Source organism: Musa acuminata, chromosome BXJ3-4 (genome assembly GCF_036884655.1).
Source record: "Musa acuminata AAA Group cultivar baxijiao chromosome BXJ3-4, Cavendish_Baxijiao_AAA, whole genome shotgun sequence".
Lineage (NCBI taxonomy): Eukaryota > Viridiplantae > Streptophyta > Magnoliopsida > Zingiberales > Musaceae > Musa > Musa acuminata.
The window spans coordinates 5,460,541-5,516,015 of record NC_088352.1 but is presented as its reverse complement, the minus strand read 5'-3'; the positions used below and the strand labels follow the sequence as shown (position 1 = coordinate 5,516,015).

Genomic DNA, 55,475 nt, shown 5'->3' with positions numbered 1-55,475 from the left:
ATAAAGCCAGAGGAGGCGCTGCCACGAAACACGTGGGAGTCCGAAATCTTCACGTGCCTCAATTTCTAAAATTACCCCGTTTTTCCACCCAAATGTTTACATCCAACCGTACTCCTGAACCATGAACGGGACCACCTCTATCCGCGGGTAAACTTGTGGGTACGAGAACTAAATGTTTATTTCGCAGAAGCCGCTATTAGTAACAGTAACTACCGTGATGGGTCGATGCGGCTGCTTCAAGTGTTTTAGGACATAAAATAAACTAAATGGACATATTAGGTATGTTATGGTGGGCTCCACTCCATGTGTCACTGGACACGAATGACATGCATGAGGACCATGTGGTGGGAACTTAAGGGAGATACGTCGTCCCCTCCCGTGCCAAGATGAATGTTACGTGGGTGCTATGTGGATGACATGTCAGTGTCAGCACATCATCCATCAATGCAGATTAGGAGCATTTATTTTGTGTACTTGTAACACTTCATTTATCAGAAGCGTGGCATAAGAGAAGACTTAATATGTTGGACTGAAAGTAAAACGTATCCGCGGGAGGCGTATGGGTACGCGTCGTGATGGCAAAGACGTCCACGGAAGTGGTGGCCGCTAATTGGAGGAGGAGGAGGAGGAAGAGGAGGAGGCGGGGCGGGTGTGGTGGGCTCGTGGGAGGGGGAGTTGGCCACGGAGCAGAGCGCATGTGAAGAAGGGAGGCGTGGCCGCTGGCCAGCGATGCATCACCGTCGTTGCAGCGGGGAATGGGGGGCACAGGGACCGAGAGGGAGCTCCATGTGGGGGGGGGGAGCACATGACGAGCCAGGGGAATGGGGAGGAGCAGCATGTGGGCGGAGGGGCGGAGAGGGAGGGTGGTGGGCACGGCGTCACGGACGTTTCCGCGTGTTCCTGCGACATTCCATGCACCCCCGGAATTGACCTGTGTCGTGTACGCGTCCGGCACCGCCTGGCTTTTTCCTCAGCCCGCTGCCCCCCATGAGGCCGGGAATAACTTCAAAACGACGAGTGACATCGACCACTTACTGCTCCATGCAATTTACTTTTTCTTTTATATTTATAATTCATTCTTTTTAGTACAAAAAACACCACATCTCACTCACAATAACAAATAGTCAGTGATGACTAGCATTTGCCAAGGAAACATCCATCTTAGGTGTTTTAAGGTATTTGACATCTCACTCTGACACTCCAAACTCTGAAAGAGTCAATAGATGATATTGAAGAAGGATAAGAGCATGAACTTCGTCACTGGCCTCCCAGGATTCATATGAAGCTTGTGAAGTGCCCATCACAAGCCATGATGGCATTGGTTTGGAGGACTCCATGGTGCATTTTTGTTACTCGGGAATTGGTCTCGCGGCGTTTCTCTTTACACCATGAGTTGGTTCAGCAGAGTTCATCCAGTCAGCGACCTAAAGAAATGTTAGCATTAATGGACTAAGATATCAAGGTTTATGGAAGTATGCTAAAGGTTTTTGACAAACAAGGTTGGTCGAGAAGATTATGATCAAACTTAAAATGATATCGACTGGCCCACTGCCTTCCTTAAGTGAAGAAAACATATGAAGCTAGTCATCCCTACAGTTTGATAGGGCATGAATATTGTGTTTAAAGTTTCATACTATTCAGTCACCTAACCTGATCTAACGCCAAAGAGGAATGCAAAAAGAATCGTAATATTGAAAGAAATGTTCGAATATCGTGTCCAATTCAGAATCAGACATACTGTTCTTTCACATGATGTTACAAGTATTAAATACTTTGAAGTACTTGAAGTTGCAGAAAGCGACCTTTGGTCCGTGTAAGGCCTGCTATAGCACCGGTGGCCTGTCGCCATTGCTATGTATGGAGAAATACAATAGTCGGAGCTAATTATATTATCCAATCTAATTAGTTATCTTTATAATCTTGATTTTTATATTTTAAAAAATTATATTATGATTTTTATATTTACGAAAGTAAAATATATAAAATATTTTTTCTCACATCGTCGATTCTACTGACGAAAATACCGGACGTAATGTTATGTAAAACGAATGACGTTAAAATAGGGTTAAAAATATAATTTTATAGTGCTATTCTCATTATTCAAAAGAATAAAAAGAAGGAGAAAGAGAAAGGTTTTGTTGGAAACAAAATGAGACAGTGCTATTCAATTATTCCACATTTTATCTCTGAGTCTTCGGAGGCTTTATTGAAAAATAAAGCACGGTAAGAAGGATCTCTCTCTGTTTTGTGATTCTGTTTTCTCCTCATCTATCGACTATTACATAACTATTGATTTCTTGATTGTTATTTTTATAGATATTATAAAAGATGAAATTAATATCGATGAGAATAACATTCTGAACTTATCTTTTTAATCCTGTTTTAATATCTTTTTCCACAAATGACAGCATATGCATTATTTCCGTTAGCACAGTCGACAACGTGAGGAGAAACGATGTTAAATATTTTATTTTCATAAGTATAAAGATCCCAATATGATTTTTAAAAATATAAAAATCAAAATATTAAAGATAACTAACTACATAAGCTAATCTATAATTAGCCTCTCAAATTTTTTACAAGGTTCTTCGAGAGAATCGACATAGGATCTCAATGGCTCTACAACTTCTTCGAGGAAATCGTCATTTTAGAGTGTCAGAATTCGGTGTGGAAGAATGGATTCAAAAATCACCTCTTTTTTGGGTTTCTGTATATAATGAAAAAAAAAACATTTATAGGAAGAGGAAGCGAGAGATGATTGGGGTGATGACTAGTAGTCTCGAGGGGCAATTTCATAAAATTGTGAACAATAAAACAATACCAGCCATCTGATTTTGTCTGGGAGCTTTGAGATTGGAGACAGGGAGCCGTTTCTCACTCAATAGGTTTGTGTGGAACAATTTACATGTCACGATTGCCAAATGTTATTTGAGAGTGAGAGATCGATCGATTGTTCATCTGTGTTTCTTATTTGCAGCTCGGTTTGTAAAAATGACATATCATGGTTACGTCTCACGTCAAGCATGAGAGATATCAACTTCTTATTAGATCAGAGAATAGTTGACAAAAGTTTCGCTATGATGGATAAAAATTAAGATTAACTTGTAGAGATTTAATGAGTATATTGTTATTTAACTTATGTTTAATCATCTTGATCAGCAATTCAGATTTAACAAAACTATTAGATTAATTATTCTATCAAATCAAATTATGATAATATATCTAAAAAAATAATATAATAGTTATTGATTAGTGTTTTTTGTCAAATCATATTAAAGAGAATGATGGTGTGCTCATAAAATTTTGATATTAATAAGGAGATAATGACACGTGGATGGTTATCTAGTTCTTACTCGCATTCAATAAATACTCTTCTAATATATCATCTTCATCTTTTCGATATCTCAACTCTTTTCGATCGATATGATAGTCAATATTGCACCAATTAGAAATGGGTTCGACCTTATAGAATAGGTCACATCATACAAATGGGAAATTGACTCAGTCGATTGTTACCGCACATCCTTCTGTCGGGTTTAGTGTTGCACAAATGCACTTATGACTAGAGAGAGCATGTAACTATTTCTCATATTTAATAATGATCTTGAATATAATGGTTCATACCATGCTCTAAACATAGTATAATTACACTTATGTAGATTCGGATTTGCTTGGATCCCACCTTCACTCGGCATCATACCAGCTTAAGATACAATTGAAGAAGGATCTCGATTAGATCCAAATTTATATCAATATTACAATTAGAACCAAGGTTCGTCATATTATGATGTATCAGTACATATGATATGTATCGATCCAATAAAAGATCAGTACAGATGGTACATTGATACGTCCCCATGTACTATTTGTTAATATGCTCAGTATAGCTCTGTATGTTTCATACCTGTAGTGATATATTGGTGAACAACACATACTTCACATGTTTGTACTTATAATAGCTAGTAATTTTATGTTCTCTAATATAATTTTACTTTTTAAAAATTAATAAAAATACATACTTCACATATTTAAACTTTGAGATGTAAGAAGGATGCACTGTATCATTATGCATGTCCATATAACTTAGACGAAGGAATCATAGATATATACAATAAAACTAAATGAGCGAAAGGTATACTTATCTATCGATGAACTAATTAATTAAGATTTTGAAGGTAAATCATTCAACTATCAGTCCCAACTTAAGTGAGCCGAGGAGAAGGAAAGGTTCTATTCGAACACAAACTCCTTCCGAAAACATTAATATGGTGTTTTTTTTGGGTGTTGAAAGTTGAAACCCATACTTGACCTAAAAATAAAGATCAACTTCATGAATATTTGGGGTGACTCGATGATAGCAACTCCATCCAAACATACATACAAACACATCTTTTCCTCCACTTGTACGTGTGACTAAATCTGAGCATCACAAAAGTTGAGAAACACATGAATGGAATGATGGAGCCTTTGTCTCTGCCATGCTAAACATCCTTGAAAGAAAAGTACGTGCCAACCAAATCGAGCTACTCGTGTTCCCCTCCCATGCGGTGCAGCTGCTGAGGAATCGACCGCCCACCCTCCGGTTATAGTAGGAGCCAAGTTAGCTCCCCACTTAACTGTGGTTTCGTGACATGTAGTCTTCGTTAATGGGACAATGAGTGCTCAGATTTAGGTGGCAATTGCATGGCCCTCGGGACCATTCCAAGCCCACCTAACACAATGCCAACCAACAAATGGAACTTTAGTCATGTCGCGTAACATGGAATTAGAGCATTCGAGGAAGATTCCCATCGTTTTCATTGGAGTGTTGACATGATGTGTTCCAATGTTGAGGACAGGTTGGGTGACCTCAATGTTTAACGAGACGATGAGAGAAGTGGACATTCAAGTTTAACGAGAAAAAGTGAGGAGAAGTTAACCATCTCTCGTGTAACACTTGGGAGATGAGCGAAGAGAGAGACATGGAAGAACAGAAATCATTCTTCCACAAGGTTGCTTTTCTTTTCCTTTCCTTTCTCCAAACCGACACTAGATCTGACACAAGGTTGCCTTGGCTTTCTCCCTTTCTCCCTTTCTCTCTCTGCTCTTTATCTTTCTCTTTTTCTTATCCCTTTGTTAACACAGCATCTGTTGTTGCAGTGTTCTTTTCGATATGATCATAACCATTTGCTTTTTCAGAAAATAGATTTGGTACTGTTCCATAAAACCTTCTTCCTTATGCTCTTCTTCTATGAAGTTGAAAAGCTATACCTTCGAGCTCTTATAATAAGAATTAAAATTTAAGCGATTTTCTTAAAAAAATACTCAGTATTTCTAAATCGATATTCTTTATCTTATTATTTTTAAATAATATTTTAATTTTTAAAATACCTAAATTGTCACTCTTTTTTTTTTTTTGCATGTTACAGTATTTTGGTCTGTTACGGTGTTTTTAGCATGTTATAATGTTTTGGCCATTACAATAAAATACTATAAAACATACTTAAAAATGTTATAAATGATCTAAAAGACTCTTAACCTTAATCAAACTAACTAGAAATCTAAAAAATATGATATTATGATGATCTACACGATCGAAGAGGCATAATTCACTTATGATGTTTTTCAATAACATTTATAGTATTTTCAGTACGTTAATAAAACACTATAAATACTATTGAAAAATACTATAAATGTGTTAAATAAAAATATTACACCAGTTGAAAACTATTAGAAAAAATGAACAAAAAAAATTAACAAGAAAACTTTTAAGCGGTATTTTGGATATTTTTTAATTAGGAGTATTATTTGAAAAAAAAAAAAGGAGTGTTCCTTTTAGGAAAAACCTAAAATATGTGTATTTTTTAGATAAATCACCCTTAAAATTTTAATTAAAAGAGTTATTTTATGTGCTTTCAAGTTTTTTATCCTTATATCTATTTTTTTTAAGAAATGATTTTCCTCATTTGTTTGGCTTTATCAAATATGTAATTTTTAGAATCCTTGTTTTATTTGTATGCTGCTGTGGGATTAAAAGCAAATTTGGAATATTTATTTCTTAATATTAAGAACACGTTGGTTCTTCTGTCATTGTACAACTACTATCGGAATATTTTACTCCAGTATTATACTTACTTCTTTTAAAGGAAAATATTATTCAAATATTGATCATTCCAATATGGTATGAACCTATACACATACGTGTAGGATTATTTGAAATATCTTCTAGATAGAAATATCATGCTCCCAAGATAAAAGTATTGTACTTTCAAAGTGAAAGCATTGTGCTCTTGACATGTCACCTATATAAAGACTAGGGTCGAGGGAGGTTTTTCGACCCAATCCCTCTAACTCTTAAGTTAGTAATATGAAATTCCTAAACGTGGGTTTGAGTTACTCAAGAAAAGAGAAAGCTCTTTCCTATTTACCTATTTAGAATATATTTTATAAATAAAAATAAAGTTTGCAATTATCTTCCTTGTTATAAAAGAAGAGAAGAGAGTTTGAGATTGTTTATCTTGTCATAAAGAAAGAAAATAAAGTTTATGATTAACTTTCTTATCATAATGAACGAGAAGGAAGCTTGTGTTTCTCCGCTTTTAATCTTTGTTCACAGATGACCTCCTCGTTAAAGTATCCTTTAAGAGGAAGGGTAGGTAGATAGACATTCCTGTAATATTAGGTCCTTCTGGTGTCAAATATTAGAAAAAAATATTATTGATGTCTTGGTTAGTCGAATATGGTCCGGACCCATATGCATAGGATTGTCCAAAATATCTCTAAGATGAAAACTCGTGCTCCCAAGTATTATGCTCTCGAGATGGAAGTACTGTGCTCCTGATGTTGAAGTATTGTGCTCCTAATATGTCACATACACAAAGACTAGGGTTGGAGGAGGTTTTCCGATATGATCTCTCTAACGCTCTAAGTTAAAAATCTAAAATTTCTAAATATGAAATCGAATAGTTAAAGAAAGGAGAAAGCTTCCCTTTATTTTCTGTTTAGGATATGTTTTTCTATCTTTAAGGATTTGAAGAAAGTTTGTGATTATCTTCTTTGTTATAAAGAAGGAGAAGTGAGTTCGAGATTATCTTCTTTGTCAAAAAAAAAAAATATAGAAGAAAACTTATGATTAACTTTTTTTATCATAATAAATGAGAAAAAAATTTATATTTCTTATTTTGAATCTTTATCCGCGAAGGATGAATTAGGCCGATGATAGATTCGAACTGACAATAGATTCTTTATCGATTCCCAAAACTATATTAGAACACATCACTGCTAAACCTTTCTTCTGCAGTGGCAATTCTGTTTTGAAGCTTATAATCACAAAACTTACATGTTTTTGCCCATCTGACCACTGTTCTGGAGACAGCAGCCCTCCTTTTTCTGATGCAAATATTTGTCCAATCATTTTCATTTCGTTTGTTATTTTGCAGGTTGGGGAATTGTAGGAATTTTGTGGCAGAACACATATCCATATTTTTCATATTAAAAAAATGTTTTTGCATGATAGATCATGTGATGCTTTTGGAGTGGTCCAGTGATGCCACTGACTTCGAGTTCTGAGTAAATGGGAAGGGGGGATGGATTAGATCGCAGTATTTAAGGAGCTGCAGACCATTTTCTTCTTCCTCAGTGGGAATCCCCACAGACCATTCTGTGCAGGAAGGATCTCAGAAGATCTTCCTGTTCCTGTGTCCCAGCTGAACACTATCTCCTCCTCAGAAATCCGAGGTGCGACGGTCTCCTTGGAAAGGTAATGTTCTCACCTGATCTCAAGTAACTCTCTCTGTTTCAGTTGCTGACTCTCCATTGTCCTTTTTTGTTCTGGCCATTGTGGATATGGTCCCATAAGTGTCAAGCATCCGACATCACTACCTTGCCATTTGTCTATCTTTTGGCCGCCGTTCTTTGGTTGTCATGGACAAGACTAGATCTGCCTTTTTCTGTGCAAGATTTCGTGTGCATCGGCAGATCTTTTGCTTCCATTCTGCCAATTCATAGTTGTAGAATGGAGGATGATTCAGAAAAGAGTCGGTTTTCGTAGGAAGGCGTTGCTAGGAACATATCAGCATATTTCCTAAGTCTGCAGCTTTAATCCTGCATGGATCGCAGCAACTGCGGTACAGATCTCTGCATGCAAATCTAGTATGTGATTGGATTTTTATTGTCTGAGATCTAAAGGTCTTCAAAATTTGGCATTCCCAAATTGTGAATTCTCAGATCTGATCACTCCCATCTGGTGATCAGCTGCATGTCTTTGTTCTAAAGGGATAAGAACTTCTCTACTGACAGAAATTTACTTGATCTGGTGAATCATCTGCATGTCTTCGTTCTCAAGGGAAATAAACTTATCTACTAACAGAAATTTACTTGATCTATTTTCATGTGTTCTCAAACTCTTCTTGACATGCATCAAATCTTTCTGATTGTTTCCTTCCCAGGCTGCAACTTCTGCTTTCTTTTCCTTCAATCCAATACCTGACCTTTTAACTCTGCCTGTCATTGTTTAATTTCTGTTCTTTTAGTTTGAATCACTTAATTTGCACTGGCAGAATTATAGTTGCAAATGATCGATTCCTTTCTGGATTACTTTTACTTGGAATTTATATAATGTTTGCATTTTTCATCTAATTGGATCAGACTCTCTGGAACATAAACATGGTGAAGATATGCTGCATCGGTGCCGGCTACGTCGGTGGCCCGACCATGGCCGTCATCGCTCTGAAATGCCCTTCCATTGAGGTGGCTGTCGTCGACATCTCCGTCACTCGCATCGCTGCATGGAACAGCGATCAGCTCCCGATCTATGAGCCGGGGCTTCAAGACGTCGTCAAGGAGTGCCGAGGACGGAACCTCTTCTTCAGCACTGACGTAGAGGAGCACGTCAGCGAGGCCGACATCATCTTCGTCTCCGTGAACACACCCACCAAAACCCGTGGCCTCGGTGCCGGGAAGGCCGCTGACCTCACCTACTGGGAGAGCGCGGCTCGCATGATTGCCGATGTCTCCAAGTCCAACAAGATCGTGGTTGAGAAGTCCACCGTACCCGTCAAGACCGCCGAGGCCATCGAGAAGATCTTGACCCACAACAGCAAGGGCATCAATTACCAGATCCTCTCCAACCCGGAGTTCCTCGCAGAGGGCACGGCCATCGAGGACCTGTTCAACCCCGATCGAGTGCTCATCGGTGGGCGGGAGACGCCGGAGGGGAGGAAGGCTGTCCAGGCGCTGAAGGAGGTCTACGCCAATTGGGTTCCCGAGGATAGAATCATCACCACCAATCTCTGGTCTGCTGAGCTATCCAAGCTCGCCGCTAATGCTTTCTTAGCTCAGCGGATCTCGTCGGTGAACGCCATTTCGGCACTCTGCGAGGCCACAGGGGCCAACGTGGCCGAGGTGGCCTTTGCTGTGGGAAAGGACACCAGGATCGGGCCTAAGTTCTTGAACGCAAGCGTTGGATTCGGCGGCTCCTGCTTCCAGAAGGACATCCTCAACCTGGTCTACATCTGCGAGTGCAATGGCCTCCCGGAGGTGGCCAACTACTGGAAGCAAGTCATCAAGATCAATGACTACCAGAAGAGCAGGTTCGTGAACCGGGTGGTTTCCTCCATGTTCAACACCATCGCCGGCAAGAAGATTGCCGTTCTCGGGTTCGCATTCAAGAAGGACACCGGCGACACGAGGGAGACTCCGGCCATCGACGTCTGCAAGGGCCTTTTGGGTGACAAGGCCAAGATCAGCATCTACGACCCCCAGGTGACGGAGGACCAGATCCAACGCGACCTTGCGATGAACAAATTCGACTGGGATCACCCTCTCCATCTCCAGCCGATGAGCCCAACGGCGGTGAAGGAGGTGTCCGTGACCTGGGACGCGTATGAGGCCACCAGGGGAGCACATGGCGTCTGCATCCTCACCGAGTGGGATGAGTTCAGAAAGCTGGACTATGCCAAGATCTACGAGAACATGCAGAAGCCAGCTTTTGTGTTCGACGGGCGCACCGTGGTGGATCCCGAGAAGCTTAGGGAGATTGGATTCATCGTTTACTCGATCGGGAAGCCATTGGATCCATGGCTTAAGGATATGCCTGCTGTGGCGGCCTAATTGGAAGATTACTCGGTTCGATTTCGAGGTTCAAGACGTAGTTCCTTCATTATTATTATCTGGATATTTTTCTTTGATGATCTATGTTGCAGTTACACGGTGCGGTGACTGCACCGTCATCCTGCCTCTGTCATTATACTTTATATGGAGTGTTTTTATTGCATTAAATGAAATAACTAATTCTTTCTATCTATAACTAATAAATGGGTTAATCAACATATTAATTTTATTAAGCCTAAACTAAAATAAAATTAATAATATATTAATCAAATCTTTATAGTTAATCTTTGATTGTTTCTTATAAATAAGCTGCAGATGCATCGGCAATATGATTTGAGCCCCGGAAATGTTGGAACGGTCACAAGATGTTAGGGAACGAGTCGAAATATTGTGTAGAATGTTTGCAAGAAAGAGCTCGAGAGGGAGTTTTTTGCAAAATGCCATCTTAATGGAAAAATTGCACAAAACCCCTTGCTAAAGCACACGGGATGGGGCGTGTGCCATGTCGCAGGGCGTTCAAATATGGTGGAAGGATCCACTCCGAGAAGTGTGGGCCTGGTAGGGGTCTTGGAACGCGACGAGCACCGTGATCTCGTCGACCCGCTCGGGATCCATAGTTCCTGCTGGGATCGAGAGCTTCCATGGCGAGTTCCTCGACCTCAGTGGCTTCGATCGCTTTCTTCCTCCTCCTGGGACTGGGGCATTGTAAAACCGTGAAGAGAGACGGTACTCCTTTGTCGCCAAATCCTAATAGGTTATTATCTCAGTGATACTGGTTCGAATCGCGTAGTTTCGTGTTGAAATCGAAACCCGCTTTTTGGCTTGGTAGATTGTTCGGAATTCAGTGATTATCGTCCCTTTTTCTTTGGTGGATTGGATAGTCAGATCCGTAATTGGTCGTCATGGTTCATTTAATTGTTCACATACAAATAAAACTAGATAGGGGCACTGAGTTAGAATTATTGCTGATTGTCGAGTCAGATTCATTTTCTCGTGAAGGAATTTAAGGCAGTGCCCTTTCTTTTGAACGAAAAGAATATATAAAAAAAATTCATTTGATGGAATTTTGATTCATTTACATAAAGAAATTTTCAAGCATCTAACCATGAGATGGTAGTTGGATAACACCAGTCATAAAGATTGCTAGGAGATTAGTAACGACACCAGGACTGTTTGTTTGAGCACTCAGAATATAATCTCAATGCCTACTGGATGGATTTGCCAATATTATATTAAGTTTTGGAAATCTTTAGAAAGAAAAGAAACTTAACTTACCCAACATATTATTATTTGTGCATAAACCAGCACATTTGTCGCAGCCACCATCAACATTAGTTCATCATTGCTGCACCACCTTGACCTCGGGTCATTTGTTTGCTGTGGTATCGTTCCTCGCCATACATTTTTTTAGATTTTCCCTGCAGATCTTTTCCATAACCAAACAACCTTTACCTTCTCCGGATTTTTTAAAAATGTATCCTTTTTATAAATTCTGAAGGAAGTCCGGACTCATATGGAAACAACATGAATATGTTTACAATCGGATATCTAATAAAGTTGAGATGCTCATTATGGAACATAATAAAAGAGTGAAGACATTATTGATGTTCTTATGGTTCTAAGCTAAATTTCTTGCAGTAAAAGCATTGAATGAAATCAAGGCTTCGCTTGGATGGAGGGTAGTCTATGCATGGGTGGGAGATGATCCATGTGGAGATGGTGATCTTCCCCCATGGTCAGGGGTTACATGTTCCCAACAAGGAGATTACAGGGTTGTGACAGAACTGTAAGCATCCATCTTTCCCAACTAATAAACTGCAGACTTTGGTTCTCATGAGGAAAATCCTTCCTTTTTTATAGTTGTCATGGTGCTTCTTTTAATAAAACATATGTGACATTTTTCGACTATTTTTAATATATGAACTACACCTCAAGAACTTATGAGCAAAAATACTAGTATAGTAGGGGAAAACGATTTTCAATTATGAATATTTGTCTTTTGAATGTCGTTGTAGATGCCTTTAGTTGAGCTTATGAAGAAGACTGAACTGATAATTTATGTTGTCCTCATATCATTATAATGAAAATTTTGATCTAGTTGATCATTTTTATTTTTGAATAAGGTAGCTGTGTCCATTTTTGGGGAATAAAAATTAAGCTTGCAAGAAATTTTATGATGAGAGTAAATCACTGTTAACATAAATATTTCCAATTTCATGTGATCTCACAGCTTTGGTGATTTTTTTATCACTCCATAGCAACCATATATCATGATCATGTCACTACATGATTTTAATTGACTGTTGAAAGAACCTTAAGGCTTTTCAGGGGATTTTATGGTTGTTGCTCAATGCATACCGACATAAAATGTGAGTGAAAGAAGAAGCTAGTTGCATCACTGCCTTTCCAGCATGTGGTCTGTGCTAATTCGATGCTAATGGAGCATTTCTGTGTCCATATACATTGTGACATAGTTGAAATATGGTAAAATGCATGTAGGAAATGTTTAACACTCCAGTTTAGTCTCACATCAAAAGTTGGCAAAGACTATTGTTAGGTTGGGCTTAAACATTTTGTAGTTAATGGTTCAAACTCAACGAAATTAATGGGATGATTATCCTATCAAACTGGATCATAACAAATGCTACTAGAGTTGACTTAGTATTTGGATATGATAAGGGATTTGAGTAGAAAAAAGATATTCGATCCATGAACAAGACTAGAGGGTACATCATGGTTTAGAGACAAGCACTAGGTTAGACCTTACTTTGCACCATGCTATGGTATGATTGGTGTTGGGTCTTGATAAGAACGTTAAACCCTTAAGTGGGGGAAACTGTGATACCCCAGTTCAGTCTTACATCAGAAGTGGGCAAAGACTTAGATTGGTTTATAGGGGTATGATAGGTATACTATACTAACTTGGGTTTAAGTATTTTAGGTCAGTTCAAGCTCAACGAAGTTAATGAGTCAGTTATCCTATCAGGCCGTATCATAACAAATGAGTGACATCAATTCCTTCTCAACATGTGGCCGATGTTAGTTCGATGCTACTAGAGTATTCTATTTTTGTGCACAGTTTTCTCATTATTAAGAAACTTGGACATTTGATATCTTAGTTTTACTGCTTCAATATAAATAAAACAACAAGCTATTGTAAGTTACATTTAATTTGATAGCTTTTGTGTTTCTAGAGAAGATATTCATTTTAAAAGTTTGGGTTGAATTGAGAGTTTTTCGTGACTAAAGAAGATAATGGTTTCATTTATTTTATGTTGAACAGAATAATTTCAAAGACTATTGTTCTTGTAGTTTTTTTGTTCTGTGAAGCTTATATTTTAGACCTACTTGACTTGCAGGGAAGTTTATGCTGTATCAATTGTTGGACCTTTTCCTATAGCAGTCACAAATCTCCTGGACCTGACAAAACTGTATGAACTCTTCTCCAAGTATCAATTACAATTTATGAGTTACCAAAATATTTACTGCAGCAACCACTGGTTGTTACTCTTCCTAGTGATTTATCTTCTGTATGCCACAAGCTTCCATCATAGGTTTACCTTATAATGAAATCAGGTGCCAGTATTTTGCATCATTGTATACTGATTAAAATGTAGTCTTGGTATGCCAGTTTACAATAAACAATGAGACAGCAAACATGTAGAGGGTGTTCACTCCCTTTATTGTTTGAATTAAATCTATGAATGTTTGTGTTCTGCAGGTATCCTATAAACATAGATGCTAATGTTACTGAATAATTTCTTTTTTTTTTCTCTCTATCAATATATCAGTTAATTATGTCAATATATGCTGCTAAACTTGATCTGGCTGGCTTGTATAGAAATGCATAATGAAATTGGATTCTCTTAGTTTATACAATACACAGTCTAAAGAAGACATGCTTATCATAAGCTCCTTCAACCCTTCCATATTTCCCTGTGGGTGAAGAAACAGTAGAGCATATGACTGGCTTGTTACAAGCTTTCTGTGAATCTTAACTATTATACAGAGAAGGCAACATCCAGATTGTTAGCTTGTAACTCACATATTGCAGTGGATTAAGCATAACTGTTCAAATTTACTTGAATGCCAGGGATCTTCATAATAACAAGTTGACAGGGGCCATTCCTCCTCAAATTGGGCGGCTGAAGCACCTCAAGATACTGTATGTTCCTTCCTTCTTGTCTAAGGCTGTAATTTGGTATTCCGTGTTTCCTACAGCATATGCTGCTATATTTACACTGACTCTGTTCTTTTGCAAGCTCAACCTTTCTGTTTAATTCTGTTCCATATTTGAAACAATAATATGGATGAATTTGATTAAAAATGATACTGTTTTTTATAAGAAGACAAGGTGATATTTGTCTTTGGTGACTAATCAGAGAGAAGAATTTCCTTGAGGGACATCAATTTTAATGTACCTTACCAGCCAAAATGACAGTAAATCTGGTCAGCAATTAGACCTGCAAATCATTTGAGCATTGTCCTTGTGAATTCTCTCAGGCTTCATGGTTAACTTGCCTAATTGATTCTGTAAAGGTTGTGCTTCTGGAATCCTTGTTTCAGCATTTAGATTCATGTCATTTTTATATAATTAGATTATTGATGCATCAAGTTAGTCGAACAATCTCTCCGATTTTGAAGGAGTTCAGTTTGTTAAGCATTTAGATTTATGTCATCTTTATATAATTAGATTATTGATGCATCAAGTTAGTGGAACAATTTCTGCGTGTCTTCTAAGGAGTTCAGTTTCTTAAGCATTTTGTGGACATTGATTTGACGATAACAGGGGCACCCTTCTAGAAAATTATTTGCCTTTTTTTACAGGAGGATACAAAGTGCATGTTATTGAAAATAATTCGTGTTGGATATAGAAAATAAAACTTCTGTGCACGGGAAACATTGGAATGCACAAAGCAGTAAGAATGGTCCTAGATGGTAGTATCAGAGTATGGTAGTTTCTGTTCTTTTAGATTATTATTAATACTTTTGGTTACAATGTGTAGATTGTTTATTCTGTGATCTTCTTCGATTATGGTATGTGACAATGCAAAAGTTGCCTGTCTCATGCTGTCAGTGGGTTTATCATCTCAAATTTGGACTCATTGAATTCGTTTTCTAAATGTCCATTTGTCCTATCACATGTCATGGAATAGCATCATGTAAACTAGGTGATCCACTCTTGAATCAATGCACTCTATGTTCATGCTGTAGCAAATAAGTGTCATGCAGAAGTTTACTTGTCAAAGTCAAATTGCCAATTGGTATTTTTTACTCCTATTAAATAGACAGTAATACAAGGATGGTTTCTTAGTCTCGTACTAGGATTCTCCATCAAAGTTATACAAAAATGATATTCTCCTCTTCTAAACTTTTTTTTTTTTTCCGAGGAAAGCTTATATAAACTATCAACTGATGTTTTATTTTTCTTGCTTTTTTTTGGGGGTGATTCTAGAAACTTGAGATGGAATAAGCTGCAAGATGTCATCCCTCCTGAAATTGGTGAATTGAAAAAATTGACGCATTTGTAAGAATTTAAGGTGTATTTGTTTTATTTTTTCGAAGATTTTGCATATTTTTTGGGTGTCTGCAATCTTGAAATATTTGCAGGTACCTGAGTTTCAATAACTTTAAAGGTGAAATTCCTGTGGAGCTTGCAGATCTACCAGAACTTCGTTATCTCTATCTTCACATGAACCGTTTTTCTGGAAAAATTCCTCCAGAGTTGGGGATTCTCAGGAACCTACGTCACCTGTATTGAGTTTCCCCTGATCCGGATTTACGTGCTAACTATATGTTTTCAGATCGTTCCACTATAATCTACCCATTATTTGACTAATTTATCCGTTTGCAGTGATGTTAGTAACAACCACTTGACGGGAACTTTAAGCAAATTCATCCGAAACGGAGATGGTTTTCCTTCTCTCCGTAACTTGTAAGTTAAATTGCAACCTTTTTGAGTATCATAACTTGTCTCTATCAGCATCTCTTTTCTGATACTATCTAGTGTAACTATGAGACTTATAGGTACCTGAACAATAACCAATTGAGTGGAACATTGCCTGATCAAATTTCAAACTTGACCAATCTGGAGATATTGTAAGTTTTGTTTGAGCACATTCAATTTAAGCCAAGAACTCTGAGATCCCTATTTTATCTATTTGCATGCAGGTACCTATCATACAACAAGATGAGTGGACAACTAACTCCCAAGCTTGTTGAAATTCCTAGATTGACGTACTTGTGAGTTTACTGCCTAAAATCTCTCGAATCCTAACAAACCGAACAAAAATCGATTGATCGATCGTTGGACACTCAATCTTCTTTTCATGTTTGTTTAGGTATCTTGACCACAATGCGTTTACTGGGAGGATCCCAGATGGCTTATATAAGCACCCCTTCTTGAAAGAGCTGTAAGCTTCTTCTTTTGATAACCTGTCTTCAATCGATAGCATAAACAGCATTGTTTCTTAAACCTAAGTTGGGCGCAGGTACATCGAGGGTAATCAATTCAAACCTGGTGCAAAGCAAAAGGGCACGCATAAGACGCTTGAACTGACTGATACAGAGTTCTTCTAGTGAGTTCAGTTTGATCGGTCATCAGCTTTACAAGTTATGTTTTCCTATACTTTTATTATTATCTATTGCAATAACGTATTTAATTAGCTATATGTTTTCTGTTGATTATTCCGAGTAGAAATGCATCGGATACGACTCGTGCAGCCTTTTCATTTCTTTACAAAGAAGCAATATATCATATTTATGTTTGCTGTCTACTTCCTGTTTCATTTATGTTACTGACGGTCTCTATGAAGAAGATCCATTACTAAGAACTTAAGGTTGTAGAAGGACACTCGTCCAAGGGAAAATAGTAGAAGAGCTAGAAAATTTGGTCTTCTCTGTTATAGCTGTACGTTTACATCAAGACAAAAGCATGCCTAATTACCATCATAGTTTGCATTATGAGAAAGACTAAATTACCATCAAATATGCAGACCCCAGTGTATATCTACGTACTCATTTCAGTGTTCGCAGACGATACGCCAACTTGGTCCTTGTGAACACTGAGTTCCACCAAAACCCAGTAAAGCTTCAAGGTTTAGTTTCAATGCATCCATTCTTCTCTGTTCACTATGATGATGTGCCAACCTTACAAACATAATACCTTTCAATGCAAGTGACTTTAGCTTGAAAACCATGTTTCCTGCAGACAAATATATAACATATCAATCTAATAACAATCAATCCAGTTTTCAATTTGATCCTCGCCTTTGCGTAAAAATATAAAAAGAATATTTTCTTCAGACCAGGATCCATTCAGTAGTTCATTCTATTACTGCTTCTATTCTGAATGGAGTTGTATCCCTGCACTTCTTCCAACAATCTTGGAACTGTATGGCCTTGCATGTCAACTATCTTAGAAGGCAAGTAACACCACCAGATAAATTCTGAGAGTTTTATTACGTTGCAAATATCTATTTTATCTGTCATAATCTCATCGATGAATCTTCGATATACAAAACTTCAAGGGAATATACTGGGAGAAGCAAGAGCATTACAGGGAGTATTGTACACACAAGGCATTTCCAAATAGCTACCGAACAAGAGATCTCACAATATAAAGAAATGACATGATTAGCGATAGAAAAAGAAGCAAAACAAGATTTGATCAACTGGAATGGATGTGTTAATGCTGACACTGGAAAATCGCCAAAAATCATAGCGCCCAGCAGCACAACTAAATGATATTTTTGCTGTAGAATTTAAAGCTATTTGGGTCTCTGAGTGAGCGTGAACTCCCGAGAGAGAAACTAATCTGGAATCCCTATATGAACTTGGAGAATATTTCATGCTAGCTAGAACATACTCTTCAAAGATATGCAACCTCAATTAGAAAGATGCATGCAGCCAATAGATAGAACAACCTCTTCATAGCAAAAGCAGTCCATTCGAACTAAAACGTGGATCTAGTGCACGAGGCTCTAGCTATAGTATGGTCTGTGGAGGTTTAATGTATGCAAATATACCTTTGTAAGCAAGGAAATTGTTTCCTTGACTTGAACCCTTTACAAAGGGCAATCTTACCGATTACCATATAACTCAAATGTGAAGAAGTCTTGCTGTCAAACGTAAAACTGCTATTGTTTGCAGCAGATATTTGTACATATTGTATATGAAGCATCATATTACTCGGTGACATAGATAACCAAACTATGACCTAAGTTTAGTAAGTTAAATAGACAAAACAGAAAGAGAGAGCAAAGAACATCTTGCCATGTTATGGAGTTAAACAAACTCCTGTGCTATTTCATTCCCTGCGACACGATAAAATGGAGATCTGATAACTATCCATCCACTTACCTTTCTTTATCCCTTAACCAAGCAGATCAAAAACACTCCAAGATTCACAAACAGAGTTTTGGCCTTCGAACTTGGAAATCCTGAGGAGGGAGAGAACAAAGAAAAGAAGAGGTTACTACAAATCTGGAAGAAGAGGGTCAACAAATTTTAGCAGATCCATTATCCTCAGAACTTTGGCATGTAAACTAACCAGCTTAAATGAAAAAGAAGTGAACATTAATAAATGTATACATATTGAAATCAAACTAGGATCTGTGTTTATATAAATGGGTGTTCTATTAGCCAATTCTATGATAAAGTTTCTCCCATATCCTAAGTTTTGGCAATTTTGACAACTTATTAAGCAAGATCTAAAACCATTAGGTATACGACCATCGATATCATAATAATAATATCGAAAAATCTTTGTAAATGCATTCAGATAAGAGCATGAGGAAGACAACCAACCTTAGTCGAATTTTGAGCACTGTTCAAAATCAGATGCCTCGTCAGAATCAGAGAGTGGCAGGAGAGAGCTTGTTCCAAGCATGTGCCCATTCAGACATACATAACACTCAACACTATCATCATATGCACCCAACCTGATGCAAGCGCTCCTTGGTATCATCTTTGCCTGCATCATGTTCCACAATTTTGCCTTGCAATATGGACACGCCTCTGTGGAGTGGAGTTTGGCCTGCCTTTCGATCAGCATCTTTCTAACCTTCGAAGCAGAAAATGACTTGAACACACCGCGGAAGAATCCTACATCGCCATCATCACCTTGATCTAGATGTTCACAAGGGTCACACACATACAAGACATCTGTCCTGCACTGCGGAATAAGAAAGCTCTTTCCTGAAGTCCTCGAAAACCTAGTCCTGTGCACAAAGTGACCTGGGACACAAGTGATATTAAAGAGGCCCCTCTGGCTGCAACCTGAACAATAGATGAGAAGCTTTCCGAGTGCTTTCCAGTTTCCATCGACACTATGACTTCCACATGACTGCAAATCCAGCATCATTTTCGGGGCCCTTGTTCGACAGAACTCTTTCCACAATATCCGTTTGGCAATCTCATCAAACCATTTGCAAACACACGACATTAGCGCAATCAATCTAGGATTCCAGTTCAGATGCTCAAAAACAAGAAAGATGGCATCCTCGCTCAGGTGACCTTTGATGCATACGCAAGCAGCCGAATGGGTGCATCGATATTGCTTTGGTACCAACATTTTGCCAACAATCCACAACGAATTACACAGTCGTGCCTCGATACCTCTCCAGCAAACAAGTGCTCACTGATCGAATAACCTGCTCATCTTCTGCAAGTAAAAAATCACTGTTCCATGAGTAACTTCCTCACTCTCATCTAAAAAAACACACATGATCTTCTTTCAAAGGTTCACTCGTTTTACAAACAAGCAATGCTTGATACAAAGTCCACATCAACGAATACATGTTAGGAACAAGTGCAAATATGTAGATTATACCAAAATAGTAGCACATGGAATTACTAATGTTGCAATTGCATCTCCTGATCGATTCCAAGTTTGCATTTTACTTAGCATGAGCAATGTTTCTGTTCAGTTGGATGGCTTCATAGCATACCATAAAACTAATGCACATGATACTGGAAATGTTCGACAAAAGCTTCCACTACTTCATGCGGATCTATACCTAAAAACCCATGCATTTATTCAGATGATGCAAGAAAAAACCATCGCATGGACTCGATTCTTCAATCCGGCCTCTGCTACAGAAATAAGGTTCAAATTCTTCTCCACCGATCAACATTGACGTAACCTTTTCCCCAGGTTTTCTTGTCCGATCCAGAGCATCTAAACTTCCGATCGGTTCAAGCCCCCAGTTTCTTCTCCAAATGACCCTACAATTCCTTGATCCGAACAGTTCCCAAAATGCATGCAGTCCATTCCCATCCCACCCATGATTTCCAGTCCCGGATCGAGAGAGATCGACCAAATGAGGGGGGGAAGAGCCGATCAATCACAACACTCTCAAAAATTAGGAAAAAGAAATCAAAAATCATACTTTTTTTCAGGAGAATCATGCATAAAACCAAAAAAAAATCTCTCACCTGAAGCATCAAACCGCTTCCCGCTCCTCCCTACTCCGAGCACAAGTGACTGAGAAGAGAAAACCCTCTCGTTTACCCCTCGGTCACAGTCGAGGAAGAGCTCAGAAGAGGGGCGATCTCGTCTCAGAGCGCCTAGCGACGACGGAAGAGCAGTGGGCTAAAAAGAGAGCCGCTCACATAGCGCGGAATCACAGAAACACCATCGGATCCATGGACAAGTTCGTCCAAACTTTGTCCTTTTCCGGGGGCAGTTTCGTCCGACAGGCGAATCCGACACCGTCCAGTTGTCCTTCCGTGAGGAGAGACGACAGCAGGAAACTACGGCAAGAGAGAGAAGAGGAAGCAGATATTGCTTAGCAGCGTCGGCTGTGCTCGCATATTTAATTCAGACCGCTCGGCTCAGACCAACCGCACCACACGATTGATTGATACCGCGAATGATAAGAGAACAATTCTGTCACGCAAACGGCGGACACACCATTGGATTGGATGATCGAAGCCGCACCACATACGGTGGAGCATTTCGTTCCTCTAAGATGAGACCATTCCATCAAATCGAATTGAAAGGGGAGGATGATTCATCTAAAATGGGCAATCACCAGAAATCTGCACAAGATTTTGCTGACTTCAATGAGTGTAAGCTTCTTATTAGCTTTTAATATCGATTTACTACGAAATCTGGTAATAGGCCACTTTTTTATCCATCTTTCACTGCCCAAAAGATCCCTTGAATTTTAGCTAATTCAGCAATTCATGGATTTCTCCAAAATTGCAGATATCACAGGTTTTATTTTCCTTTAGTTTTCGATCCTGTAATCTCTGTATCTATGAAGCATAACAAAGGTGAAATCTAATAGAATAGAGACCTGCTAATGATCGAGAAACACTTTCTTTTTTTTTTTGGGATTGGAATGATGGATTTATCACACCACTAATTCATTGAAAGAAGGAAAATACATGACAAGAACAGTACCAAAAAAAGAAAGAGGCGCTCATGATCGGAGTATACAATCATAAATATAGAAGAAATAGAAGAAAAATCCAGTCGATCTACCTTCATAACGAGAGTTGATTGTATGTTACAAATTACAACATCGTTGGAAGCAAACACACAGGCTAAAATCATCATCCAGAATATATATACCACAGAGGGTAGAGGATGAGATGTCAATGCTTCTTCAGGAAGCCCTGAGCCATCTTCATGTAGTCCTCCAACCCGCCGCCGCCTTCAGCATGGGCCTCGCCGCCGGAGTGAGTCGAAGAAGAATGCGCCGCCGCAGCCGAGGATGAATGGGCGGAGTGGGACGAGTGGTACTGATGGAGATAACTCTCGGCTTGCTCCACGTACTTCCCCAGCTTCCCGTCCTCCAGCTTCGCGTAATGGGATGCGGCGCCGAGCAAGTCGGCGGCGGCTCCGGCCGCCACCGTCTTATCGACCTTGTCGGTCTCGTGGCGGAGGGCAGAGCTGGCTGCGTCGGCCACCACTTTGGCACTGGAGAGGAGATGCGATGGATTTGGCTGATGCCTGTGGCTCTGCGCGCTGCGTTCTCCACTGGCAGGATGATCGGAATCCATAGGAAGGTGCTTCGGATCAAAGATCGATTGGGTTTCCGTGAGATTTGCCGGCCTTGAATGGAACTAATGATAACAAAAGGGAAAGATTGCAGCTAAGGACAGAGATATAAGAATCCAAGGGGAATGGAAGCGGAGTTCTGAAGCCACCAAATAGAGAGGATAAGGGAGAGATGGCCACTATGTAGTAGTTGTTGACTATGTGGTTGTCAATTGGGTGATGACTCTTCTTCCAATACAAATATCCTATCCTCCATAGTTTGTGTGGTTGGCATCGGATGAGATGATTCACGAAGCTTCGTTTCTAAGCGTGAACAGCGTGGGCTATTTCTGTCCGTACACACACGTTACTGAGGGAAAGGTGAGATGTGAGGCCACGCGCGGGAGTGTGAGAGATTGGTGGTAAAGGACATACTGTTACGGTCTTTTTCTCTCCGTTCCTATCTTCGCCTGCAGTGATACATATAGAAAGAGATAAAATATATCTAAAATAACTATAATATCAAAATTAACATATATATATATATAATCTTATATAAATAATAATAAATTTTAAATTAAGGATATTTAAATAATCTTAATTATATTAATTTTCTCAATCAAATGTATATATTTCTCTTTACCAGTAAGATTTATTTCTTTGATATGATCAGTCAAACTTAAACTAACATCTTAAGGCTTGTGTTGTTGAACTATAATAATGGAACAAAATTTTCCAATCACATGAATTTTATTTGCCTTGATTTGTTATATATATATATATATATATAAAGATTATCCAAGGACTGAATTCCATTAGGATGTGATGCGGTGATTAGAATGAATTCAAGTGGAGCATAAGAGAGTATATATTTCTCTTCTTCTCCTCACAAGGATGTGATGTTCCGACTTCTATTCCCATCTCAATTTGAAGTCTTTGTTTTCTTAAGTTGGGTTTCTTTAGCATTTTTAAGGATTAGTGATTGATAATCACGATGGCCAACTTGATTTGATTTGAGTTTGATCTATGCAAGGAATTCTAAAAATATATAGTATTTTGATCTTCTACGATGATATTTTCATGTATAGCCTCTCCGATAATAAGTCAAACTCTATATGTAAGATTGGAAAATGATGAGAAAAACGAAAGAATGCTCATGTGAATATTTTACGATTAGTCTCGTAATCGTATGTGGTTAGAGAAAATTTTCTATGTAACATAAATAATTAAATTTTGTTGACATAACTGAACTATGGCATATCCAGAGCTCCGAATTGAGATGAATATTCCTAATATAAGTGACGAAAAAAGAAGACATTCTTAATGATTTTTACTAATGATAAAGAGTTTGACATACAAATAATTCAACACCTTATTTTATCTCGTTAGATACCTTATCAATTCAACACATCAGTATCAACTTCGCATCAACTCAAAGTGGTAGCGTCATCTTGATACATCAACCACGACTCTCTCACCAAATCAACATAAACATAATCATAATACTTAATGATTCAATAGATATCGAAATGATCGAGTAATTTCTCACTTAACATCGATGATTATCAAAGCTCATTATAAAAAAATCTCGATATGTTTCTAAGATTCTCTCCAACGATTTAAATATATTATAATTTTTTTATTTCGAATCTCTACATAGTTTTTTATTATATGCGATATTATCAGACTCGTTCTTCTGCTATCAATCTTTCTGATAAGTTCAGATACTGAACTTAAATTAGCTTTGCTCGGAACCCATACGTGTTAGACAGCGACAACACAAGACCTAACTTCTGTCTTCCGGGCTGCTTAGTCTTGAACTTGAAACCATAGGGGGGCAGTCGTAGAGTGAAAAGTACGGGCACAGTGCAGTGGTTGACGGGAAGATAATTGATCGATCCACAACGATCATGACCGTCATTTCCTCGAGTATCTATCGTGATGGACGCGTCGGCCGGGATCCGTTCATCCATCTCCCACAGCGGATTTCCGGTGAAACGTAGTGGAGAACTGCTTGTAGGAGATCCAGAATCTGTCAGCATTGACAGAACACGTGCGTCATCCAATAATATGTTTTTGAACGTCCTTTCGCATTAATCATCGTACGGATTCGTGGTAAATATCCCAACCGCTGTTTCTTCACTCCCTGACGCGTGGCCCCACCAGTGTACCTCGCATTCGCAGCCGCCGCCAACTAACGTGTACAGAGTTCCCATAATACCCTCCAACGTTGTCGGTTTTCGGGCATACGGCATGGAGGGATAAGGGTAAATATGGTAATTTAACGTGGCAACTATGGGGGTTTTATCTTTCCCATTTTTAGCTCGCATTCATATTTAACTGCAATAATCGAGTGAGAGAGCGCTATTCGATACGAATGTGATGGCGGAGAACGGGAGCTGCGATAGCAGCTGCGGCGTCGTCGTTGTTCCAGAAGCGGGGGCGGGGGTGCCGCCGCGGCCCACCGTAAGCCTCCCTCCCTGCCCCTCCCTCGAGAGCCTCTTCCAAGGCGGCGGCAGCGGCTGGGGCGCGTGGGAGGCGAGCCCTGGCCCGCTGACGCTGGTGTCGAGCTTCTTCGCTGAGGACTCCGAGTCGGAGTGCCGATCCTTCACCCAGCTTCTCGCTGGCGCGATGAATTCTCCGGTGGCGGCGGCGGCGGTGAGGATGACAGCGGGCTCCGCGGGGGAGCAGGGGAAGGATGCGGAGAAGCGCTTCAGCGGTGACGAAGCGGAGAGTGGTAGTGGGTTTGTCCGGTCGGGGCAGAATCGACCGCCGAGCCTGGCTATTAGCCAGCCGCAGGTGTTCGCCGTGCCGCCCGGGTTGAGCCCTGCCAGCTTGCTCGACTTTCCTGCCTTCTTTTCACCCGGCCAGGTATGTGATTCCCTAAAAATCTGATCTTGAGATGCGAATTTGTTGCCGCTCTTGTTTCGACAGAGAAGAAAGGTTCGGATGCCCTAAGCATTTCGGATGGCACTTAGTGATATGTCTCGAGTTCATCGTTCAACTTGTTTGTTCCTTTTTATTTTCAATCGGCATTATGATGATTGTGGTTACTCAAAATGCTTGCAAACTAAAGATTTCAAATCTATTAATGGTACATAAATTGAATGATTTAATCTCAACTTCTTGTATAGATCAGGACTAAAATCTATATTCAGGACAGATCTCATCAGAGCACGTTCCTTCAATTTGATGGTGAGCTATGGATACAACCAATTTGCTAATTGGAGTATATAAATGCATTTGCCTACTGCTTGATAAAGAATAGTGGTAGTTTGGCACTCGAATAGGTGCAAACAAATTTTAGAACAGCTGGCCACCATGGATCTTTAGAGTAGTGTTTATGTAAGATGTAGCGAATATGTGATCATTACTGAGGTGTTTGATCGAGGCATCGAGACTGCATTATTCAAGACAATACTTATTCAAGAAGCAATTTGGTTGTTTAGGTTTGAAACTTATTAACCATCTCAAGTAATTAGTTTTTGGTGTTTCTCAAAGCAAAATTGATCGAGGAAGATAACAAGAAAACCATTTCTTCCATGATCCAAGTGCCTTTTGTAGCTTTCAGCAGACATATACCTTCTTGCTTCAACAGAGAAACTTTTTGAGTAGATTAATGTTTTGATAGGGTGAAACTGACAAATAAGGAGCTTGTTGCGGGAATTATGGCTTTCTTATTGGTTCTACAAAGTTAATATTTCTTTGGTTCTAATTAATATTTTAAAAAGAATATGTAACAAACGAGTAAGAAGGGAATAGTCATCTCTAGAGCACAAGTAGAATGGTGCATATGGACCTTGAAAGCTACTTAGCTTTGCTTTGTTCGAGACCATGTAACGGTGTATGTACTTTACAAAGGCATTTCTCCCTTGTTCTAACAGTATAGTATTATGTTAATTTTGGCAAATTAATGCATTTTGAACATCCAACACCAATCTGTGATAGCAGTAATGGGAAAGAAGTTTAAAGATGCTAAATTGGTTATAGCCTAGAAGCCAATATATTGTTTAAAATACATACTTGGGTTGTTTCTTATGTTCCGTTCCGGTGATCTAAGAAGGCAAGATCTGGCATCTTGTCTTTTCAACCTGAAAACTTAACTATTTCTCAGAGCAAATAACTTGGAACTGCTAGAGCAAACAATTTTATGACTTGATGACTTCAAATGGAAACCTGAGAAATTTATGCTAGTCTTGACCTTTGGAGGCATTAGACTGTTGATATCTCATGATGGTCTTTGTCACTGGACTTCTGTATGTAATTTTCTTTCAGAATCACTACTAGCACCTGAGCAGACATTATATTTGTTATCTTCTTCTTGTATCAGTTTCTGAATCAAGTAATGCTCGTCTATGAAACATTTTATTTTTTGTAAATCCATCAGTTGTTTTTTACTGGGATCCATGTAGGGAAATTTTGCAATGTCCCACCAAAAAGCCCTCGCTCAAGTCACAGCCCAGGCTGCAGAGTCTCCTTTTAGATTGCTGAATCAGACACAACTCCCATCACCTTCCCTAGCATCAACGGCAACCACCTCGTCACAGCAACCGATCCAGGAGATTCCTACCCTTAAACCAAGTTATATTGCAGTAGAATCTGCACAAGGTTCCCAATCTGATAAAAAATCTCAGCCTCATACCACCATTGTAGATAAATCTGCTCAGGATGGCTACAGTTGGCGGAAGTATGGTCAGAAGGTCGTGAAAGGGAGTAATTATCCTAGGAGCTACTACAAATGCACTCATCCAAAATGTCCAGTTAAGAAAAAGGTAGAACGTTCCGTAGATGGTCAAGTAACCGAGATAATCTACAAGGGCCAACATAATCATCAACGTCCTACACCAAATAAACGCACCAAAGTAGATAGTAATTTGCCCTGTGGACTGGATGAGACGAATGGGGACCATGGCAATCTTGAACCAGGCTTTCTGGGTTGTCATGGGAATTTCAGAAAACTGAACAACATAACTGCTGCTCCAGAATCTAATTATGGGACACTTGAACAAGTATCTGGGTCAAGTGACACTGAAGAAGCGGCCGCAATTAGGATAGACGATGGAGATGACAATGAGCATGATGCCAAAAGAAGGTATGTGTGAGTTCCATACTAGAATTATTGTGGTCCTATTCTTGAGCTTGTGATATTATCTTTGGTTGATCTGCAGGAACATAGCAGCATCTTCTCAAAGGACATTGACTGAGCCTAGGATCATTGTGCAGACAACAAGTGAGGTTGATCTTTTGGATGATGGCTATAGATGGCGCAAATATGGGCAAAAAACAGTGAAAGGGAATCCTCATCCGAGGTAATATTTTTTCAGTATAAATTTATGATGTGTTCTAACTACAATGATATGCTTTACATGTATACCGGATGTATATTTTGGTGTTATTTTGAAATATGTCTTTAAATCTTGCATAGAGATTGCATATAAGTGCTTGCAGAAAATTTCCAGGTTATTCGAGCATTTTGGATGGTTATAAAATTTTCCGCTGTATTAGTGGATCCTTACGAGTGTCTTACAAACTAAAAAAAAAAAAAAAAAAAAATTCAGAGAAGCACTAAGCTGCCAAAAGACAGACCTGGAAGATATCATTGATTTAGTCATACTGTAAATCTCGTCCCTCCCTGCGTCTATCGGGTAAGTCTCGACAAGCTCCCAGAAGTCTTAGGTTATCCGTGGGTGAAAATATAAACTTCAAAAGAGGATTGATTGATAAAGATTGCAGCCCAATGTGAAAGACATGCTGAGCAGGGAGCATGAGTAGTGCATACAGCCTTGGCTTTGCAAGCGAATAGGCTAAAATTGCTACTTAGCCTGATGAATATCAACTACTGGATTTGTTTAAATTGTTTTTTTGTGTTTCCGACTATCGATCATGATTGCCCCTCATGCATGGACTATTTCTGTGATCTCTATCATTAAACAAGTAGCTACCTGCATCAAAATATTTGACATTGAGCATTTTCAAAGTGACCTGATGCTTATGATCACAATGCAGGAGCTATTATAAGTGCACTTATGCAGGATGCCGTGTCAGGAAACATATCGAGAGATCTCCAACAGATCCCGAGTCTGTAATAACGTCATACGAGGGAAAACATAACCATGATGTTCCAGCTGCTAGAAATAGCAGCCATAGCAGAGTGACTGCTGTTTCCCTTACATCTGCAGACATCAAAGCCTACGATCAAACCCCAGTTGCACTTCTCCAATTAAAAGAAGAACATCAAGTCACCTAGATCCTTTAAGGTTCTGCTGTTTTGATCTTCGAGTGAGTACTGGAGCAAAGCTGGGCTTGAAAATGAGTTCTTATAGCCCATAGTTTTTTGTTGTTATGTGCTATTTATGTATTTGCATGTATCCATTGATGATTATTGTTCATTTGTAATGTTCCTTTTCACTCCTTATGCCATTGACGCTCACTGTTGTTGTTGTTGTATATTATTTGTACAACATCAAGTGACACAAATGGTTGTTTATATGTTTTCCTCTTATGTCCAAAATTTGGCAGTGCAAATTTGGGTTAGCTTCTGCATTATCTTTGTTACTATTTTTTTAGCTAATTAAAATTAATAGTTATTATTGGTTTTAGAAAGAAAGTTTTGTTTTATTTCATCTGATCAGTACTCTCTTACAAATAAAGAAAATCTGAAACACATATTTAACTATATTTATTGAAACATTCGGATTGATTAGTATATTATTGCACGAGTAATAGGTCTCATCCTTGTGTCGGTATTAGATTCGATGTAATATTTTTTATTATATTAATAAAAAAATATTTAAAAAAATAAAAAGATGAAAAAATTATTAAATTTTGATAAAAAAAAAACAAAAAAAATACATTAAAAAAGGAAGAAAGGATGTAAAATTATTATATTTTGATATAAAAAATAAAAAAAATTGTTTAATTTAACAGCATAAAATAATATTATATTTGTTAATTTAGCTGATAATAATCTTGTCAGATCTTACTAGTATATAAATTTAAATAAAACACGAGGGATAATAATAAAAGAAACAAAGAGAGGTTCAGTCCGTGCCTTAAGATTCGCAACTCCCATATCTCGCCGTCATGAGGACTATTTGATCTTTTCAGAGGGAAAAAAAATCCAAAGAAAATATCTGCCATTCGTTTCTTGCACTACGAATCGAGCGAGGAGCAAATTACCATATCCTCACCTTGCCCATCTAAGCTGTGCAGCGGCGATGGACGTCCCCGACGAAACGTCGCCGTTCCCCATCGGCAGCAGTGAGGGAGCCGCCGCGCCGGCGGCGGCGGACGCGTGGGAGGCGGTGGCGCAGCTCCCGGCAGAGGAGCACGGGAGGGGGTGGGAGATTGTAGCGACCGACGCCTCCACCCATGACGACTGTTCCATCTTCCCCCCTACCCTCCACGAGGGGCTCTACCTCCGCCACGACTCACTCCCAGTCCTAGCCCCTCCCATACCTCCCCAAGAACAGGTTAGGGTCGTCGAGGTGCCGTCATCTTGGCCCATGAGGTACGAAGAGGTGGGAGAGATGCGACCTACGCGATGGGGGCCGCTCTCGGATTCCGCTAGGCGGTTGATCGGGTCGGGGATTGAGGTGATCCGTGCAAAAATCTCACTTTGTAAAGGAGGAGGATTAGGTCTTTCGACCGGAAGGGGGGTTTGGTCGTTCATGGCAGTGGCCGGATTCGTGGGCGCTTTGATGTATATGAAACGGAGGCACCGGCGGGAGAAGGAGTTGCTTCTTCTCCTACTTTCAGAGAAGGATCAGGTAAATTTCGTTCCCCCATTTTCGTGCAGTCCATCATTTCTTTGCTAATAATTAAGCATATTGTCAATCTTTGTTATGATTGCATATAGTTTCCTCCGTTGGTATAGGGATGCTACGAATAGCTTGAATTGGTGCATATGTAAATCGTGTCATCATCCATGATGATGCGTCGTCTTTGCTTATCCAAAATTGAAACAGATATCTTAGATTAAAGAGGCTTCTGGTCTTCGTGATGCCGTAAAAATCCTCTCTTCCTACCCAACAACAATCTCTTGGTTCAGTACGGGGTGGCTAGCTAAGAGAGTCCAATGTGATACGTCCTCCTCGATCTGCTAATTGCATGGACAGAACGGTGAGGTTCTATTGCAGATCCCTTGCAAGATAGAACACAACTAAGTGTTTGTCAAAGTTATCTCTGGTGGAAGCTTTTCCAATACTAAAATCAAGCAAGTGACCAACAGATATAGAGTGCTTAAGCAATACTAGGAACAAAAGCTAGAAATTTGTGTATCTTCTTTGGCTGAGGGGTTTATAGTTGGCACTGTATGTTTAATTGTGGAGACAAAACTCCACCCGTCCGTTGTCTGTGCACGCCTCCTGCTCCCATGATCAAGATAAGCCCCATTGAGCATAAGACTGTGATGAGGCTAAAGGGAAAAAAAAAATATACATCCAGCTACTCGGTAATCCTCAGTCAGTCAAGGTCTAGGCAAATACACAAGTTCTTAGATCTAGTCCCTGCCCGGGTTGGGCCAAAATTCTTGAACTCATGATTGGCTCATATCTGCATCATCAATTTTGGTTGAATTCTAGCTGTATAGTTATAAATCTGTGGAAATTCTCTATCAATTCAACACATCAATCTCGGCCAATTTTAGCCAATTTCAGAACCTCAAGGAAGAAAAAGAAGAGGAGAGTAGGAGGAGAAGTAAAAGAAAAGGGAGCTTAAGATAGAAGGAAGACAAGATGTGACCATGAATGTAAAATAAATGAGACACTACCACAGTTTTTTTCCACAACTATATCATTTATCATCTACAACTATTAGTATAATATCCATGTCCACCATCATGTAAGCTAGAGAGAGAATATAGGGAGAGGAAAATGAAGGATAAGGAGTAACCTGTAATCTCTAAGCACATAGGAAAATTATTACAGAGAATGGAAAAGTCGTAGGATTTTGACTTAAGCCCCATTTTTTTTTATCTAATCTATACTTGCATGGTGATTAGAGAAACAAAGTGTGACTTATAGTAATATTTTAAGTTACAAATTGATAAATTTTGGATTTTTAGTATGACTATTTGATATGTTAATATTTTATTATTATTATTCATTTTCTAGGATACATAAAATAGTTATTAGTAATAAATGATAGTAAGTATTTCTAATGAATTGTTCTATGTTATTTTCTATAGTGTTTTTATCTTTTATATTTTGGTTTCATTTTTTGAAAAAGATTAATATCTTTTAGAATATGATAATTAATAATCTTTTTTTTGTTATCTCGTATTTTATTCTATGTTTTAAAAAAAAATTATTTTCATTTTTTAGTAATTGTCTCATCTGATTCTAATCCCACTGATCGGATCACATATATCATGCTGATCCTCTTAATATCATCCTTAGCTGATCTCAATTCCAATGCTGATTCTTCAAACTGTAATTGTAACAAACAAATTGCATATTCAAAGTTTCAAACATGACAAGAAGCTTTGTTCGTTTCTAGTAACTTTGGTAGAGTTAATTCTCAGTGCAAATGATAACCTCAATTGGCATTTGTCTAGAGGTCATTTAGTGTATGTATAAAATCATGCTCATGGTGCTGAGAAATCTGATTTTGCAAACCTGGAATTGAAATGCATGTATAATGATTAGGCTTTGAGGTTGATTTTGCAGTCATTTTCTTGATTATCTGCATCTTTAATAATGCCTTGATAGAACAATATTAATTGGTGGTATCGTCTTTGAAGTTTAATATCTGTGTAGTATCTTGGCCAAAGCTTTGACAACAATAACTACTTCAAAATCACATGAAGTCCTTGAGAAACAATTTTTGTGTCTAGTGGATTAGAAGATGTTTCTATGTACTAATGGCTTTCTGTAATTGCCACAATCAAGTAGCTAAAGTTATAGTGTAAAGTAAATTTCAGCATAGACGAGCTATAAATGACTAAATGTTTTGTTACAAACCGAAGGGCTGTATTGCTTTCCTTAGGATTAAAAGTGAAGCAAATCGATATATTAAGCTGATTCTGTTTGTGAAATTTTTTGGGTTTAAGATTGTAAATGAAAAATTAATGAGATAATGAGGTACGTATTTACATAAAATAATTGCTTGTGTGGCAAATAGCCAACTGCAGAATTATGAGTCACGTATCTAGTGAGGTCACTGGTCTAGTCTTTGAGGAACCTGTAATTGTATTTGGCAGAATCACCATATGGCAAGATTGGCCGACCCTTACTCTCGGGTGATACTCCTATCAGGTTAATGCTTGTTTATGCATTAGAGATGCTCCTAATCGTCATGTACAAATAAGTAAAAGAAAGAAAAGCTCACGGAAGTTAAATGAGCCATGATCAATCATCTGGGGATCCTCTTTGGTACCTGATGCTTGTGGATTGCAGAAGCATTGGCAGATTATTTACTTAGTAAAAGGTTGAGCCTTTCCCTTTTGTGTGGTTGTGCTTGTTTTTGCTACTATGAACAAGATGATGAGATGTTTCACTCTGCGCTGAAAGGGTGTATGTTCTTTCTCATTTTACAGAGGATACGGGAGTTGTTGAATCAAATTGCTCTGATGAATCATATCATAGCTGCGGGTTACCGAATACCTGTTACGAAGCGTACATGAAATCTTTATGGCTGTTGGATGAAAATGTGATGCTTGCTGTTGCATTATGTTTGTCTCCTGATGGTAGTCAATTTCTCTCTGATGTGTTAAGGACTGTGGCTTCACATCATTGGTGTACAAACCTGAGGGGTAATTATTTTTCTAAAGCTGTTACGAATCAATAAGAAATATAGTTACCAGAGTTTGGCGTCAGCTTAAAAATATCATCTTTCTTATGTTTATGGTTTGGTGAACTGTTCATCAATTCTTTCATGCCCTGATGGATATATGTGAGTCCTCAATGATCTCACATTATTAGATACAAGCTGTAGATGGTGACTTCTTGATCTGTGTCATCAAAAGGAATGAAGGGTATCTGTAGTCTTTTCCCAGGTTCTTCCAAAAAGAAAAACTGGTGAAATAATACGAGTAGATACAGAGCCTTGCAATATCTCCCTTGCAGATCTAAATTTTCGCAAGAGTTTAGGTTAGTGACGAAGATGGGATTTAAGTCAGGACCTTTTAATAAACTGTCTTACATCTTCAATATCAATTGTATTATTGAAATGAAAACAACAGCAAACAGATCAAATATCCAAATATGCTCTAATGTAGTTTTACAAGGGTGATAAGTTACCACCATAGGAGAAGTAACCTAAGGCTGAAGTCAAGCCCACGAAGACACCCGTTCAACGGTCGAAGCTTCCTCGCCGGCGGCGTCCTCGACAGCGGGTGTGGGTGGTGCAGGCGAGGTCCTCGACCTGACGGACTCGATCATGGGCTTGCGTTCCCATGGTTCGTTTCGTTTATGCTGATTAATCTTGGTTCGTGTGTTGGATACCATGTCATGGCCAATATGAGAATCCGGTTGTGGATTCCTGCGTTCTTCCTCTTCCGTCGAACCATCTCAATACCCTATATTCCGAGTCTCAGGACATGCACTTGGGAAACAAAAGGCACAACTCCTCAGTCCCTGTCTTTGTCGCGGCCTTTTCTGAGATGGCTTTTACCCGAGGCAAAGGTGAGCAGCCAGCGTTGGGTTCTCCCATGTGTCTCGTGCCTCGCGTCACAGGGGAGGCAGCATCTTAAAACCTGGGAAGCTCTAATGGCAAGAAGGCCACTCCCAACAACTTTAAGGGTACTTGAGAGAGTCTTGTCTTTTGGTCTGTGCGAAGCTGCTCATTGCATGCGTGACCCTGTAATCATGCATAACCTAACAACATCCGATTCCTACGTTCTTCCTGTTCTGCTGAACCATCTTATCCTCCGTGCTGATGTAGAGTATATATACGTTTAAGATCGAATACGGCCACGACACTTGCATACTGAGAAGCAAGGTGCATAAAGATGATGGTCGTGAAGAAGAAGAAGAAGAAGAAGAATACAAGTGCGTAAGATCAAACTTTTAAATGTCTGTCACCGTCACAAGTGGTCAGAGAAAAATGAAAGCACAGTCTTCCACCATGTGAGTTATAAGTCCTCCCCTTCTCTCTCTAAGAAGGAAACATGAAGCTTCGTGCTTGTGAGACAGATGGGTCGATCTTGGAGTGGAAGCACAGAATCTCTTTAGCAGATAAAGAGAAATAAATATAAAAGATAGGGAACTTTCCTCATGATGAGACCTAAAGGCTAGAGCAACACAGACTGATCCCTGCAAACCGTGAACTCAGTCTTGCTCATTTCAAGCAGATCGTCTTCCGGCAAGATTCTGATGAGACACAGGTTTTCAAATGATCCGAAACCATCATGCCTCAACTTTACTTTCGGCCTGGGAAATGGCCAGTGCTTGGGCTCACATTTTAAGGTCTTCTGCTTCTTCAGCAGGCAAGCACTGAAATATGTCATCACAGAGACAGTGGGATTCAGCTGGTGACCGAGGAGACTGGCTGGCCCGTGATTGTGGTGGTCAGCGCTTGGGGAGACCAAGTAGCAGATGGCCGGGACCCCCCAGTAAATCCAAATGATTAAACAATCACTACATGACCCATCAGGTCCTTGTGCCCAAGCCATGGATCTGAGGTTGCATTTATGGCGACACACAGGCATGGAGGTGTTGCTTGCATCTACATGCATCACTGTCTCGATGGACCAAGGTCTCAGGCTCTCTGCAGCAGGCCGAGGCTGTGGAGGGGGCATGGTGAGGTACAGTTGTTGAGCTACAGCCCTAGAAAAGCACTCTACGTATGCGTCCTAGATATATTCGAGTCCTATCTTTTATATGTGTACAGGAGTAGGCCCGATGCACTCCATCAGATACAAAGATGCCACGCCCGTTTGAGTCCATTCCATCACAAGTCGAAATGCTACAGTGACATGGAGACGCTTCCGTGAGTTGTCAGCTCTGTCATGCCAAGGTGATGTTAGGAGATGGTTTGGATCATATATCACGCTGGTCTTTCTGTGTGGAATCGTGTTTTGTCAGCTCAGATTTGCCTTGACGGGACGAAATGAAAGCAAAACATTTGACTTTAATTCGTTTACAAGTACCAGAATCTAGCGAGGCCGGCTAACATATCTTGCCGACGCAGAACTCTTGTGCTCCGGCAACTTGGATGGTAGGTGTTCGATCTTTTGCGGTGTAGGTTTCCGAAAGAGATACAGGAACCTAACTTCCATGGAGCTCGCAAGACCGTGCCAAAGTCTCGTAACAGGGACACGTATCTCTATCTCCTGCTGTTAGGTGGCCTCTTGTTCGACACTCACCTGTTTAATTGATAGCCATGAAATGAGTGCAACACCATTAACCTTCTACCAGCTGCTTTCGAGGATGTCGACGACGTGCTTAACGCTACGTGCCGCATCGAGACTACTCACAAAGATGGCTAGCTTGGACGCAGCAAAATAAGAACCAAGAGAAGATTGTTAGGTCCTTTTGTAGATCTTCGTGTTTGCATCGCTTACAGTCGCAATGGCAGCTTCCGCGATGGGACCGTCCCCAGCGTGAACCTTCTATGTAGCTCTCAACATTGTCTTTATTAGGCATTGGCCATCGACACTCCCAACGCATTTCCTGTCGTAGATTATGGGTTGGACATGTGCGATGCCTCAGCTGCTCATCTGTTGATGGTTTTCCCCTTGAATTCGAGTAATCAATTCGCTCATCTCATCTGGAATGGCAGTCCTGGATCGATCCTGCTGTTGTTTTATCCATTTATTATGCTTCTCAGCTGCAGAATCTTCTCAGAAACCCTTCATTTAGTACTAAGAATTCAGTACTAGAAGGGACACCGCCGGCCTTGTAGCCTAAAATGGCATGACCCCAAGAGCCCGTCAACTAGTCACGTTATCTATGCAACTTTCCTTCCTTGCATAGACCACGCACATGAGCCATGCAACAACGGAGTCCAGAGGCGTCGGTGATGTAGCGATCAAGCCCTCACATGCTACCTCATAAGGCGCCGGCGCAGGGCTGCCCCGCCCACCGGCGGGGGGTCACTGTCGCGTCCGCCAGCCTGGGACTCCTCGGCTCGCCACGTGTCCGGGACGACCATAGGTGCCGAGCTGGCGAGCGGCCGACGGGGCCCCGCGTGTCGGGCGATGTCCGGATCCCGACGCGACCACGCGGCCTGCGGTGTCGCGCCGTGGACCTACACGCCCTGACGCGGCTCGTCCGTCCGTTCCGGTGGACCCTCGCCCATCTAACGCAGCAGTTCGCCTATAAAATGCTTGCCCCCCGCCGTGGCCACAGCGCCCTCCATCCCTTGTGTTGAGCTCCCAAGCTTCCTTATCCTCCTCTTGTGCTGCTTGATCATCCACCACTCCTGCTTCCAAATCCATCCACGGTGCTGTAAACGAAGGGTGAAAATGGCCGTGGAGACTGTTGTTCCCGCTAAGGCGAACCCCGCCAAGCTCGGGCCGGCGGCCAACGAGAAGGACGCTGAGAAGCTGCGGTTCATAGAGGAGATGACCACGAACGCTGACGCGGTGCAGGAGAAAGTGCTGGCGGAGATATTGAAGCGCAACGCCGAGACGGAGTACCTCCGGAGGTACGGGCTCGGCGGCGTCACCGACCGTGCCACCTTTAAGGCCAAGGTCCCCGTGGTCACCTACGAGGACCTGCAGCCGGAGATCCAGAGGATCGCTAATGGCGACCGCTCTGCCATCCTCTCCGCCCATCCCATCTCGGAGTTCCTCACCAGGTACAGTTGATCTTTCATCTTTGCTGGTGGTGTAACATAGTGTTTAATGCGTACCAACATGTACGATTGGGATCTTATTTGGCTTTAATTTAAAGCTCCGGGACGTCGGCGGGGGAGAGGAAGCTGATGCCCACCATCAAAGAAGAGCTCGATCGCAGGCAGCTCCTTTACAGCCTTCTTATGCCTGTAATGAACCTGTGAGTATCCGTATTTTGCTTCTCTCCCTTCTCGCTTGAGCATAAATTAGAAGATCGGTACGTCAAATTCGTGAAGAAATATATTTGATAATCTTACTCTTTCGGCAATGGAACAGTTACGTGCCTGGACTGGACAAGGGGAAGGGGCTCTACTTCCTTTTCGTGAAGTCGGAGACAAAGACACCCGGCGGGCTGACGGCGCGGCCGGTGCTGACGAGCTACTACAAGAGTGAGCATTTCAAGAGCCGTCCCTACGACCCGTACAATGTCTACACCAGCCCCACGGCAGCCATCCTCTGCGCCGACGCGTTCCAGAGCATGTACGCGCAGATGCTCTGCGGTCTCCTCCAGCGCCACGACGTACTACGGGTGGGCGCCGTCTTTGCCTCCGGCCTCCTCCGCGCCATCCGCTTCCTCCAGCTCCACTGGCAGGAGCTCTCTCAGGACATCGCGGTCGGGGCGCTCACCGTCAAGATCACCGACCCCTCCGTCCGCGCCGCGGTCTCCGAGCTTCTGAAACCGGACCCGGAGCTTGCCCGGTTGATCGCGGTCGAGTGCTCCAAGGGTGACTGGGCGGGAATCATCACACGTATCTGGCCCAACACCAAGTACCTGGACGTGATCGTGACGGGTGCCATGGCGCAGTACATCCCCACCCTGGAATACTATAGCGGAGGCCTTCCCATGGCGTGCACCATGTACGCGTCCTCGGAGTGCTACTTCGGGCTCAATCTTAAACCCATGTGCGATCCCGCCGAGGTCTCCTATACCATCATGCCTAACATGGCCTACTTCGAGTTCCTCCCGCACGGCGACTGCGGAGACGGCCAAAGCCACCGCCCCGGGAGGGACAAGGCCCAGCTGGTGGACCTGGTGGACGTGGAGGTGGGGAAGGAGTACGAGCTGGTGATCACCACCTACGCCGGGCTTAACCGGTATCGCGTGGGAGACATCCTGCGGGTGAACGGGTTCTACAACGCGGCACCGCAGTTCCGGTTCGTCCGCCGGAAGAACGTGCTACTGAGCATCGAGTCAGACAAGACCGACGAATCGGAGCTGCAAAAGGCGGTCGAAAGCGCGTCGGCGCTGCTCCGGCCGTATTCCGCTAGCGTGGTGGAGTACACGAGCCACGCGGACACGAAAGCCATCCCGGGGCACTACGTCATCTACTGGGAGCTGCTGGCCAAGGACAAGTCGGCCTCGGCGGCAGAGGCCGTGGGTGCGCTGGCTCGGGACGGGGTGATGGAGCGGTGCTGTCTAGCGATGGAGGAGGCTCTGAACTCGGTGTACCGGCAAAGCCGGGTGGCGGACGGCTCCATCGGACCGCTGGAGATACGGGTGGTCCGTGGGGGCACTTTCGAGGAGCTGATGGACTACGCCATATCGAGGGGGGCGTCCATCAACCAGTACAAGGTGCCGCGCTGCGTCAGCTTCCCGCCCATCCTGGAGCTGCTCGACTCCCGCGTCGTCTCCGCCCACTTCAGCCCCGCCCTCCCCAGGTGGTCTCCCCACCGCTCTGGGAACTGAGGAAGACCGGCACCCGCCGACCGGGCGGCCGTGTCGGAACGCGGACGCCCATTTCTCCCTAAAACCCAAAAATAGAGAAAAAAAGGTGAAAGATCACCAGATATTTGACCTTCCCTTAGTCTCGCTATGTTGAGTAACAGTAGAATCTTTTGGCTAATTTAACTCAGCCGAGATGATTTTAGACCTGTGATTATATGTTTAGAACCGTCCAATGACGACTTCATGTAACGAGCTTAGCTTTGTTGGGAATCAATTCTTGTTTCCTTCAACACTCGCTCTTGAAACTGTTGCTCGATTTATATCTCTTCTCGAACAGCTGAAATAATGGTGGTCGGTTCAATTAAGGAACGATGGGGACAGATTCTCCTCATGAAATGAAAAGAAATAGCTAATCCTTGGAATCTTAGATCACATTTACTGCATCCTGTAGAGAATGATGCCGTCCCACGAGGGCAAAGCTAAGTGCTAAGAAGGTGTCTATCGGATAAACTAAGTCAGCTCCCGGGGTTGCACCGATGGCAAAGGACTTGAGAGCGTAGCCATACACATACGAAGGCGATCCTGTCTTCCAATTGGTCAGGATCTCTTAAGCTAAAGGCCGATCCATATTGAAGGTGGGCGGCGGTCGCTGAGATGAACCGAGTCTCACCCATTAAAAATGCCGGATCGATTTGGTTCGCCGCCGGTGCATGTGCACCGAACTGGAGGCCGACCCGTTGACTCGTAAGGTCGGCAGCTTGAGTCGTTCAGTTTGACTCGTTAAGTCGTATTTAATCTTAGTATCTTTTAATTGGTGCTTGAGATGATACGAAAACAAACAATCGAGTCGAATTCGGATATAGATTTGACATCTATCAAGTTAGTGAGATTCGAGATTGCACCGAATTCTAAGATGATGAGAGATGGAAGCTTTTGGATTCTGGGATTCCTGAATCTACTCGAGTGGTGAAATAATACGGGTAGTAATTAGAAGAACATATCGAACGTACATCATGATCGTCAACGTGTCATGACTTGGGGGACACAACAAGCCAAATGTGGGAGTGGAAGTTTCCCGTAGAGTTCTTGAAAGTGCAGATTAGAAGGTGCACATGAAGCTTGGTGGCCATCAATGGTGAATCCTCATATGAGTCAAAAGGAAGGAGAAGACCCAGCACGGTATGCAAGCTGTTGTAGTTAAAGAATGGATGAATCGAGGAGCTGACCAGAGTCCAATAATGGCCGCTTTTCTACTCGTCGTGGCCAATATAAATTGGAACTTCACCACCGTCTCTGCTTGCAGTGCCAAGAAGTTTCCTGTTTCCCTTTTTTTAATATTATTTTTTTATCTTCATGAGAATTTTTATACCGTCATTTTTACGTGTAAAGATATGACTCACTCAACACATCACTCCGAGGAATTTTTTTTTATAATTATAATTATATTTTTATAAAATAATATAATTATTATTAATTAGATTTTAATTCTAGTTTTAGTATTATGATGCAAAAATTATATCGAGGATGTACCTAATACGACTGCTTAAGTCGGGATCATTTAGAAGAAAAAAAATCATTATCAATATAAATAGAAATAAAAAAATTATCATTATCATTAGGAAAAAAATCATAACATATGTTTAAAGCTATCATTATCGATATGAATAGAAAATAATGCAATTAATGAAGAAGATAGGCTAAGGGTTCTGTTGTCAATTCTCGATTGAAGCGGCTTGTCCGTTAAATTACAATAATAACCATTCGAGAACGCATGTTGGATTGTCACCTCGAGCTGACATTTCTGACGAGAAGAGGTGTTCATTGGGTCATCCGTTTTGAGTAGGGCTGCCGATAACCACCGGGAACTCTCCCTCAGAGGAACACACCTCATTCTCCAACGCCAATCCAATGGCATCATCAGCCATGCGATGATATCTTTTACCTAATGGCCACCAACCTCTGATGGGGTAATCATGCCAAACAAATAGACCCAACACCAGTCTTGCATGTCTACGAGGAAGCAATAGAGGCTGGTGGACTCTCTGTCCATCTTTTTTTTCTTGTCTAGCGGATTACTTTTAGGAAGTTGACATACTGAGTTTACGTTATTTTATGTGTGAAATCTCTGTGCTCTTCGCATGACACTCTTTGCGTGAGTAGCGCAGAGATGACAAGCCTTTTACTCTGTCGTTGTTTCTCTGATGTTGCTATGATTGCTGAAGTGGGACAACAGATAATAGTCATCTGTTAATTTGCATGATTTTGATGAACTGTGCGTTGATGCAGTAGACGTAAAACATATGTCATTTCTGTAACTCCTCTATTAGTTTTCGGTTCAGTATTCCTCTTCGTATAGAGAGGATAACAAGTTTGATACGGTCAATTTTTATGTACATAATAATTATAATTATTATTGATCCGACTCAGAGACGAGATTTTTGTGTCGATGGGCAGATCGTATGAAACCTCTTAAAAACCTATCATCAAATATCACACTCCATACTTATAAAAATAAATAAATTGTTATTTCATAGTTCATAAGGTTTTTTTAATCTTTAATTCAAATTTCAGTCTATATAATATTAAATATTTTTAATTAAAATATATATATCGGGTCATAAGTGACGAAAAGGCTTTCTCCGTTCTAAATCTTTTATATATATATATATATATATATATATATTATAAGGTAGTTTATTACTCTAAAAATAAATATAAAATAAACATATATCAACAATCACACATTCATAAGATTCTTTGAAAAATCATAAAATTAAATTTTAATACTCATAATATATATATATATATATATAATTTAATTTAATATAATAATATATTAATTCATTATGAAACTCATGTATCAAAAGGACAAGAATAATCAAAGCAAAATCATGAATCACTCATATGTAATAATAAAATGAATACATATATAATAAAAAATATATATATATCATATACTATCATAACAATCGATGAATAGATATATTCTACATAATGAATTTCGTTCAATAAAAAGAACTTATATTACACTCCTAACAGTGAATAAAATAGTATACCTCATCTAGCTTAGCTAAGTAGAGATGTGTTTATTCCGATTACCAATAGATGAACCATCTAACAGCCTACTAATTCTAAAAGTAAATCATTTTATTTGCTCTCGATAAAGATACATAGTTAATAAAGATAATTCATTTATATTTTTTAAAAAGTAGTATGATAAAATATTATAAGAGATATGCCTAATATATGACTTATATACTATGTTCATTCGTGGCCTCACTATGTGATAGACCCATAATTCCTTTCATTGGTTATATTTTTAATATGTCAATGTACTCACATATACTATATGATAATAATCATATTAATATCATTAATTTAACTAAAAAAAGAGAAAATTACTAATTATTTCTAAATAATAATTAAAATAAATTTTTTAAGTTCATCAAATCATAAAGATATAAGACATTAATCTCTTAATAGTCCTTAATTAACTTGAAGCTAATTAGAATAATCTCTCAAGAGTCCTTAATCAACCTGAACCCTAATTAGAATAACTGAATTGACTTAACCAAACTCAATTCAATCTAACGAAGCTAATCTCAAATTATTATGGAACCAATCTGGAATCATCATAGATTGATCTAATTTAGACTTGATTGAATTCAATTAGGTCAAGTAGGCTTAAGCTTGTCAGGTTAGTTTGGAACCAATTAAACCTATCTGATTTATTCAACTAACAAGCTCAAATCAATAAATAAATAGAAAATTCGATTGTCGCATAATACCAAGACCAAACTGATTCATTTGAAACTTGGACGGATCATGTGCATTACATATGCTTATCTCAGGTAATAGATTAGGTTGACAACGAGTTAGATAGAGGGGCGACGATGTATCTAACATTAGTTGTATATTGGGCGAGTCTAACTATGCGGGATAGGCCGAGTCTCATTCATGAGTTGGGCTGAGCTTTATCATTAAATTAGGTATCGTTTAACTCGTCGATTGAATCGTGTCTAGCAATATGAGTTGGGCATGCCCTATCCATATGAGTCTAGTCGTACTTGGCCATATGAGTTATGCTATACGTGGTTACATAGGTTAGTTCACATATAGCAACATGAGCTATGTTGTATCTGGCCACATAAGTTAGGTCATACCTAATCATATAGGTTAGACTATATTTAGCCACATAAATTGAGTAATACATCGTCACATATGTTGAATCATTCATAACCACATGAGTTGGATCATCCCTAGCCATATAAGTTGGGTCATGCCTAATCATATGGGCTGGACCAGTACTAATTACATGAGCTAGGTTATATATAACTACATGGGTTAAACTATACCTAACAACATATACTGGGTCAGGGCATATTGGCCGGTCTAGTGAATCAACTTAAGTCAAACCATAATTTAACCTCTTTTATTAAATTAAAATTTATTAATTTAAAATATACTTTAAAAATATTATAAAATAATAATTAACCTCAAATCTAATTTTTTTTTTCATAAATTAACTAATTTAGGTTCATGATTCAAAATTTAAAAATAATTACATCATAAAATTTCATATATAATTTATTGAAATATAAATATGACTAATTAAATAAATCAAAACTATTATTAAATTAATGAAATCATTTAGCATCATAATTAAATGATAATTATTTATTAAATCATAAATTTGTAAATTTAAAATATTAATATGCATCATACAAGTTATAATAATTCTAATATCAAAAAATTTAAAATATAAATAAAAATTGATTAAAAAAAAGGGATGCTAGGAAGATTCTCTTATGAACAAATCTCTCTCCTTAGTCCTCCAACTACCTTAGTGAAAATGAGGGGGCGAGAGCCCCATCGGATACGATGAAGTCTCCTAATAAATAATAATTTAGTTTTAATTTTTATTTTACTTTCACACATAAAAAATATAATATTTATTTCTTATGATCCACATATAAAAATAAATTTTAAATTATTAATTTTTTTTTAAAATTACATCACTATTAAGAAATAAATTAATTAATAATTTAATTGATTGATAAAATTGTTAACTTATTTATGTGATTACAAAATTAAATTTTAATTATTTTTAACCAAAGTTAATAATTTAAATAAATAAAATATATTATTTATGATATTTTATTTATATTAAGGAAGAAAAAAACATCAGACATCAAAGATCAAAATTATATGCACCAATTACAACGCTTAACGATATAGTATTGGCCTCTTTGATCGGATAAAGACAGGTTGCCATCACGTTAGGCGCATTAGCCTTTCCTTCAACCACTACAAGTAAAATTCAAGAAAATTAAAATTACGGGATAATATTTCTCCACCGTCGGATGCGGGATCCAAAGGCGGATCTGATAGCCTAGATACGCCGAGATTCGGACATAGCGTTTCTTCCGATCTCGTCCGCAGCTTGCTTCGGTCAACCCCATCGTGGCCGTCCACAGTGAGACTGCCTTCCACGTGGGTTGGTGTCATTGGACCCCACCCGGGTAAAACTTATGCGATGGTTGTCAACGGACCGACTCCCTTCGAAGGCACACAACGCCAAATTTAACCCCCCAAATGACTCGTTCGCGAAGTCTTCTCCAAGACGATCGTTTCCTTCTCCCCTCCTCTCCTCTCCTCTCCTCTCTCCGCCATTCTCCGCCTCCCCCCGGCCGCCTCGAGCGGAGTCCCATCCCTTATCTCTATGGCACGCTCGAGAGATCGAGGTGCCGCAGCCTCCTGCTTCCTCTTCCTCCTCTTCCTCGTCGTGGGCGCCGCTGGAACGCCGGAACCCTCCCTCCAGGCCCTCTTCATTCCCGGAGGCCGTTCGCACTTGGTGCTGCCGCTCGTGCTTTCCCGCGCGAACTCCACCCGCCGATCCGCCGTGGCGAGACGATTTCTCGGCCGGCAGCTCACGGCCAACGCCCGCATGAGGCTCTACGACGATCTCCTCACCAATGGGTGCGTGCCGCTCCCTCTTTCTCTTGCTCCGTCCGTTGATCTATTGATTTAGATTCTTTATTTCTTTCGATTCCTTTTGCTTATGCTGATGGAATTTTGCGTCTAGGATCTCTTTGGGGATGATTGCGTTCCACACTTTAAATTAGCTTTCTTTTGCTGATAGATCTATTTGTTCGTTCGTTATATTAGGTATTACACTACGAGACTCTTTATCGGGACACCGCCTCAGGAATTTGCATTGATCGTGGACTCTGGGAGCACTGTCACATACGTTCCTTGCTCCACCTGCGAGCAGTGTGGGAATCATCAGGTCTTCTTCTGTCTTGATGGCACCGAGATATATTTCATTTTTTTAATGTCTTTTTCCAATCAGAAATAATCACATTGGCGATGCCGAGTTATGATGCAGACAGCTAGATTTCTATTTCATTTGTGGGTTATTGAGCAAATAGGTCGCACATTTGATAGGTTTGTTCCTTTATGAGGTTATTGGTTTCTCAAAACCCACATGCCTGCCATCCTTAGTATTGTTTGTAAAGGTCTTAACTATCATAGATTCAAGAACAGTAGTGACTGACTGGATTTTTGGAAAACGGACTAATTATACCTGACTTATAACATGGATATGAGTTACTGTGGGCAGCTTAGACGAAGAGAAAATTCATTAAAAAAAAATGTAAGACAGGAGAGAAATGCTTCTAGATTTATTACTACTACAAAATCATTCATGTCACTCTTCAAACTACCAACTGTGGATACTTCTCAATAAATGTCATGTTGAAAATTTTAGTAGCTAGGAAAGTAATTCTAAAAACAAGTTATGACAGTTATGATGGCATTCCCATATGAATAAACTATTTTAAGAATGCAGCATGGTTTGGCTATTAATTATACTTTACCATTTTTCTGCTCCAAGCTATTTCCCATCAAAATGAGTGGACTATGAGAACATAATATGCACATTTGCAAGGAAATTCTTTGTCATTGCCTAAGATTATGCAACAAAGGATCAATCCTCCAATTCCCTTAAACTTAGAAAGTGATTAGATGAAGGAATAATGGTTAATCATGATTCACAAATCTGTTCTTATTTGTTAAGCATAGATCTGTTCTTTAGATCCTGAGCGGTTAGACATCTCAGGTGTTTGTTTGTTTGTTTACACTTAAAAGAGTTGCACTGATTTTTTTAAAAAAAGTAGGATAAGCATAGTTGTTATTCTGTTTCCGTGCTGCAGATATATTAGGGGAACATATTGCTTTTTCTAAGTTCAGTGAATTGTTGCGGTGAACATTTTTTAGATGGATTGCATTTGTTTGTTATGTTATATCTTCATATATCCTGATAACGAATGATCAGTGTCCTAGAAAACTATTGTGTATGCCTTCTTACCTTGATTTGAACTGTTGATGTCTAGGACCCAAGATTTCAACCTGATTTGTCAAGCACATATGAACCTGTAAAATGCAATGTTGATTGTACCTGTGATAAAGAGCAAAAGCAGTGTGTTTATGAGAGGCAATATGCTGAAATGAGCTCCAGCAGTGGTGTGCTTGGTGAGGACTTCATATCATTTGGAAAAGAAAGTGAGCTTAAACCTCAGCGTGCTGTTTTTGGCTGTGAAAATTCTGAAACTGGTGATTTGTTTAGTCAACATGCTGATGGCATAATTGGGCTTGGCCGTGGGCAGCTCAGTATAATGGACCAGCTCGTCGAAAAGGGTGTTATTAATGATTCATTTTCTTTATGCTATGGGGGGATGGATATTGGTGGAGGTGCTATGGTTCTTGGTGAGATAACTCCACCTCCTGACATGGTTTTTTCCCGATCAGATCCTGTTCGCAGGTATGGCATATCTTCATTTATTGGAGTAATCAAACTTTAGAGTGTCTCTGCATATCCATATGATACATTTCCCAGATTTACTTGTCTCGGGATGGCAACAGCCCATACTACAATATTGAGCTGAAGGAAATAGACGTGGATGGTAAGCCGCTGCAGTTAGATCCAAAGATATTTGATAGCAGACATGGCACAGTGTTGGATAGTGGAACCACATACGCATATCTACCAGAAGAAGCATTTATAGCATTTAGAGATGCTGTAAGATCATTTTCTGAATTTCTTTTATGTTACCTCATTTTATTTTTACAAGTGTCAATGATGAATTTTGGATATTTTGAGGTTGTTACTATGATATTGTTTTCTCTCTAGCCAATATCATTTTAAAATACAGCATAATGATTAGATTACAATGTCACAATTAGGTGGACTAGGAACTTTGATAGTTGAAAATTCCTACTGAAATTAACACAAAAGCTGATATTAGCACCTGTGTTTTGGGGTTTCTTGCTGATTAGATATTGGGTGTTAAGATATAAGTATACCATCAAAACGTTAAGAACTAAAATTGTCATGTTTGGCATCAAGTGCCAAATTTTGTTTTTTCTTCCTTTCCATTATGACTGTAATTTGTGATAACTTGTAGTTTTCAACTTTAAGAAACTTTTTGCCGAAAAGTTTGAACTTTTGAGTGACACCTTAAAGCATGGTGCTAATAGTATATATCTGGGTAAAGATGGTTATATTAGATTAGTTGGGCTGCCATATGTCTACATTCTGCAATAATATCTTACTAACTGGTTTATATGCAATTTGGATGTTTCTGTACTTTACACATCCATTCAGATGAAAATTAGAGCCGTGCTTGTTAGTTAAAAATATTTCAAGATCAATAAAACTAAAATTACATTTGCAAGTTATATATCATAGTTCGTCTTACTAGTTCGTACCGGTGTATCGACCAGCTTAACACTGTAATGGTATACTGACACGGTATGGTGAGTTGTACCAACAAATCGATATATACCGTCCGTGCTGGTCCCTTGTCGGATCAACATATACCTCCTGTATCAGACAATACATTGTGGTACAGTGAACCTTGGTCTATATACATATTTGAAGATATGGACTCTAGATTCTAGTCTCCTAGTTCTTGAGATAATAATACAACCAATCTACTTTTTCGCACAGATAATAGCTATTAGCTGCATTATCACTTGCAAATTTTATGGTTGATACTCTCCATTTTCTCACCTCCTGTTCCTTTTAAGTGCTTCATATCCTATGACAAGCATATAAATATACTTGCTCATGATTTCTTCTGTTTTTCCTGCTTTCACCTTTCCATAGTGGCCCTTATAAAGTCGAATTTCATTCTTTATCCAATGTCTCTGTCTTCACTTTTCAGGCTCATCCTATCTCATTATGTTTTACTATCTTAATAGCCTGTGGCATTTTAAATTGCACATTGGTCAAAGGTCCATAACTATGGAAATTTTGTGATCTCATTCATAAGATATCCACAGGCCTTCATCTTTCCTGAGCTATTTAGCTTAAGCATCAGACTTATCTATTTTGTGTAACAAAATACACTTTTGTTTGGTGCTGATGCTTGTTTCCTGAAGAACACTTGATCATCTTATATTTATGCAATTTACCTGATTGATTCTTGAATTTTTTCGAATCATACAGATCATGAGTAAGCTATCTCTTAAGCAAATTCCTGGACCGGATCCAAATTACAAGGATATCTGCTTTTCTGGTGCTGGAAGGTATTGTTGCCATATCATAACTAGAAGCTTGTCAAACATATAAATCTCTCGCCGACTGTTTGCTCACTGAAAACCGTCTTGAACTGTTCCCAGTGACGTCTCTGAACTCTCAAAGTTCTTCCCAAAGGTCGAGATGGTATTTGGCAATGGAGAAAACCTTTCACTTTCACCAGAGAACTACTTGTTCCGGGTACACATCACTATAAATTCATTAGACGTCGTTAATATAATGGATAAATATTGTGTCCATAATTTATTCTATAGTTGTTATTGTATTGCTTTTTAATGTGCAACTATCAATTGTTTTGATTAACTTATATGTTCTCTATTTTTCTCTCTCTCTCTCTTTTTCCCCTCCAAAATAAAGCACTCGAAGGTTAGTGGTGCTTATTGCTTGGGAATATTTCAGAATGGAAAAGACTTGACAACACTTTTGGGGGGTACGACATCATATTTACAGAATCCACATAGTTTAGTAAAATTTGGTTATGTGAGCTTCATATCATTTTTTACAACATAATTATATCTGAAATGTTAAATGATGTTTCATTTTCATTAATTATATATTAATTGATTCTTCTGACAGGTATTATTGTTCGCAATACTCTGGTAAGTTATGACCGTCAGAATGAAAAGATTGGATTTTGGAAGACCAACTGTTCTGTATTATGGGAGAGATTGCATATTGGTGGAGTCCCTTCACCTGCACCTTCAGAAAACACACATGCAACAATGAATGACTCACCAGCTCCTTCTCCTAGTGATCTATTTGGTAAATGTCTGTCTTCTGCTTATTATTATGTGAAGATTCAAGTTAATCAGTGGCTTTAGAATTGAAGTCAAAAGGCTTTCAAGATTGTTATTAGTTGCAAGCAAGTAGGATATGTTGTCTAAGCATATCTTGTAGGCTAGAAAATGAATTATTTCCTGTGAGAAAATAACATAGGTTTGCTTTGATTCTTACTTTTTTTCAGATCATTTTGAAATTGGGCTCATTACCTTTGATATGACTTTGAATATTACATATGCCAAACTGTTGCCCCACACAGAGGAACTAGCAGAGCTAATCGCACACGAGCTAGAAGTTGATAAAAATCAGGTAAGATTAAGCTTGTTCTTTCTTTGTATCTTGGAAAAAGCCCCACTTGATGAGTCTCCCAATTGACCATGAAATTCTAGTTGTTTCAAGGTAGAAGTGCCTGATTTGAATGATTAGACAGGACCCACTCTTGATCAAGGTATGCAAGTCGCGTCGCCTTTTCAGCGACATCGCCGAGGCGACGCTACATCGCCTTATATATAAAGAATATATATATATATATATATATATATATATAAACGAGGCGACGTCGTGTCGCCTTGGCGATGTCGCCCCGCGTGGGAGAAGGAAAAGGCGACACGACGTCGCCTTTTATAAATATATATATATATATATATATATATATATATATATAAACTCGGCGACGTCGCCCCGCATGGGAGAAGGAAACGGTATACCGCTCGGTATACAGTTTCGTACCATACCGAACAAACGTCGAAACTCCGGTATGGTACGAAATTGCATACCTTGCTCTTGATACAATCTTCAATGTGTTATTGATAGACTTTCTCTAGTTTGTGATAGATGGTTGCAAGATATTAAAGTACTTGTTTTTTTGTCATCCCTGTATTAGTTGAAAGCTGAATTTTCTTGTTTACAGGTTCATTTAATAAATATAACAAGCGAGGGAAATGGCACCCTGATGAGATGGTCAATCTTTCCAGCTGGATCTTCTAATTTCTTTTCTAATACGACAGTGATGGTAATATGCTTTCTGGCATTTTAGAAGGTTTACATATTAGGACTTTCAACTTAAAGCAAAAATATTAATTCACAGGATATAATATCTCGTTTAACTGAGCATCGAGTTCACCTTCCGGAAGATTTTGGAAGTTATCAGTTGGTTGAATGGAATGTTGAGCCTCCATCAAGAAGGTACTGATACTCTCGGTCAGCATTTTGTTCATCTCCTAGTCTTTTAGATTGTTTTCCCTATGTTGGTCCACTGTACTAGCAATTGCAAGCAAAGAACTAGTTCACTTATTAATAATAAGTTCCTTCTGCTTTTCTCAGGAAATGATTAGGCAGCATGACATTATATTGTCAAAGTTAACCTTGTAATATGCTTCTTGATATCTAGTTATTGCTAGTAGATAGATATCCTACATAATATCTTGGGTAGGTCCTACAATGTTATCCAAGAAATAAATGAGTTCCATTGAAGTAGATCCTCATATAAGTATACTAGACTTGTTTCTCTTGCTGATTTTAGTTGAAAGCCACTAGCTTCCATTGGTATTTCATGTTTGAGCATATTCTATCGTGAGTTTGCTGAAAGATTGTGTCTAATATTGAGTTGTTTTGCCCACATAAAAAAAAAAGAATAAAGCAATGCCACATGTGAAGAGTAAAAGTTTTATTGGGAGAAACTAATCTAGTTTATGAAAAATTCACAATTGACATGCCATTAACTTCTGTTTATCTAGTTTAATAGTGGGTTATCCTTTCTGGAGTATCCGGATGCTTTATTAACTTTAATGAAGCTGTTCAATTTCTTCCAGTGTTCCTTTATTGTGTTCGTGCTCTGCTTCTAATAAATCAGAGCCTTTTTCATCTATACGAAATATTCAAGTTCCTATTTTCTTATCCTAATTCGAGATTTAATTTATGATGTGTAGAACTTGGTGGCAATGGCATACGGTTGCACTTCTGGTGGGAGTATCAATGGTGATTTTACTCAGCTTTACTTTCCTCACGGTGTGGTACATTTGGAGACGGAACAAAGGGGCTGGGCAATACAGGCCAGTGGATTCACCTCTTCCTGAACAAGAACTTCAACCTTTGTAGATTATACAACTCGGCTCAGTTAACTCTTCGCCTATTCCTAATAATATCAATATTGTCATAAAAAAAGCTCGGCCAATTCCATTGAAGCATGTCACAGGTTGAATTAGTCTACTCTGCCTATTATTATCTAATACAAGCTTGCAAAGGAAGCAAAGTAGAACAATTGCCCTTGTGAAGGCGTTTTGTAGACTTTTTTTTTTTGTCTTGTCTTGGAATGGAACGAATCAACAGGAACTTGGAAATAGATTATTCTTAATATGGCAGGTCATCACAAGTTTGTACGGTAGTTTGCTTGTTTGTCATGTAGATAGTCAATCAACAAAAGTTACTCGAGCTGTTCTGTTAAATGCATGATGGGAGAAAATTTTCATTTTCTAGTATATCACTGACTTAAATTCCTAATTTGCAATCGATAGGCCTTAGTTACAACCATGAGCTTTATTTGTGGTCAACAGGTTCTGTCTACAATCTTTGTTCTAAGCTTACTCAGCTGGGTGATGTTCTTTAGTCTACTATTACGGGTACCTGAGTCAGATACATTCTGGCCCAACCAGACTAAGTTCCAGGCCGGAATGGTTCCTTACAGCAGATCTGATCACGCTTCAGTTCAAATGGGAACTGAACCGATCATCCTCAGGAGTCAAATCGGGTCAACGGTTCCGAATCGATGATCATAAGTCCTTTCAAACGATAAATATGTCCCTTCCAATAATCTAATAAATAATTAATTGAAGGGTTATTTTTAAAATAAAATTAAAAAGTAAAAATTGAAATAGGTGATTTCAGAATGAACAATCTGATATGGTATATTTTGGTGGCCCGCACGCCAAATCGGAGCTCTACGCGACACGTCCCGTCCCGGGAGCTAGTACCAAGAAGATATGCCACGCGTCCCGTCTCGGGAGCTCGGGGCGGTGCCGTCTGACATCGCTCTACGCGTCCCGAAACGGTGGCTAGTCAGAAGGGTCGTCCCATCTCTCGGGGGTCAATAGTGGTAACATCGAATCAACGCACCATCAGCCCTCGCGCCACAGTATAAAACCCTTGGCTTGCCTCCGGCTAGGGAGAAGAAAGAAAAAAAGAAGGAAAAAAGCAATCCCTCTCGTTACTAACTTGCTCATTGGAGGGGCCACGGCTAAGTACCACCCAGCGAAGGCCATTTTTGTAGGAAAGCAACCACTCATCGACGGTGAGGAACTCGGCATGGGAGCATGATCCGCCTGATACCAAGGAGTCGCCAATCAGCCTCGATCCCAACCAATACCAACCAGCACTCCTTCCCGAGAGCTTGGGTACCTCATCATCCGAATCACCCTGCAGAAAGCTCCCGACATTGGCCCATGGACCTAGTCGTGTTGACTCACCAGCCACGGCATATCTGTTGTCTAACATCTCGGCCCGCAAGTCTAGCTCTTGCCCGGGTCGCTCTAGATTGCTCTCGACAAGCGACCCGCTGGCACCAAAGCCCGAGCCCAAGAAAAATTGCTCGGCTCGCGATTCCAGCTCCTGCCCGGGTCGCCCCAGATCGCTCTCGACAAGCGACCCACCGACACCAAAACCTGAGCACGAGCATAGTCGCTCAGCCCGTAGGTTTGGCTCTTGCCCGGGTAGCTCCAGATCGCTCTCGACAGGCGACCCGCTGGCACCAAAGCCCGAGCCCGAGCATAATTACTCGACTCGTGATTTCGGCTCCTGCCTGAGTTGCCTAAGATCGCTCTCGACAGGCAACCAACCGGCACCGAAACCTAAGCATGAGCATAGTCGCTAGGCCTACAGGTCTGGCTCTTGCCCAGGTGCTCCGGATTGCTCTCGACAGGCGACTCGCCGGCACCAAAGCCCGAGCCCGAGCATAATTGCTCGGTTTGCAATTCCAGCTCCTGCCCAAGTCGCCCCAGATCGCTCTCGACAGGCAACTTGCCGGCACCAAAACCTGAGCACGAGCATAGTCGCTTGGCCCACAGGTTTGGCTCTTGCCCGGGTCGCTCCAGATCGCTCTCGATAAGCGACCCGCCGGCACTAAAGCCTGAGCCCAAGCATAATCGCTCGACTCATGATTCCAGCTCCTGCCCAGGTCACTCCAGATCGCTCTCAATAGGCGACCCGCTGGCATTGAAACCTAAGCACGAGCATAGTCGCTTGGGCCGTAGGTCTGGCTCTTGCTCGGGTCGCTCCAGATCACTCTCGACAGGTGACCCGCCGACACCAAAGCTCGAGCCCGAGCATAATTGCTCGACTCGAGATTCTAGCTCTTACCCGAGTCACCCCAGATCGCTCTCGATAGACGACCCTCCGGCACCGAAACCTGAGCACGAGCATAGTTGCTCGACCCACAGGCCCGAGTCACACCTCGCGACCGATCCGATGCTCGTACCGCATCTCGAAACAACCTAATGCCCGAGTCATGCCATGCGACTGACCCTACGCCCCTCCCCGACGCCCAAGTCGCTCCACGTCGATCCACAACTCACAGCCCTGATTGGGTCACCTCGGTTCGCTCACCAACTCGACCCGCGCTAAACCGGTCATCCAACCGACCAGGATGACAGGCCCTGACAGCTTGATTCGCAGAGTCAATCCTGCCCGAGGCATGGGGCGTTGCCCCTCTAATCACCCCCCTGACGAGTCAATTTCGTTTCCCCTTCTGAGCGATCAATATCCCTCCAACTCAGGCATGCCTCCTGGCCTATTAAGGCCCTCGCGGCATACCTTAACGAGGGGGGGGAGGGAGAAGTGATATGGTATATTTTGGCGGCCTGGACACGTCATCGTTGACACCGCATGTCAAATCGGAGCCCAACACCACCTGTCCCGTTCTGTCCCGGGAGCTCATACCAAGAAGATATGCCACACATCCCGTCTCGGAATAACGGTCGGTCAGAAGGGTCATCCCATCTCTCGGGGGTTAGGAGCAGTGACACCAAATCAATGCACCATCAGCCCTCGTGCCACAGTATAAAACCCTTGATTGGCCTGTGACCAGGGAGAGGAAAGAAAAAAGAAGGAAAAAAGCAATCCCTCTCGTTATTAACTTGCTCGTCGGAGGGGCAACGACCAGGTACCACCCGGCGGAGACCATTTTTGTAGGAGGGCGACCACTCATCGATGGTGAGGGACTCGACACGGGAGCGCAATCCGCCCGGCACCAAGGAGTCGCCAATCAGCCTCGATCCCGACCAACGCCAACCAACACTCCTTCCCGAGAGCTCGGGTACCTCATCATCCGAATCACCCTACAGAAAGCTCTCGACATTAGCCCGTGAACCTAGCCATGCTGACTCACGCATATATGTTGTCTAACACGATCTATGATGGGTGAACAGCCGGTGTAATTGCATCCTGCAAAGAATTAGACCATCCCTTAGGTCACCACCAGAAGCTTCGACGTCTGGTATTCTGCTGTTCCTGAAGCCATAAATGTATAAGAACACATTTATATACGGAAGTACTATTTATGCATACGCTGATGTGATGCGCAAATTTCCACCGAGGCATAGGGATGATGAATCGTGGTCAAAACATTCCTTCTAATCTCATACTTTTCATGTATTAGATAAATATAACTATATCTAGATAGATCATCTATAAATATGTTGAAATATAAATATGATGAAATATTTTTTCTTTCCCTTAATGAAATCTATACAAACATCAAAATCAATGAAATCTAAATCTTCCAAAATATTATCCTTTACTAATATTTTTTTTTAATATATCTTAATTATCTATGTCATAATATAAATATTTTATTATTGAAATTATCTTTCAATCCAATATTTCATCCGACATTTCATTGCACACTCTGCGTGCTACTGTGCCTCTCTCGCATTCATTGCAGAGTCTGATGTCATGCCATGTTTCTTGGATCGTTTGTCTTCGCTTGATCTTTGAATACTGTTTTGAGGAGCCATCGGCGTACCATACGAATCCATTCAAACTGGCGTCTACTGGCTGAAGGAGAGACAATAAATGCCCCCCATTTGTCGCTTCCAAAAGAGGACTACTTTGACGAAATCTGTGGAAGCTGAAATGAATGAGAGCGGTCACTGACCGCAATATCTATCCTCCCATAAAGGTAGGATGGATGAGGCATTGGCACCAATTCAGGCCCCACATCATACATAACATCAGTACAGGTAGAGCACAAGGTAGAGAACAGGCCAGGAGAGCAAGAGGATGATCCCAAAACCTATCATGATGGATAAGTTTGATCAAACCTTGCAGAGAGACGATACTGACAATGAGAAAATATCATAAGGGTTGCCTAAAATCAATCCACATTGTTGACTTGTTAGATTAAGATGTAAAGATTGTAAATTTGGTTGGCCATAATACAATGAAGCTTTGCATCTGATTGATGTCAGTAAGCTGAACCCAATCATATTGTGAAAAGGTTGGAAAAGGAAGGGGATAGTTAGGAAATGTAATTATGATTGGCATGTGTATGATAATGATTAGTGATATAAATAATGATTTC

At 40.3% G+C, this 55,475-nt stretch overlaps 8 protein-coding genes across 14 annotated transcripts; 6 read left to right on the top strand and 2 right to left on the bottom strand.

Annotated features, from left to right (window-relative positions):
• Positions 1-7,578: 7,578 nt before the first annotated feature.
• Positions 7,579-10,276, top strand: LOC103980842 (UDP-glucose 6-dehydrogenase 5). Of its 2 annotated transcripts, none has more exons than XM_009397359.3 (2): positions 7,579-7,738; positions 8,626-10,276. In XM_009397359.3, exon 2 carries the CDS (start codon positions 8,644-8,646, stop codon positions 10,087-10,089), a length of 1,446 nt encoding a protein of 481 aa, XP_009395634.2. In that variant the 5' UTR covers positions 7,579-7,738; positions 8,626-8,643; the 3' UTR covers positions 10,090-10,276. The 2 variants fall into 2 exon arrangements, with proteins under 2 accessions (XP_009395634.2, XP_018680061.2); XM_018824516.2 differs by lacking the exon at positions 7,579-7,738 and adding an exon at positions 7,874-8,105.
• A 318-nt stretch (positions 10,277-10,594) lies between these two features.
• On the top strand, positions 10,595-16,758 carry LOC135636189 (probable leucine-rich repeat receptor-like protein kinase At1g35710). The gene is made up of 11 exons (XM_065147807.1): positions 10,595-10,815; positions 11,728-11,875; positions 13,449-13,520; positions 14,183-14,254; positions 15,545-15,616; positions 15,700-15,843; positions 15,944-16,024; positions 16,117-16,188; positions 16,261-16,332; positions 16,431-16,502; positions 16,581-16,758. Exons 1-11 carry the CDS (start codon positions 10,731-10,733, stop codon positions 16,666-16,668), a joined length of 978 nt encoding a protein of 325 aa, XP_065003879.1. The 5' UTR covers positions 10,595-10,730; the 3' UTR covers positions 16,669-16,758.
• A 212-nt stretch (positions 16,759-16,970) lies between these two features.
• LOC103980839 (EID1-like F-box protein 2) lies at positions 16,971-20,882 on the bottom strand. Of its 4 annotated transcripts, none has more exons than XR_671355.3 (4): positions 20,527-20,881; positions 18,898-19,753; positions 18,451-18,530; positions 16,971-17,293 (listed from the first exon to the last, which is right to left on the bottom strand). XR_671355.3 is itself a non-coding variant. In XM_065147808.1 (4 exons), the coding sequence occupies exon 3, from the start codon at positions 19,661-19,663 to the stop codon at positions 18,899-18,901; it is 765 nt and encodes a 254-aa protein (XP_065003880.1). In that variant the 5' UTR covers positions 19,664-19,753; positions 20,109-20,445; positions 20,527-20,882; the 3' UTR covers positions 18,197-18,530; position 18,898. The 4 variants fall into 4 exon arrangements, 3 of the variants coding, with proteins under 3 accessions (XP_065003880.1, XP_065003881.1, XP_009395632.1); XM_065147808.1 differs by lacking the exon at positions 16,971-17,293 and adding an exon at positions 20,109-20,445 and having other exon boundaries at positions 18,197-18,530; positions 20,527-20,882; XM_065147809.1 differs by lacking the exon at positions 16,971-17,293 and adding an exon at positions 20,109-20,325 and having other exon boundaries at positions 18,197-18,530; positions 20,527-20,882.
• Positions 20,883-21,555: 673 nt separating this feature from the next.
• Positions 21,556-22,304, bottom strand: LOC135636190 (nodulin-related protein 1-like). Its single transcript, XM_065147810.1, has one exon. The coding sequence runs from the start codon at positions 22,099-22,101 to the stop codon at positions 21,694-21,696; it is 408 nt and encodes a 135-aa protein (XP_065003882.1). The 5' UTR covers positions 22,102-22,304; the 3' UTR covers positions 21,556-21,693.
• A 2,131-nt stretch (positions 22,305-24,435) lies between these two features.
• Positions 24,436-28,580, top strand: LOC103981587 (probable WRKY transcription factor 4). The gene is made up of 4 exons (XM_009398338.3): positions 24,436-24,949; positions 26,491-27,170; positions 27,247-27,387; positions 28,085-28,580. Exons 1-4 carry the CDS (start codon positions 24,461-24,463, stop codon positions 28,323-28,325), a joined length of 1,551 nt encoding a protein of 516 aa, XP_009396613.2. The 5' UTR covers positions 24,436-24,460; the 3' UTR covers positions 28,326-28,580.
• Positions 28,581-29,195: 615 nt separating this feature from the next.
• On the top strand, positions 29,196-32,894 carry LOC103980837 (uncharacterized). Of its 3 annotated transcripts, none has more exons than XM_065150072.1 (3): positions 29,196-29,847; positions 32,335-32,506; positions 32,616-32,894. In XM_065150072.1, exons 1-2 carry the CDS (start codon positions 29,296-29,298, stop codon positions 32,425-32,427), a joined length of 645 nt encoding a protein of 214 aa, XP_065006144.1. In that variant the 5' UTR covers positions 29,196-29,295; the 3' UTR covers positions 32,428-32,506; positions 32,616-32,894. The 3 variants fall into 3 exon arrangements, with proteins under 3 accessions (XP_065006144.1, XP_065006145.1, XP_009395629.2); XM_065150073.1 differs by having other exon boundaries at positions 29,197-29,847; positions 32,280-32,506; XM_009397354.3 differs by lacking the exon at positions 32,335-32,506 and having other exon boundaries at positions 29,204-29,847.
• Positions 32,895-35,726: 2,832 nt separating this feature from the next.
• On the top strand, positions 35,727-38,813 carry LOC135635589 (indole-3-acetic acid-amido synthetase GH3.8-like). The gene is made up of 3 exons (XM_065146770.1): positions 35,727-36,820; positions 36,916-37,017; positions 37,134-38,813. Exons 1-3 carry the CDS (start codon positions 36,486-36,488, stop codon positions 38,542-38,544), a joined length of 1,848 nt encoding a protein of 615 aa, XP_065002842.1. The 5' UTR covers positions 35,727-36,485; the 3' UTR covers positions 38,545-38,813.
• Positions 38,814-44,117: 5,304 nt separating this feature from the next.
• On the top strand, positions 44,118-51,287 carry LOC135637259 (aspartic proteinase 36-like). The gene is made up of 12 exons (XM_065149869.1): positions 44,118-44,502; positions 44,692-44,812; positions 45,918-46,345; positions 46,447-46,603; positions 48,035-48,114; positions 48,208-48,304; positions 48,482-48,554; positions 48,701-48,886; positions 49,089-49,213; positions 49,815-49,916; positions 49,992-50,089; positions 50,833-51,287. Exons 1-12 carry the CDS (start codon positions 44,246-44,248, stop codon positions 50,999-51,001), a joined length of 1,893 nt encoding a protein of 630 aa, XP_065005941.1. The 5' UTR covers positions 44,118-44,245; the 3' UTR covers positions 51,002-51,287.
• The last annotated feature ends 4,188 nt before the right edge of the window (positions 51,288-55,475 follow it).

What these genes read in the sequence shown, in the direction of transcription:
- LOC103980842 (XM_009397359.3), top strand. Translation starts at nt 8,644, where the DNA reads ATGGTGAAGATATGCTGCATCGGTGCCGGCTACGTCGGTGGCCCGACC.
- LOC135636189 (XM_065147807.1), top strand. Translation starts at nt 10,731, where the DNA reads ATGGCGAGTTCCTCGACCTCAGTGGCTTCGATCGCTTTCTTCCTCCTC. An exon ending in TTGACCAATCTGGAGATATT is followed by an intron (nt 16,189 to 16,260) that starts GTAAGTTTTGTT and finishes ATTTGCATGCAG; the next exon opens with GTACCTATCATACAACAAGA. An exon ending in CACCCCTTCTTGAAAGAGCT is followed by an intron (nt 16,503 to 16,580) that starts GTAAGCTTCTTC and finishes AGTTGGGCGCAG; the next exon opens with GTACATCGAGGGTAATCAAT.
- LOC103980839 (XM_065147808.1), bottom strand. Translation starts at nt 19,663, where the DNA reads ATGTTGGTACCAAAGCAATATCGATGCACCCATTCGGCTGCTTGCGTA.
- LOC135636190 (XM_065147810.1), bottom strand. Translation starts at nt 22,101, where the DNA reads ATGGATTCCGATCATCCTGCCAGTGGAGAACGCAGCGCGCAGAGCCAC.
- LOC103981587 (XM_009398338.3), top strand. Translation starts at nt 24,461, where the DNA reads ATGGCGGAGAACGGGAGCTGCGATAGCAGCTGCGGCGTCGTCGTTGTT. An exon ending in GAGCATGATGCCAAAAGAAG is followed by an intron (nt 27,171 to 27,246) that starts GTATGTGTGAGT and finishes GTTGATCTGCAG; the next exon opens with GAACATAGCAGCATCTTCTC. An exon ending in AAAGGGAATCCTCATCCGAG is followed by an intron (nt 27,388 to 28,084) that starts GTAATATTTTTT and finishes ATCACAATGCAG; the next exon opens with GAGCTATTATAAGTGCACTT.
- LOC103980837 (XM_065150072.1), top strand. Translation starts at nt 29,296, where the DNA reads ATGGACGTCCCCGACGAAACGTCGCCGTTCCCCATCGGCAGCAGTGAG. An exon ending in TACTTTCAGAGAAGGATCAG is followed by an intron (nt 29,848 to 32,334) that starts GTAAATTTCGTT and finishes TACTCCTATCAG; the next exon opens with GTTAATGCTTGTTTATGCAT.
- LOC135635589 (XM_065146770.1), top strand. Translation starts at nt 36,486, where the DNA reads ATGGCCGTGGAGACTGTTGTTCCCGCTAAGGCGAACCCCGCCAAGCTC. An exon ending in ATCTCGGAGTTCCTCACCAG is followed by an intron (nt 36,821 to 36,915) that starts GTACAGTTGATC and finishes TTTAATTTAAAG; the next exon opens with CTCCGGGACGTCGGCGGGGG. An exon ending in CTTATGCCTGTAATGAACCT is followed by an intron (nt 37,018 to 37,133) that starts GTGAGTATCCGT and finishes GCAATGGAACAG; the next exon opens with TTACGTGCCTGGACTGGACA.
- LOC135637259 (XM_065149869.1), top strand. Translation starts at nt 44,246, where the DNA reads ATGGCACGCTCGAGAGATCGAGGTGCCGCAGCCTCCTGCTTCCTCTTC. An exon ending in TGCTTTTCTGGTGCTGGAAG is followed by an intron (nt 48,115 to 48,207) that starts GTATTGTTGCCA and finishes AACTGTTCCCAG; the next exon opens with TGACGTCTCTGAACTCTCAA. An exon ending in TTTCTAATACGACAGTGATG is followed by an intron (nt 49,917 to 49,991) that starts GTAATATGCTTT and finishes ATTAATTCACAG; the next exon opens with GATATAATATCTCGTTTAAC.